General features: G+C 32.5%; 4 protein-coding genes across 4 annotated transcripts; 2 read left to right on the forward strand and 2 right to left on the reverse strand.

Annotated features, from left to right (window-relative positions):
- The first annotated feature begins 9,963 nt into the window (after positions 1-9,963).
- LOC25500683 (importin subunit alpha-1) lies at positions 9,964-13,120 on the forward strand. The gene is made up of 10 exons (XM_024772856.2): positions 9,964-10,009; positions 10,164-10,193; positions 10,284-10,375; positions 10,467-10,598; positions 10,692-10,877; positions 10,959-11,122; positions 11,202-11,280; positions 11,792-11,920; positions 12,333-12,460; positions 12,570-13,120. Exons 1-10 carry the CDS (start codon positions 9,964-9,966, stop codon positions 12,946-12,948), a joined length of 1,365 nt encoding a protein of 454 aa, XP_024628624.2. The 3' UTR covers positions 12,949-13,120.
- A 16,646-nt stretch (positions 13,121-29,766) lies between these two features.
- Positions 29,767-35,534, forward strand: LOC25500685 (uncharacterized). Its single transcript, XM_013589169.3, has 5 exons — positions 29,767-32,414; positions 32,796-33,412; positions 33,918-34,127; positions 34,602-34,816; positions 35,098-35,534. Exons 1-5 carry the CDS (start codon positions 29,942-29,944, stop codon positions 35,117-35,119), a joined length of 3,537 nt encoding a protein of 1,178 aa, XP_013444623.2. The 5' UTR covers positions 29,767-29,941; the 3' UTR covers positions 35,120-35,534.
- Positions 35,535-38,809: 3,275 nt separating this feature from the next.
- Positions 38,810-42,073, reverse strand: LOC25500686 (phosphatidylinositol 4-kinase gamma 4). Its single transcript, XM_013589170.2, has 2 exons — positions 40,090-42,073; positions 38,810-39,448 (listed from the first exon to the last, which is right to left on the reverse strand). Exons 1-2 carry the CDS (start codon positions 41,488-41,490, stop codon positions 39,059-39,061), a joined length of 1,791 nt encoding a protein of 596 aa, XP_013444624.1. The 5' UTR covers positions 41,491-42,073; the 3' UTR covers positions 38,810-39,058.
- Positions 42,074-46,835: 4,762 nt separating this feature from the next.
- Positions 46,836-49,411, reverse strand: LOC25500687 (calcineurin B-like protein 7). The gene is made up of 8 exons (XM_024771826.2): positions 49,158-49,411; positions 48,735-48,817; positions 48,598-48,657; positions 48,409-48,517; positions 48,047-48,099; positions 47,892-47,972; positions 47,687-47,799; positions 46,836-47,520 (listed from the first exon to the last, which is right to left on the reverse strand). Exons 1-8 carry the CDS (start codon positions 49,303-49,305, stop codon positions 47,457-47,459), a joined length of 711 nt encoding a protein of 236 aa, XP_024627594.1. The 5' UTR covers positions 49,306-49,411; the 3' UTR covers positions 46,836-47,456.
- Positions 49,412-56,155: the final 6,744 nt, after the last annotated feature.

Raw genomic sequence — 56,155 nt, forward strand, 5'->3', positions numbered from 1 at the left:
TCATGTTTTCTTTTGTGTGTTGTGGAATGTACCAAGGCTATATTTCTTCATTAAATCTTTAAAGTATAATTAAGTAATTTCAAACATGCATTAAGTAATGTTAAATATACACCCTGCGGTCACTAATATAAGCAAATGTTTGATTTTTAGATTCATTCATTAAATTATGTATGTAGTCTATAATAAAGACTACATACGTTATTTAATGAATGAATCTAAAAATCAAACGTTTGCTTATATTAGTGACCGGAGGGTGCATGGTTGTATATCGTCAAAATTTAGCTAATATGCTCCACAATTCAGTGATAATGCAGTCACTTTTAAGGATAAGAAAAAAATATATAAATTTTTAAGTTTAGGGGGCATTTTGCACATAAGTGCAAAATTTCATGGGAGGTATTTGCAAAACGTCATGTTAACTAAGAAAAGAATTTGACGGATGGGGTAAATTGATTAACGTTGTGCAATTTTAGGAAATAATTGAAGTTTTGTTAATTTCAGAGGAGTTATTGCCTATTTGCTAAAGTTGAGAATGATTGCTTACATCGGTGTTTACCGGGACCAATTGATTCATGGAATGATATAGTAATGGAAATGCTAGTTAATGCTTAGTAATGTGACAATAATATGTCCTTGGTTACAATAATTATCGTTTCGAATTTAGGATTTTTTTGCTATATGTGTGATCCAATACTTCTATTAGGTTGAGCTGTATTGTGTACATGGAATTGTACAGTATAATCAAAACTTGCAAAAAAACAAATGAGGAGGCGACACATAATCAGTTTGTTGCAGAGCAATATGTACCCATTATTTATTTATTTTGGTAGATAATATGTACCCATTATTACTCATGTAAAAACACATTTCATGTCTTTTTCACCATAATTTTTATAAATTAAATATAATATAATATAATATATGCCTATTTTATTTAGGTTATGCTAAAATGCAGCAACAAAATTGAATAATGATAGAGCTGTTGTACTCCCTGGAGTCCACAGACCAGTACAAATTTCATTTTCATGTACCAAGTTTCTTGCATACCTTGATACATCAAAGTGCTAAGAGGGGTAAGGGAGGGACATACATGTGCAAATAGAACATGTATCAAATGACATTCTTGTGAAAGGCAATAGTAAAATATTTATACTTGTTGCATTATTGCAAACTGAATTTTCACCCTGAATTTTGTGATACAATGTTGAAATCCATTGTCCCTATACTTTGGTTCCCAATCCTATTCTGTTTTAATAAAGGATTAATGTGCTACTCTATTCTAGTTCTACAAAACCATCCATGTCTATCATCTCTAAGGCTGCGTTTGATTCGCAAGAAAGATTAAGGATGGATAGGCTGTGGACAGAAAGCACGTTAACTAAGAAAGTTTCCATGGTTTGTTTCAAAGGAAAGATAAGAAAGGAAAGAAAGAATTACGGGACCCATCCATGGAAATGTTTCCACCCACTACTGCGCGGAAAGGTGGGAAAGGACTGGTTTTCCATCTTTATCCATATAAATAAGGGTCAAATAGTATAATATGATATTATATGTATCTCTTGAAAAAAGTACTACATAATATTATATATGATATCATATCTACAACTGTATATTTCCTCCGTTTCAAAATGAGTGTCGCTTTAACCAATTGCACACAGATTAAGAAATGGAATAAAGTGGTCAAATGTCATAGCAATTTTACGAAATTATCCTAATCAACTATTGATTTATTTTTCATTAAAGAAAAAATAATACTTTGGAAGTAGTGTAACATAGTATTAATTGAAGGGCATAATTGAAAAGAAAAAATTATTATTGCATTGGAAACTGTGAGTGACATTCATTTTGAAACAATTTTTTTGACTAAAACGACACTCATTTTAAAACGGAGGGAGTACATAAATTTTTATTTATTAATATGTAAATATAATCATATTATATTAATTAAATAATAAATACATTAACTAGGATATTTTTGTCATTTACTAGATATACATCTTTATTTTCTTTCACTTTTTCACTTATTCCAAACAATTCAAAAATTATCTTACTTTCCTTTAACTTTCATTCCTTCATCATTCTTTCCTTATTCTTTCTTTCCTCTTACTATCCAAACATACCCAATGTATAATATTTTAAATAGTTCTTTCTCTATCAACCCCGTTTCCTTTTATTCTGATTATGATTATTTTTTCATTGAAGGTTCAAACATAAATCTTCTTGCAACCTTCAGCGTGAGTCTTTAGAGTTTCTTGCTAGAGTTTGGAAAGAAAAAAAAAGTTTAAGGTAAGGGCTATAGTCTTGATCATGTTTTGAATGAAAATAATAGATTATGATCTTAAATTTGATATGCTTATCGATTCAATGGATGAGTGAAAAGATTTACTATGTTTTATTAATTTTCTTGTAGTTGTAATTTTGTTAAAGTATGTGATTTGATGAATGTGTAAATCTTGATGTTTTCTTATTTGTGCAGTGAGAAATGTTGTTGAGTTAAAGTGATTTTCGTTGCGTATGCGGTTGCGTTAAAGTTTACTAATTATGAAGTTTTAGTGATGATGTGAAATTCTTAAATTATGTCGATCAAGAGTCATAAAAAATTGTAATTTACATAGCATGCATATTATTGCATTTGATGGATTATTAAGTGCCAATTGGGGCGATTATTATTATGCTATGGATTTTTGAGTGCCAAAAAGGACGATTATTATTATTCAATGGAATTTTGAGTGCCAAGTGAGACAATTATTATTATTTTAATGGTTTTTTAAGTGCCAAATGTAACACCCTAAAAATCCACATATTATTTTATAATAAAAATACATTAAAAAGAATTAAACATGAAAGGGTGTTACACATCTTCTTCAATAAACATACTTCATTTAAATTAAAAACATCGCAGCGGAAAAGTTCTCATAACATCAAAGTGATTTTTCACATTTATAGTTCCAAATCAAAACTGAGTTCAAAAGATTTTTAAAGCCTAGTCTAAAATAAAATAAATCCTCAATCCCTAGTGTCACAAATCAGAGCATCAACTAAGTAAAGACTCCCAAAAGCAAATACACAAAAAGGAGAAGGCTCCAACGCCATCCTTCGAGACTCACTGCTACTAAGATCTTCTTCCTGCAAATCTACACCACAAGGGTGCAGGCGCCTAACCCGCCACTAGAGGGTGAGAATATATTCAACATAAGAGATGCATAAACACATGTATAGATTCAGATAAAAGAACACAGCAATTACATTTAGACGTATATGCATCATAGTCAGATAACATTCACATTTAAATATAAAATTTCATTTAATAAAAATCAAATAGGCATCAATCAACATCTCATAATAACATATAAGCATCAACAACATTTAAGAATATCAAGTAGATATTAATAAAATACAATCATTCACACATAATCATATAGAAGCACGTCATTGAATATCACATCTTTAAACACTTAAACATCTTAAAATATCACATCATTTAATTACACATCTTCAAATAGACCTACAGTTATGTATGCAATGTCTCTAACTCGACTCTATATGCATGTGGTACCGGTTTTGGATATCAGAGTTATGTTACTGATTAATCCCCCATCTTTAAATCACATCTTTAAATCGGACTGACCATGAATGCATGAACACCAAGTAATGACTTACCAAATGCACATCTTTAAATGACTCGACAAATACACATCTTTAAATAGCATCATCATCAAATATCACATCTTTATATAACACATCTTCAAATAGCATCATCATCAAATATTACATCTTTATATAACACATCTTTAAATCACACATCTTCAAATAGCACATCTTTATATAAACACATCATCAAATATTTTATTATTTACACATAAATAAATAATACATCAATTACTCATCTTATCAAATTCAATAATTAAATAAAGATGAAATTGATATCAAATAAAATTAGAAACAATCAATTTAGTATCCGTTTTTAGTTTAAAAGGGCAAGGGTTAATACAAATACTAATAAGAAATTAAATTCTAAATTGGAAAATATCTTGAGGTTCTATCCAAAAATTTGAATAAAAAAAACATTGTTCAAGAATCCAGTTATGTAACACGAAGGAACCAATGAATATCAAATAATTGATGCTATTATACATAATAGATTGGATTAGTATTCTACTTGTATCATCAGGTTTGTTTTATGAATTATCAAAAATATCTCACTCTCTACAAGTAAATACAGATTCAAGACTCTCTACCGAAAGGATCTTCAAAATTAAAACATATACATGCCACTTTTTGGTGAATATTTAACGTTCCCTTATTAAACATATTTAATCAAAGATACAGAAAAATATAAGTCATCGTACAAACATCATCATTATGCATAAGTTAGGAACTAATGATTCAATCAGAGCCAAAAATAAAATAGGTAATTACAGTAATGAATTAGAGTACGAACTTGGCTTATAATCATCAAAAGAATTAAAGAAACCATAAATTAACAACCCTTAACTACCCACATGAGTACACAATCCTTATGATGGTTCTCGTCATATAGATAAATAAATGAATAAACAATTTAGAACATTATTCACACTTTAAATCCGATATATAAACAAGTTAGTGACATAGCAGAGGCATCAACATATAATTAAACATAAATATAGCATAACAATTCTAAAAGATAAACATGACATGGAGAGGCGTCAATCATATAACATCACAATTCATAAACGAAAATCAAACATTTAATCATAGATAATAATCAAACACAAAAGGACATAAATTTAATCATAGATAATAAGAAAGCAATGAAAAATTAACAATCCTTCGCCATCCACATGATTACACAACCCTTATGGTAAATAGAAACTCCCCCATACCTCTAGTTTGTAGAATTGATGATTTCCATAACCCTAGGTTCTTCTAGCTATTCCTCTTTGTCTCTTCTTTCCATAACCCTAGTTTTTCTTTTCCCGCTTTGTTTCTCTCTTTCTCGGTAACCCTTCTTCTCCAATTCTTTTCTCTATTTATAAGTTGTAATTGAGTTTGTTACCAATCTTTTTAGATTACTATATTTCCTCTATATTTGTTATTAATCTTTCAGCTAAGTTTGTTACTAAAGATTCCTAGCTGCACCTCTCGAATTTGTTACTATTCTTTCAGTAACTACACTGTCTTGCTATTGACACTCTCCTCTGCTTAAATAACTAAAACACTACTCAGCTCACTAACTACACCTCTTTTCTAACCAATTTTACTAATTCACCTCCGTTCACTCTCTACTTTCTTATTCTCTCTAAAAACTCTATTTTCTTCCTAAACATTATTTTCTCTCACTCTTTAACTGACTAACCAACCCATTTACTTTCTCCTTTCCTATTCTTCCAATAAATATGAATATTTAAATTAATACTACCTAATAACCAATACTAATAATAGCATTAATACTAATATTATCTAAAAATAATATTAATAAACTAATATTAAAAATCGAGGTGTTACACCAAATGGGGCGATTATTATTATATGCCAAATTGGGCGATTCCTTATTATATGTCAAATGGGACGATTAAAACTATTATGCCAATTGGGGCGATATCCGGATCATGGTCTATTTGCATTTCATGCATCTGCATCAACATTGAGTCTTGGGTTTTGTGCTTGTTCTTATAGTATATTTTAGTGTGATGAATATTTTGAACTAAAAAGAAATGTTTTAGCACAATTCCTTGATGATGGTTGTATATTCTTATTTGATGTTATAGTTTATTGTTGATTTCATTTCATGCGTGTTGAAGACTAACCCTATTCAATTGCTGTTACACATAACTATATATTTTCTATTATTTAATACAAGTAATCTTTTATTAAACTTGGTTAATTAAAGGTCAAATGCATCTAAAGGTCCTTTAAGTTTTTCGTTTTTCCCAAAGCAGTCCTTTAAGTTTCAAAAGTCTCAAACAAGTCATTTAAGTTTCAAAAGTCTCAAACAAGTCCTTTTAGTTTTTGAGTCGTTTCAAACAAGTCATTTTAGAGGATGATGATGATGATTTAGATGTATTTGACCTTAATTAAATAACCCTATTATATCGTGTTTGTTATATTTTTTAATATTAAAATTTATTCTTATCTATTTGTTACATTTAAATTTATTCTTATCAATTTGTTACATGTGTTATTTGTATTGAAAATTAAGGGTATTTTTAATTGTGAAAAAGTCGAACCAAATGAATTGAAAGGAGTTATTTTCTTTATCGAAATAAAAATCACATATTTTTTTAAAAATAATTTAGTTTGTTTTCATTGAATAAAAACCATCTCAATCTTTTCACGTTTATTTTCTCTTTCGTTTAAATTTTTTTTTGTTACACACACACGCCTTTTTAAGCGTGCAGAGATAAAAAGTCCCTTCCTATCGTAATTCTCAATAGACCTATTTATTTTCTCTCTCAAAATCCCTTCGCACAATTCTCAATCGTAAATTAGGGTTTCGCAAATCGTAAAAGTAAGCGTGAAAAGTAACCATCAATTTAGGATATGTCGATGTTGTTGCATTTCGAGAGTGTTCCTACAATAGTTAACTAGAACGCCGACCCGTGCGCCGCACGGGTCATATAGATTGTACAAACCGACAATAATATTGAAATTTGTAGAAGTCTTCATAGCAATAAGTCATTAGTACAGTAATAAAGATAGTGCATTACATCATTCATACAAATAAAAAGACGGTAAAAAAAGATAGTATATTACATCATTCATACAAATAAAAAAAGACTATAAATTTGTTCAGTCATACAAATGACACAGATTAAGAAAGATTACGAAAAACCTCTCTATAAACCACATTAGACGTTACACAATCGTCTTCACCATCGTCATTAGATATTAAAATCTTCAAACCTTCTCTTGAAGTAACTCTTGACAATGCCACATACAATTGACCATGAGAAAAAACAGGCGATGGCAAATAAACTCCCACATGTTTAAGAGACTGGCCTTGACTTTTGTTAATAGTCACTGCAAAAGAAACAGCCAATGGAAATTGCCTTCTTCGAAACTTAAATGGTATTCTTGTATCAGATGATTCCAAGGATAACCTTGGAATAAACACTTTATCACTTATATTACTGCCAGATATCACCTGCCCTTCAAGAACAAATCTACCCATCCTTGTAATAACCAATTTAGTTCTATTGCACAATCCTAAACTCTTATCTATGTTTCTTAACAACATCACTGGTACTCCCGCTTTCAAGCGCAACTTATGATTAGGAAGTCCTGAGGCAACAATTGTATTTAGAAATTCCGGAGTATGAACATCGTCCACTACATCGGTACCTGCTTGTTTTGTGTAGGGGGTATCATAACTCAAATATATTCTTGTAAAAACAATATTACGTACTTATAGTCTGATTTTAGATAAGTGTCGTCCAAAAAAAGAGGAGCAGTCAACATTTATTTAGGTATATTGAAACTATAATATGGCTGTGGGTAATATTGTAGCTTGATTGTGCAGAATCCAATGTGGCTCCACTAATTTAAAGAACAATTTTCAATAGACATATGATAAGAATTTACAATGGCAATCCACCATTAATTAATTTGAAAGAAATAGTTCCAACGTGCATGTTAAGTTCTAATAGAACATTTGGAATGCTTGATAATGATTAAGCCCAAATTAATTATATTTTGCTTTAAATAAAAATATAATATAGGTTCACCATAGAAAAAAAAATTATTAAATTGAAGTATATGTTGAAATAAACAATATGTTGGACGGCATTTAAAAACACCAAAAGTTTAACTGATAAATCATTTATTTTGATATCTAGTTTAAAAAACAATTTTCAATAGACCAAAAAGAATAATTTACAATGGCAATCCACCATGAATTAATTTGTCAGAAATAGTTCCAATGTGCATTTTAATTTCCAATGAAAATATGGAACGTATTGTACCAATCAAAACAAAATAAAAACAATATATGGAACCTCTGTTAATGATTGAGTACTAATAATTCTCTTTTGCTTTAAATAAAATTATAATATAGGTTAACCACAAAAAAAAAAAAAAAAAAAAAAACTAATATAGTATGAGTTTTCCAACAATCTATTTGAAACCAACAATATTTTTATTCGGCATTCATAAACACTCAAAAATTTCAATCAAAAAAAAAAAAACACTCAGAATTTTGTATCACCAAAAAAAAAAAACCTCAAAATTTTACTTGATGAATATAATTTATTTTGATAACTCTATATGCCAATGAATATGCACAGTAAATTATTCATTTTATATATAATTGGTGTATGAAAACTTTACAGGAATAAAAATAATTTAGGCAAAATTACACTTTTAGTTCATTAATCTTATTTCAGGTAACAGTTTAGTCCTTTATCTTTTTTTCATTTCAATTTTGTCCTTTTTGATCCATTTACATATGAACTTTTAAGCTTAAAATTCATGATTTTATTTTCTTATGGTCTTTCAGTCTTCAAATCTATGATCTTTATCTATGTTTGCATAAGAATATTTAATTTAAAGCTTGAAAATGTATGTGAAAATGGACAAAAAGGACCATATTGAAATGAAAAAAAGATAAAGGATTAAATTGTTACCAGAAATTAAGTTAAGGGACTAAATGTGTTATATTTCTATACTATTTTGGTTTTATGCTTCTAATTAAGGTCTTGAGTAAAACATGGAAGTAATTGGTGACGTGAGCCATGGGAAACCTTTGATTTGAAACCAAAATTCTGAGTGAAATGTTGTTTTGGAAAACCAAAGTATTAAATGCATTTAACGAAATTTTAGACTTGCAAATCATGATAATAATTATTTGGCCGATGATAGAGGCGGTCAATGCTCAATTTGTGAGACTACAATTTCACATTTAAAGTATAGAAATTAATTTTGATGATATTTGCCTGAATACATTTAAAGTATAGAAATCAATTTTGATGATATTTGCCTGAATACATTTAAAGTATAGAAATCAATTTTGATGATATTTGCCTGATTTTAGATTGTCTTTAATTTTTTTACATAAGAGTAAATGACTGAGTTATATTTTTAATTTGATAATGCACCATTTGATTGAATTGAGCTATCCAAAACGTTTGATAACACCAAGATTTGAAACAATGATCAAGTGTAGTAGAATCCAAATATAATGGTTTCTAATTTAATTATGGAAATTGCAAATTTGATTTCAACACAAACTAATGACAAACAAAAAATACATAAAAAAAAAAAAAAAAATAGAATTCACAAAGCTGACATTTCATATAACCTTTTGGATTGACATAAGTATGATTAAAAAGCAAAACAACTCATAACTAACGGAGCTGATAAAAACATTTTCATATTTTATCCAATCCTTAACTACGTCAAAATTATCTGCATACAGTTTTTGGATTATGGGTAATTCTTAATGTATTCCTCAAACACGTTCACGAGTGAAATAGAGAGTCATGTTCTTTGCAGGAGCTGGAGCATCGATTTTCAGGTAGTCGCCCTGCTGAATTTTTCTTGCATCGACCATTCGTTTCCACTCACCTCCAATTACGAATCATAAACAGATGCAGGAAACACACCATGGACAGGAGTAGGCACCGCAGTTCTATCAATGTTGAATCTAATGAGGGGGACAAAAGTAGGTAAATTAATCGGTCGGTTAACCCTACACAACAAATCTGGCATGTAAATACGGGTCAGGCAATGGTAGGTCAACAACGCAGTTAGAGGACGATCAACCATTATATAAAAAGGGAAGTGAATATTATGTTTTTGAAGGATTTTGTTTAGAAACTGCAAATGAATCTGTTATGTAAACATACATATATATACTGCAGGGATGGACATGGGAAAGGGGCCGGTTGAGTTTTTAGATGCATAGGGAGCATAATTGGCATGTTGGGAAAACAAAAGGGCTGCTGGATTTGAAAATGGCACATGATTGTGGAGTAACCGATACAGATGATTGGATTCCTTAATTGCAGTAGTGGATACAATGGATTGGTAGGTTAAGAAATGTGTGGGATGAAAAATTGAATTGTTGATGGAATGCTGATAAGGAAAACCACTTTAGAGGATTTAATGCTTGTTTAGTGGAGGGAAATATTAGGTTTAGAATTAGGGTAAACAATAGCTTGACCAGACAAGCTTTAATAAGTAAGATTTTGATTTTCAGAAGCTTCTTTCGAAGGGTAACTGTTGATTTTCTTTCATGATTTTAATGCATACTGTGTTGCTTTGTTTCTTTCGGAAGTGTTAAAGCTTTGATTTTTGTTTTGTAGCACCCAGTTTTACGATTGATGAACTTATTCAATCTGATGCTGTTCCTCGTCTTGTTGAATTTCTAGTTATTGACGATTTTCCTCAACGCCAGGTTTGTTTCAAAATTGTCTATTGGAAATTTATCTAGTGTAGTGAAACTCTGTTTTGATTGATTGGATATTTCTGTTATTTTGTTTGTTTAGTTTTTTGCTGCTTGGATACTCGCATACATAGCAGGTGGAACTTCTGAGAACACTAAGGTTGTAATTGATCATGGGGCTGTACCATTACTAGTCAACCTACTCAGTTCACCTAGTGTTGCTGTTCGTCACGAGGTATATTTATTATACTAAAATCTAATAGCAACAGAACTTGGATTCTCCTTTTTTTTTTTGTTACTGCTGAACACTAAAACTCTGAAATTGTAGGCTTCGTGGGCGTTGGGAAACGTTGCCTGTGATTCCCCTAGTTGCCGTTATCTTGTTCTCAGTCATGGTGCCATGATCCCGCTGTTATCCCACTTGAATGAGCTAGCAGATATTTCTATGCTGAGAATTGCAACGCGAACCCTGTCAAACTTTTGTAGGGGCAAACCGCAACCCCTGTTTGAGCAGGTAGTTGTTGTTTTTGTTGAATTAAAAAAACCCTTAAAAAGACCTTTATTTGTGTATTAATACTAGATTTTTTATGGACAGTTGAGGCCAGCACTTCCCACTCTCGAGCTTTTGATTTTTTCCAATGATGAAGAAGTCCTGGCAGATGCATGCTGGGCACTCTCATATCTTTCTGATGGAACAAATGACAAAATCCAAGCGGTGATCGAGGCAGGTGTATGTGGCAGACTGGTGGAGCTCCTTTTGTAAGTACCAATTCTTCTATCCCTGCTCTGTTTCAATTATTTATTAATTTGGCTCTAAATGCATGTGCATGTTTTGAAGGAACCCTTCTCCTTCAGTGGTGATTCCTGCACTTCGCACATTGGGAAATATTGTTGGCGGAGACGACATGCAAACTCAGGTAATGTCATAATTGGTTGTGGATTGTTTCAATTAGTTGCTACCCAATTATTTCTAATTAAATCTAACTTTTAATGAGCAAAGTACTAATTAGTCTTGTGTTAGTTATTTTGAAAGTAAAATTAAAATTTGAAATATTATAACCTGAAACTATTGATAGGTAAGTTTTGTAAGAGTCTAATTTGATTAATAGAAAACACCAAAAATGCTATAGTACATGTTTTTTCTTTTTTTTCTTTTCTTCTTTTGACAAATGCTATAGTACGTGGTTGTTGAAGCTTGATCGACAATTTTTTGAAATATTAGTCTTGAGGAGTCAATTTTGTTTTTTCGAGGGGTTGTGAAATTGTATTGGGTAGAACAAAAAGTTATACTTACTAGTCATTGTTGGTGATTCACTACTATTTATTTCTTAACATCAATCTTTCTAGTCTCTTCTCACCCCTTGTATTATGTCAATCTCATGTGTCACTTGTGAGAATTACCTGATTTTGTGGGACTCTTTTTGTCAGGCTATTCTCGATCATGGTTCACTCCCATGCCTTTTGAGCCTGTTGACCCATAATCACGAGGAAACTATTAGGAAAGAAGCTTGCTGGACTATATCAAACATTACAGCTGGAAACAGAGAGCAGATACAGGTAATCTAATAAATCCCATCTTTTTGATAAGGTGCAATGTTATTTTCTTTATTGCTTATGCTTTTCTTCAAGTTTGATGCCTGGGTACACATGCATATAAATTGAAACTACATGTTGTTTAACATGGAGATGTTGTGCAATAATAACTATTGTAGTCTTGTTGATGATATATTTAGTTCTCTGGTTACACCAATCAAAGTAATAGTTGGATTGTTAGGTGACTTAGTTTCCATTTTGCTGTAAATACATCACCGAAGGGGTTGTGTTATGATGATTGACTATTTACTTTATGTTTTCTGTTTTGGGCTGGGTCTTGAGTTTTGTTTGCATTTTACTGCCAGGTATGTGAATTTTAGTTGTTTTATTTTTCGAAAAGGCCGTCTGAACTCTACCTTTTATGTGTATGATGCAGGCTGTTATTGAAGCTGGTCTGATTGCCCCTCTGGTCAATCTTCTTCAAAATGCGGAGTTTGACACTTTAAAGGAAGCAGCATGGGCACTCTCTAATGCTACATCTGGCAGTACCCATGAGCAAATCGAGTACGTGATTTTTTTATTTTTTTTTAAATTGTTATTTTCTGGCTTTGCTTCATGTTGGCCGCATCGAGTGTTTACATATTAACTTACCAAATGTTGTTGTTGTTACAAGTTATTTGGCGAGCCAGGGTTGCATTAAGCCTCTGTGTGATTTGCTTGTTTGCTCTGATCCAAAAATTGTTACTGTCTGTTTACAATGTCTTGAGGATTTTCTGAAGGTTGGAGAAGCGGGGAAAAACCCCGGTTACACAGGAGATGTCAACTTGTATGCTCTGATGATAGAGGACGCTGAGGGATTGGAAAAGATTGAAAACTTGCAGAGTCATGACAACTATGAAATTTATGGGAAGGCTGTCAAAATTCTTGAGACATATTGGTTGGAAGATGAAGGTGAGACGCCATCTCCAGGCAATGGTTCTCAACCTGGTTTTAACTTTAGAGGCAGTGACCTTCCTGTCCCATCTGGTGGATTCAATTTCAGCAGAATGTGACCATTGTTGCAAGGAACGTGACGAGTGGTTTCTTTGATGCAGCTTGGATTCTATCCTTTATTAAGTTGTAGTTTTTATTGGTAACTAGTGTGTAAGATGGCCATTCTCGTGCCTGTCTGTCCTCTATTTTTTTTTTTTTAATGCGCTAACGCACATTATCAACAATGTTTTCTTTGTAAATTTATTTATTTCCTAATTAACTTTTGTGTAATATTAGTTTTCATTTAAATAACAAAAGAAAATTGCTGTATACACATGTTATTTGGCCGAGAAACACATGTAAAATACCAAAATACCTTCGGCAGTTAACTGCCGAATTACGGAACCGGCTGCAGTTAATTACCAAGGAAAACTTTGGCAGTAGACTTCCGAGGAAAACTAATTGCCGTGGAAACTTCAAACTTGTTTTTTAAGCATGCATATAAAAACTAATTGTTCAATGTAATTAGCCATTGATAAAATTTCCAAACACCAACGACTAAGTTGCTTATCTTATCCACAACGGTGAATTGAAACTAAACTATGTTTTATGCAAATCTTTCCTACCACTTATCGGAACTACATGTTCTCGGTCTGATTTTTAAGTTGCAAGATGCTCATGCTGAAGGTACAGATGAAATGAAAGTGGCATGGAAATAAATAAAACAATAAAGCCTTAAATGTAGTTTTGGTCTCTATTTTTATTTAATCGAAATTTTAATAAGCCATATCTAAATCTATTATTTTGGTCCTCTTGTTTTATATATTTTGAGTTTTCATTAGTATCCAATCGATTTTGATGATTTGTCAGTTGTCACTAATATTTTAGTTATCTATCTCATTTTCCATGTGTGTGTGTGTTCTTTCTCATTTTCCATGTTCTTGGTTGATACCGGATATTTTGTTGATTACCTCTCTATCTATTGGTAAATATGTGATGTCATTGTTCCAACATTTATTTTCCACGTCTCAGGTCTTTAACCAATAGTACATTTGTTTAGAGAAAATTATGACTAGCAATTTTTTTTTGTTATCTCAACTCATTTTCAATATTTCTAAATATCGTTATTTTTTTTTAGATATTGTTACTTCAAAAATATACTATCGCATATGGGAAGATCTAGTTCCGTAACAATGTTCACGTCATGACCACATGCGATCTACTACTACGAATGTTTTTAGACAAGGTTAGGTTGAGAGCATATGTATATACAACTTATAAGTTTGTAATCTTCTTCAACATATGCCTTTCCTTTATATAAGGGGATTTGAAATAGTTATGTTGCTAAAGATTTTTGTCCTTTGATGCTTGATTGTAGTGTAATCTTCCCTTGATTTCAATTGACTTATTTTCACATTTATCTTCACTACTGATGCACTTAAAAGTTAAGTCCTTATGTATGCAATTCAATGCTTGCTTTCCTTATTCGTAAAAAAATGTGTTGCATTTGGTTGAAGTTCAGAGCATCGCCTTGGTCTAGAGGACCGTCTTAGTATAGAAGGTTGTGTGATCCACAGATGATTGACCATATAGTGTTGGCTCTTTTTTTTTTTATCATAAAGTCTCTCTTCAAATCTGTCAACATACGATGGTTTCGAGTCTATTAAACATTGACTTTATGTGGAGCATAAAGCTTTCTGTTGATATTATGTGTTTGTCTTTAAGGGCAAATGATTGACTTCTCCTTCGATTATCTTCCTGCACACAACAAAAAACATCAAAGTATTTAATTGATCTCAAATACTTTGTTACCATCAAATTTTAAGAATATTGTTTCGAAATGTAACTATCCAATCTTGACTCCGAGGGTTGAAATTGTCACTTTGTCTCTAAAAACTCTTCAATCGCGTTTTTTTATGTAAATTTTTTGAACTCCTGCATAAGACTAACTTTCAACTTGTATAGTGTCTAAAATTATCGCAAAACTACTTGGGCGCTAGGTATCACCCATCTAGAGAATCAATAATAAACAAGTCATTGAGCGTAAGAAAATGAATGTGTAAAAATTTAAACGATAAAAAGGACAAAGGCGACATTTTGAGTGATTGGGTAAGAGTAAAGATACATATTGTAAGATACAATGTAAATTTTTTGGGTCAATATTGTAACACCCTAAACTCTAAAAGCGATAAATTACGCTAAAGATACGGCATATTAAGAATCTAGATGTTACTTCTTCAATAAGTCACCAAGCATGCATAAATAACAATTTTCTCAAAACATCGCAGCGGAATAAAACATCATCACAACTGTGTATAATAATACATCTCCAAATAACCATGTCATCGAAATCATACTACATCACCAAATATAAAGTCTCATCTCAACAATTGAGTCATAAAACAATAAATAGTCATAAGACTCCAAACATAAAGACGTCCTAAATCAGAGCCGACACACTAGACTCCGAAAAAAAAAAGCAGTAAACGAGGAAGCTCCGAGCTTTCCTCAGGCAACTCACCAAAGCAACAAACTAGTCTTGCACACCGTCTACTTATCCTTACGGATAAGGAAGGCGGTCAATCAAACGACCACTGAGAGTTAGTTCATAATTCTTTAAGGTCTCGTCAATTTGACCATTTTTATCCAGTTCAATTACGATTCAACTTTTGTCCAGTTCAATTGCGATTCAACTTATTGAACTTTTGTCTAAAGGTCTCGTCAATTTGACCATTTTTTGGTTTTTAAAATATTTCTTTACCTATATAAATATAACAAATAATTCTTAAAGTATATGAAATTCGTCAATATAATATTTAGAATATATGGAAAATCATCTATTTAATCTTTAACATCTTAAAAGTGATAATTAATCTTTAACATTAAAAGAGATAATTTAGTTATTGTGAACATGCTCGGTTGGCAGATGTTTTTTTTTTCTCAAAAAAAAAAAGGCTTAAAAACATTACTTATAAAAATTAAGGTTAATTTAGTAAATATTCCATATCAATATTCAGAATTACGTTTTTAGTCTCTACAAAAAAAATCACACATTTTAGTCTTTAGAACATTTTCCTCTAGCATTTATAAAGATTAAGAATGCTGATGGAGAATTTTGCAAGAGTTGAAAATGCTGATAAATTTTTTTATTGTCCGTAAAATGTTCGATGTTGGACTTATGCAAGTATACAAGCTTACTTTCGACGTAGGATTCAAGGGATAAATAAAGTAGTTTATTTTATTAGAAAGGGATTGAGCTCCTATTCCATGTACATATTTTTTTTTAGAGAAATGATATTTGTACAACTTTTTTAATAATTTTTATACAATTTTCTCTTTCATATTTACATTATATTCTTATTTTCTCTTCATTTTTCTCTCTCCATTATTTTTAACCAATGAAAAGAGAGAAAAGGGAGGTTATCATGAAAGTTGTTAGCAAATGGTTGTTCAAATATCATTAGTCTTTCTTGATGTATAAAATTTTAGTAACAAGAGTTTTACTTGCTTAATGATTGAGATGGTCCTAGTGTTGGTGATATCATCAACAAAATATTGTTTTAAGTACTAATATACCATTGTCGATAAAAAGTACTAGGATGTCAAATTGTGAACAATAAATATTTTTTATAACTGATTTATTATTACGGTTAATAAAAGAGGTAACCATTTTTTAACATAAAAAAAAATTAATCAACAAAGAAAAATATGATAAAACAAACAAAGAATACTACATAGCCATTGAAGAGCACATGCCATAAAAAGAATCAATTGAACGACATTAAACAGCGCACAGAAAAATTAAAATGAAACATAAATGTGCTTCACGGGATTCGAAGGGGAAAACAATAGAAAAATGTTAGTGCCAAATGTGATTCAAATCACACACCCATGATTAGACTTTACATATCAGGCACTATTTCAATAAGACTGTATATTCATATAAAAGAATAGTCAAAGGAATTCACATGTCAAGATATTGCCATGACTCTAAGCTCAAGCTTAAAAATCTGGATACCATCACTATCTACTCTTCAGACCAGACCACATATCGTAAGCTAGAGCTAAAATTTGCAGGAAGCAGTCATAGAAAAACTCTACCAGAAAAAATATACAATTCATAGGAAACTGTACAAGAAAACAATATACGGGGTAAAAAATTTAAAACACTAAATGACAGTTTTTCATGCTTCAAATCCAATTATTGCTATCTTCTTCCAACAGAGCTCAAATACCCATCACTTTGAATCATTATCATCAGCCTGAAAATAAAAATAAATAAAAAATACATTAATTCATATGCTTCATTTAAGCCCTAAGAAAAAAATTGCACCCATTATATGTAAAGTAATTATCACAATTCCAAACACATAAAACATCAGTTAAATCAAACGCCAAGGCTAGGGTGAGTGAGTAAGGTATATCATGCGTGGTACGCAAGTATTGACCAACAGTTGGGTGAACCAAAAAAAAATATAAATCCATGATTATCTAGTTATTATTTATACAATTTCAGTCTCGATTTTTCATTATTCCATCTAATTCGAAACACAATCTACCATTTTTATACAGACAAATTCGAATCTGCAATTTGCAATTTTCAATTAAAGTAAATTGAAACACCAAGGAGTAATCCAGCTTGCTTTAAAATCACAGAATATTTGAAGGGTTATTTGAGGTATATATAACATCGTTTTTAGAAAATTCACGGATGAAGGTGACGTTCACAGTGATGTTCATCTATATTTTAATTTGCATAAAGAACAAAGGAAACTCTATGAAATTATACGCACATTCACAAGGAAATCATAGTTCATACCTAAATTTTTATATAACATGCACAGTCACAAAGTGCCAGGCCAAGTAAAGGAAACTCTGAAATTACATGCACATTCACTGGGGAATCATAGTTCATACCTAAATTTTTATACTACATGCACAATCACAAAATCACAAAGTGTCAAATTTACAAAGTTTAAGAAAGTACCCTATACCGACTAGGGTTCGCAGCCTCAGTTTCCTGCAAATCTGGTATAGCTGCAACTTCTTCTTGAGCGACTTCTTGAGCAACATCTTGAGCGACTTCTTGAGCAACATCTTGAGCGACTTCTTGAGCAACATCTTGAGCGAGTTCTTGAGCAACATCTTGAGCGAGTTCTTGAGCGAGTTCTTGAGCGACTTCCTGAGCGAGTTCTTGAGCGACTTCCTGAGCGAGTTCTTAAGCGACTTCGTGAGCAACATCTTGAGCGACTTCGTGAGCAACATCTTGAGCGAGTTCTTGAGCGACTTCCTGAGCGACTTCCTGAGCGACATCCTGAGCGAGTTCTTGAGCGACATCCTGAGCGAGTTCTTGAGCGACTTCGTGAGCGAGTTCATGAGCAACATCTTGAGCAACTTCCTGAGCGAGTCCTTGAGCGACTTCCTGAGCAACATCTTGAGCGAGTTCCTGAGCAACATCTTGAGCAACATCCTGAGCGAGTTCTTGAGCGACATCCTGAGCGAGTTCTTGAGCGACTTCCTGAGCAACATCTTGAGCGAGTTCCTGAGCAACTTCCTGAGCGAGTTCCTGAGCGAGTTCTTGAGCGACTTCCTGAGCGAGTTCTTGAGCGACATCCTGAGCGAGTTCTTGAGCGACTTCGTGAGCGAGTTCATGAGCAACATCTTGAGCGAGTTCTTGAGCAACTTCCTGAGCGAGTTCTTGAGCGACTTCCTGAGCAACATCTTGAGCGAGTTCCTGAGCAACATCTTGAGCAACATCCTGAGCGAGTTCTTGAGCGACATCCTGAGCGAGTTCTTGAGCGACTTCCTGAGCAACATCTTGAGCAAGTTCCTGAGCAACTTCTTGAGCGACTTCCTGAGCGAGTTCTTGAGCGACTTCCTGAGCGAGTTCCTGAGCGAGTTCCTGAGCGAGTTCCTGAGCGAGTTCTTGAGCGACATCCTGAGCGAGTTCTTGAGCGACATCCTGAGCGAGTTCTTGAGCGACTTCCTGAGCGAGTTCTTGAGCGAGTTCTTGAGCGACTTCCTGAGCGAGTTCTTGAGCGACTTCCTGTGCGAGTTCTTGAGCGACTTCCTGAGCGAGTTCTTGAGCGACTTTCTGAGCAACATCTTCAGCGAGTTCTTGAGCAACTTCTTCCTGCTGATAATGGAAAATATTAGACACTTCACAAAATCAAAAGCACACTAAAATTTGGAAAATTAGAGAGATTATGAGGGCAATTTTAGGTTTTCATATGAAAAAAATCCTAAATTCCAAAATCAACGTCCAATTAATTAATAATAAATTGAAAACCTGATTAACAAAATTGAACAATTGAATTAGGGTTTTGCATAATAAGAAACCCTAAAACCCTAATTAAACCCTTAATTTCAAAGATTTAACAAAATTGAAAATTGAGAACCCTAATCTTCAAAGATTTAACAAAATAACAGAATCCTTACCGATGCAATCACATTTTCCGCTATAACTAGCATCTGATTCACGATTTTTGAACCGTAGCTTACGTCGTCTCCGTCTGAACGCTGAGGAGAGAGGGTAATTTTCCTATTTTTCCTGCGTCTATTCGAGTCACCATCATCGCGCTTATGTTTTCCACGGTTATCCATTGCGAGAGAGAGAGAGAGAGAGGGGAACGAGTGTGTGTGTGTGTTTGAGAGAGAGAGAGAGAGAGAGAGAGAGAGCGTATACGAATTAGTATTACTGAATGTGAGAGTGTAAGGAGCAAATATATATATATATGAAAAAGAATGTGATAGTGTAGTATAACTATAAGTGGTGGTGTATAACAGTATAAGATTAAGGGTGTGTTTTGTAAAAAAAAAAGGTTTAAATATGCAAACCGTCCCTGTAATTTGGGCTCATTTTGATTTTCGTCCCTGTAAAAAAAAAAAATTTAATTACATCCCTGTAAAAAAAATTTTGTTTTAAAAATGTCCCTGGCCCCACTTCGCTGGTGATGTGGCAACGTTTTGGGCCACGTGGCAGTTGTTGACTAGGCAAATTATACCACGTGGCGGTCCACATGATTAAAAAATAAAAATTATTTTTAAAGTTTTAAAAATTATTTTTTTTAATTTAAAAATATAAAATAAAACATTTTAAAAAATCTGAAAAAAATTAAAATAATTTTCTAAAATAATTTTCAATTTTTTTTTTAAATTATAAAATCTGAAATTTCTGAAAAAAAAATGAAATGATTTTTTTAAAATATGAAGAAAAAATATAATTTTCAAATTAAAAAAAATTAAAGTCAAAAATTTAATTTTAACAGTTTTTTTTTCGATTTTTTTTAATGAATTTTGAATTTATTTTATATTTTTTTTAATTAAAAAAATAATTTTTAAAACTTTAAAAATAATATTAATTTTTTAATTAAGCGGACTGCCACATGGCAGAAGTTACACAGTCAGCAACTGCCACGTGGCAAAACCCATGCCACATCACTAGGGAAGTGGGGCCAGGGACATTTTTTTTTAAAAAAAAATTACAGGGATGTAATTAAAATTATTTTCTTTACAGGGACGAAAATCAAAATGAGCCCAAATTACAGGGACAGTTTGCATATTTAAGCCAAAAAAAATAAAAAAATTAAGGGTGTGTTTGGTTGGGGAATAAAAGTGAAGGGAAAGATAGAGAAAGGAAAGATTGTATGATGAAAGAAAAATATATATATGAAAAAGAATGTGATAGTGTAGTATAACTATAAGTGGTGGTGTATAACAGTATAAGATTAAGGGTGTGTTTTGTAAAAAAAAAATAAAAAAATTAAAGGTGTGTTTGTTTGGGGAATAAAAGTGAAGGGAAAGATAGAGAAAGGAAAGATTGTATGATGAAAGAAAAATAGTAGAAAATGAGAGTATTGTTTTAATTGTTTGATATAAAAGAAAGTGAAGTATAACGTTGAAGGAACAAAAAATCTATATTTAATAATTGAAAAAAATATCCTTGAGTAGATACTATATACACCCATATACACACGTCTCTACTTTTAATGGAAAAAGAATGTGCAGCTAGTTATGAGTGTTAAAACAATTGTAAAGTAAAACAAAAAAAACAAGGCCATAAATTGGATGGATTCTAAGGTGAGTGTGTAAATATGCAATTCTAAGTGCTTAAGGTAAGTGTGTAAATATTCTTGATATGCAATTCTCCGTTCACTCAAGTTGCGATCTGTGATGGCGGTGAGCGAAGGTATCAATACTCTTTCCTAATGCTTCTTCCATTTCTTCTTCTTCAATCTCATTGTTATATGATATGATATGATATGATGATCATTCTCAATATTTGTATTCACCGGCAGTAGTGCCGCTATAACGCTTACGTGTGTAAATATTTAACTAATTCAAGCTGTTTCTTAGGTCGAAATTTGAAAGCTAATGCAAGATAATTCCTTCATTACCTTTTTCATTTGACATTCCCTGCATTGTTTATCCAAAAAGAAAAATTTAAGCAATGGAGTAATTATATATGCAATCATAAGACTATATATAGAAAAGTTAACTGACTATGATGTTTGACAACAACCAAACTACAGTAAGGGTTTCAAAAACTTGCAGTCTATTAGCTCCCCTTGCATGCACATTTTACTCTTTTTTGTTACTTCATATAATTTAACGAAGTGGTACCGCTAATTTTGATTTTAGTCATTTTTTCAGACCCTATAAATTACAATGTACAATTTGCTTGTTTTTCGTCCTTCTTTAATGTATAACATTAAAAAGTGGGTACCATCATGAACAAAACACATTTAACTCTTGTTCAAAACCGAAAACCAATCGTGAAGAGAACGAGATAGAGAGACATTAGTACGGCGGCGAGTAGATAACTTCTTCTTTTTAGGTATACGATCATTCTCAATTCATTCATTACTTATTACTTGTTTGGATCATTAATATAACATGATTATCAATTTTTATCACCAGCAGTTATCATTCTCGATTATCTCTTCTTTTTATTTTTATTTTTTTTCTCACAACCCTTGTTATTCAATTCAAAACCAATAAATCATAGTCTGCATGCTTTTCATCGTTTTAGCTGTCTTTTTGACTCAAATATAACTATATATGCAGTCAAATCCATAGAGAAATCCATTTGCTATGAAGAATATGAATCAAAACTCAAATAATTTTAAAGGGGTTTCAAAGTTGCTTCTCTCTAAAGACTTGATAATTCATATATTTACCTTGGTTCCTTTAGATGTTTTTTTAACTCTGCAAGTAGCAGTTCTAACAGTTGTAACAGGCTAGACCGTCCGACAGAGGTTTATGACCTAACCTTTAATTAGAAGTCTAAACTCAACAAGTTTAGAAACATCGAGCTTAACAATTAAAGTTTTGTTTAGAATCAATAGTTGGTTTCAAATCAATCAAAACATCAACAAAAGCTAATAAAAAATAGCTAAATTTTAATTTTGCAACATCAAAATATAGGAAATAAATTGAGACTTCAGTTTTGAATTATTCAGGAGTTAGGATCCGATCCAAGTTTTAATAGATATGCATAAATATGTTGGTATATCAGACTTTGTATGCTTTTCTTATAGCCTATAATCAACTTGTTTACTTAAATAAGTTTTTTAAGAAACTAAGCCTAACTTTTTAATAAACAAGTCAGTCTAGACCAGACCTAAATAGGCCATGCCGTAGACCCGTTATTGAGCAAACACACATTTCCTTTAATTAAATAGAATAAATTAAAATTAAGTGAAGTTACGATCGTGAGATAGAGAGACGCGAGTGCAGCGGCTAGGGCAACAACTCAGTCTAATTCCTTCAACGTTGTTATTTATTTTGTTCATCTTTCATAGCATGCATTTTATTCACAAGCTTTTTTCTGTGAAACTATTTTAAATCCTTTTTAACTTTTTTAATATACTATATGCAGTGATCGTCGCAGGATAACATTAATTAATTAAAAATGGCTAGACGTAGAAGCAAGAAAAATATATCCAAGAAGAAGGGAATTTGCTCTGATTCAGTCTCTAACTCATATGATCACGCCACTAAGAGTTGTGAAGTAATTTCAAAGGTGTTGCTTCCTGAAGACTTGATGTTTTATATCCTTACTTTGGTTCCTCTTGATTGTCTGATCAACTCTGCAAGGTATGTTTGCAAACCTTGGGCTGCTATTATTGCCAGCTCCTTTTATGTTCAAATGTGTGAAAGTCGTGCACGTTCTAAACCTGGTCTTTACGTTGAAAATCGTACAACACGGAGTAGTTCTTATTTTTTGGAATTTAAAGATGGGGTGAATGGCCAATTTGAAAGGACTAATTTGGGAATACCTCAAGAAATGGGAGATATAATTTGTACTCGTGATGGCATATTGTTGCTTTGGAATTTTTTTGTTAATAGTATTTTCGTTGTGAACCCCCTCCTCAAGAGCTGGCTCAGAATTCCTCCTTTTCCCATTTTTGGGCAACATATATCTTGGCGTACAACTCGATGTGCAATAGCACGTGTTCCTGGCACTATCAAATTCAAGCTTTTCTTTGTAGATATCTTTTATATTTCCAATGCTTTTTGGTATGTTTTCTATATGCTAAGAATCGGAATAGATAACTCATGGAGAGAGATAGCTAGAAAAGAATATCTCTTTCAACATCAACCACTTTACAATGAAAGCAGTGATCTTTACTGGATATCGAACAAAGAAGTGATTGTGATGGATGTTGACAAGGAAATTATTCTACGAGAATATCCACTTCCCCAGGTGCCGAGTGGTGAGGATCCAACATATTTATGGATGGAAAATCGCCTTTCTTGCATTGTGCGTAAAGATCCTCATTATAAAACTTACAATATCTACATTTTGGATTTTGATTCAAGAAAATGGTCTTTTTATCATCAAATGGAACTTGCTTTTGGCCATAAACTTGCTTCGTTTGAGGCATTCCGTTTGTGGATCGACGATCAAATCATATTTCGAGCAACTCCACATCAAAATCAATTAAGCAAAATACTTCAAGGCATTAAAAAGATGCATTTTTGTTACAATGTGAAGACCAAACAATTGATAAAGATTGAGGACATTGACGTGGGAGATTTTAAAGTATGGTTTCACACTAACAGTCTAGTTTCATTGTCAAGTACTCCACCATAGCTAACATTCTTGTTTTAGCATATGATTATATAGTAGTATTTATATTTTATATTTCTCTTAGCTGGAAAACTAGTATTTATGCTTCTATTTTGATTTGGAAACACTTGATGCATTTTTGTTGAGTTAGTTTGGCTTTTATTATTATATCTTTAACTTCGCTTATTCTAATTAATTATAATAACTTACTTGCACTTGAGATAAATCTTGTGCTCTGCTTCATTTCATATCCTAGAAATAAATACATACATATGATTTAAAATGTTCCAGATTGCTATTTGCACCAGCAAATCAGGTTTGCAGTTGCACCACCAAACTATATGATACATTTTGTTAATGATGTAATTTCGGTCACAATGACTCCAATCATTCTCTGAGTCTGAGCTTCTATTTATGGAGTAAATGAATAAGTTAATTGTTTTGGACTATAATTTGATTCCACTGAAATATTTATTTCATTTGGACTCCTACATAAGAGTCCCTTATATTCTATATAATTGGATTTTGCTTGCCATGCTTTTCAATTATTTAAAAGTGTTTCTTGTTCAAAAAATAATTTTTTACATTCTTCCCCTGTGAGGAGGAGACTTATGGCCTGTTTGTTTGAAGAGAGTTAGAGGCAGAGAGATAGGGAAGAGAATAATCCATTTCTACGGTTTGGAACAGCAGAGAAATAGGTGAGAGAGACCAAATATATGTGAGTCCCATAGCTTTTCTTCTTCTCTCCTAACCAGCCAAGAAACAGAAAAGGAACCTCTTTCTTTGCAAGCTGTGCAACAGTCCCGTGAATGAATTTTGTGGTGAGAATCACCTTTCCTTGAATCGGTATTACTGCATATATATAGGAAGGGAAAAGTGATTATGCAACAGTACTAGGTAGTGTTTTTTTTGTTGTTAAATAGGTAGTCATTGGTTTAAGTAATAATATCATCATCAATTTAATTGTATAAAATAATTACGGAACAAAATGTGTACGCAGGTATTATTTTATTAGATAGACAGGTAAACAAGCATTGGAAATGAATAGTTAACAAAATTAATTTATTTTTTTACAAGAACTAAATTATTTAAGCCTTGTAAAAAAAACTAAATTAATTAATTAATCTAATCAAACTAAAAAATTATGTTAATTTGTAGTTCAGTAATTTAATTAAATGAATTCACATACATAATGAAATGATACATTGGTTGAAGGATTTTTTAATTTGGTGTTAAGCAAAAAGGATTTTTAATTTAGGGTATTTTGTACTTTCAAAAGTAATCAATACTTCTTTCTTCTCTATTTCTTATCTTTTTTTCTACCAAATAATACATCAAATCTATTCTCTTTCTCACCTATTTATCTCTTCTCTAACTCTCTCTCACCTATTTCTCTCTTCACAACTTTATATTCCCAACAAAACAAAGCCTTAGTATTTGAAGCTTCAGGAGTATATGATATACTATAAATACTAGAATAGGGGTTGATTGCATCATATGATCGACATGTGAGGAATTTGCATTGAGGAGTGTTCTGTTTTGTATCAATGGATTGAAAATATCTTCCTTGTTCTCTTTCTGCTATGTGTGTGAATGTTTATGAGCTTTGTTTGTTTATTAAGGTATGGTATACTAGATTAGTTGTAATTAATTTAGTAACAATAGCAACAACAACCAAGTCTTATTCTATTAAATGGAGTCGGTTAAATTGATTAAAATATACCATAATGTTTTATCATAAACCTTATTTTGATCCAAATCATTAATTTCTAAATCTTTATTAATAGTTTCTCTTGTAGTTTTTCTAGGTCTTCATCTACCTCTTTTGATTTGACTCTCCTTCCCGTGATCTATTTTTTTACTACAACATCTACAAGTCTTCTCTCTACATGTCCAAACCACCTAAGCCTATTTTTTTACTATCTTTTCTACCATAAAAGACGTTGTTACCCCATCTATCTATGACAGGGTCATTCATAATTATATCCTTTCTATTCTTACTAGACATCCAATGCAACATCCTCATCTCCGTTATACTAACTTTATTCTCGTGTTGGTTATTAACCGTCCAACACTATGTACCATACAACATCTTTGATCTGACAGTTGCTTGATAAAATTTTCTTTTCAACTTAAATAGTATTTTTTTTATCACATAAAACATCTAAGATCAGGGGTGTGTACAACAACTGGTTCATCTGATGAACCACACCAGAAAAAAACCAAACCACTTTCTTTTGACCTGATCCAATCCATTTTGAAAAGAAAAAAAATGGGTCGGTTGCCATTTTTTGATAACCGGTTATTTCTGATTATCCAATAAACTTCTCAATTTCATCTGGCACCAAACCACCAACATCTTCCACCACCGCTCCTTACTTATTTTAGGCATTTAAAAAAAATGTGTTGTAGTCTCTGTGAGTTTAGCTCAATTGGTAGGGACATTATATTGCATTATATATGTAGGGTTATAGTTCGAACCCCAAATTCCTCACATATTCCTCTTAAGAGGTAAATTTCTAACTGCTGGTAGACTACTTGTTCAAAGAAAAAATTGTAATTAATGTGTATGTATTATGCATAATTATTTATAAATTTCAAATAGGAGTGGTATGGAGACTCTCTTTCTAACATCCACTCTTTTACTGGATGAAATCAATGTGGCTACCACCATTGGAAATGGATCCCATTGATAAGTGTCAAAAAGTAGTAAATATCATATATAATTTAGACACTTTGATTACTTGTTTTATAAGTTATCCAATGAAAAGCTCACAGATATTAAAGAATTATTCATTTATGCTTTTTACATCTAATACCAACCTTTTGTGTAGGAAAATGCATGCCTTTACACTTAAAAAGCAAGGAAACATGAAGAACTGCAAAGGTACACTCGCCACAGCGAGAAGGAGTTCCAGAGACCAAGTTTCAGAGGATCAGAGCTCGCCACAGCGAGCAACACCTCGCCATAGCGAGGAACAACACTCGCCACAACGAGCAACTACTCGCCCAGCGAGCTAAGGCGGTTTTAGGAGGTCAATGACGTGGCAGAAACCCACTGGGGAGGTAAGCTTCACTCGCCACAGCGAGCAGCTACTCGCCCAACGAGCAGTTAGTTAGCAGAATGTGTATAAAAGTCATTCAGTCATTTCAGAACATATTATTATGTCACTTTAGGGAGAGAAAAACATGGGAAAACTAAAGAGAACACCAAGGAACAAGGAGCTACAAGGATTGAAGAGGACTTGCAAGATCATTGAGACATTATGGTTTGGTTATTCCTTTTCTCTTCTTCTCCTTGTAAGGTTACCATGACAATGAGTATGTAGACTCTTTTTGTTGGGATTAAATGTAATTAACTCTACTAGTATGTATTCCTTTTGATTATGATGTTGTTTGATTTTAATTATCTCATGATGTTGAAGTTATTCTTGTTTTTCATTACAATCTTATGGGTTTGAATTGTTATTGAAAAATACCTTTTGAGTCTAGGTTAGAGTAATCTTCTATCAAAGCTTTTGTTCTAGACATGAAAGTTAGGTTTTGATAATTACTTTGGATATTAGAACCCAAAGCTTTTGTATCGTTTAATAGTTTGGGAAATCAACTTTACAACGATACAATCGACTATTGGGAAGTTTAATGGTTTGGGAAATCGACGATTAAACGACTCAATAGAAATCACAACCTCATTTGGACACGAATGATGTTGTTGAGCAATATGTGATAATATCAATTGATAATTAGAATCCGCAACACTAATCCGAGAATACGTATACGTAGGTTGATGAAGTGTAATCCCAACATAACCATTTCCCTGTTAAATCTCAAATCTTTTATAATTTCATAGTTTTCTAGTTTATGAAACAAAACAATCTCGAAACCCTTAGCTCATAACAATATCGATTGTTGAACGGCTTATAATATCGCACCAGTCCATGTGGAGACGATAACAAAAATACTTACTTTTGATACAACATCATCCACATAAAGTGGAGAGGCTCGCATGAGTTTCACCCAATAGAAGAATAAGTGTTAGAGATGGTTCTATAATGATAGTGTTCCTAGCATTTTTTTAATATCAAAATACTGCCAATACTACCTTGCCATATAGAATATTGTCATTACCATTGAATTAGATGTAGCTGCCACTGCTCATGTGTATTATACTAGTAAAGCCACACTCCTATATTACAAAATTGTCTCTAGCAAAATTACCTAGAAAGCTCGAACCCACTTTAATTACCCTATATACCCCATGGCAGAAGTAAGGTGTCGTATTGTAAAAAGATCACATGAGAGGAATTTTGGTAAGGAAAGTTTTGGTATTTAAGTGGTTTAAGTAATCTATCTCTCTTTCCTGGGAACTTCTTCTATGTACCATATACTTTGCGAACTGAACTAACTGTTTAGTTTAAATAACTGTGTTTTATAGCGGAAGGATTAAGATAAAGAAAAAATGGATCCACTTCGAGGAATAAAATTGAACAAAAGATTTAGTTCTAACTTCATAGAAGGAAATAAAATAGTGGAATTTAGTATAAAATTAAGTTTTAGGAGAAAATAAAGGACTAAAGCACAAGATAATCAAATAAGAAGATTATCTCCAAAGTAGGAGAGTGAAGAGGAGTAAGAAGAGGAATAGAAAATAAGATACTTAAATGAGAGAGTTAGCCCTAATAAGTAGTACAATTCCAATGGATTATGATGAAATATGATTGAGATTGCATTATTTGCTATACTTATCACTTTGGAAGTTCGCAAGTATTGTTATATTTTAGATTAATCATGTCTGGGATGCAAACAAGCTTGCCAATGGAGAGATTTATAAAGGAACTCACAAAACAACATGCTATAATTAAAACGTGGGAAAGATAAAGCACAAAGTTTTCCTAGCCTTTCTTTGCGTTTGAGGTTTGTTTTGCAGGAAAGAGAATATCAATATAGGTAAACCATGATAAAAAATTGTTCCACCTAATAATTAACTCGTGTTCTCACGAACAATGTGTTATTTGGTGGATTAGCCACCTGAATTCAATCATTTGATTTTCTTTTTTTTTAATGTATCTTCTGAATTTTAAAAAAATTCAAATATTTGAAATGTATCACACGACTTTTAAATGTATCTCATTTGTATTTAGAAATAATTTTAGAAATCCAATTCCTTATTGACAAGGTCAAAACATTTTAGTTTTTTAGAATAAATTTTGTAAAACTTTGAACAAAAAAAAAAATTAAAACTTATAATCTTGAATTTTTTAAAAATATCATTAACATATTTGTTTTTCAAAACAAAAAAAAAGTAATAACAAGATTATCCCTAAAAAAAGTTATAAAAAGATTTGAATATTTATATTTTTTAAATATAAAATGTTCCCAAAAACTTAAGTTTTATTTAAAAATTTATAAATCTTATTGAAATAATTTATAATTTAGATATTTTGTCAATTTTTTTTCTAATTTAGATATTTTTTATTTATAAAAATAATGTTTATAAGCACTTATTATAAGAGGTTAATTAATCAATTCCAAAAAAATGACAAACTGATATTTTTTAACAACAATGTTTGAATATGCAGTTATAAAAAAATTGACTTTGATTAAAAGTGAGTTGAACGTTAATTGATTTGTGCTTAAATACATTTATTTATAAAGATGTATTAAATTATAAATTTGTGTATAAGAATGAATTTTAAAAACGGCTAAAATATAGTTTTAATCCCTGCAAATATGTCTCGTTTTGATTTAATCTCTTTAAAAAAATTGTTAAAATTTTTTGTTTTTAATAAATGAAATTGTTTTTAGTCGCCGCAAATATCCAGGTTGTTTTTCTGCATTTTGTTAACACTGAACAGTAACACTCAACACTATCTTTATGATGTTTGCTACCAATTCCTCAACAGTCTTTCATAGCTTAATCAAAATCTTCATTCAATTCCATTCAACAATGCTTTCATAGAAGGTTTCTATGTTGCTTCTTAATTCATTCAATTCAATCCATGGACATTCTCAACTTTTCACCCCCCAAAACTATTTCATACCCATTTTTCTGCAACCCCAGAACTTTATACACATCAAACCGTAACACCCCATTTCATAAAAACACTTTTTCTTTCTATCTAACAACTTCTACTTCAAGAAAGTTTCAAACTTTGGCTCATTTTCGAAGACCCACCAACCGCCGCAATTCACTGAGGAACAAGCTTCTTCATGATCACCAGGTAAGTAGAAATCACATTCCCAATGACCCTTCTTCTGTTTCTAGTAATCATGTTGAAGAAATTGATGATGCTAGTTTTGTTGAATTGGAAAAGCTACACAAATCTGAACTTTTGGGTGAAAATGTTTTGTTGAATAAATTGGATAATTGGGTTGATCAATATAGAAAAGATATTGATTTTTGGGGTATTGGGTCTGCTCCAATTTTTACTGTTTATCAAGATTTATTTGGTGGTGTTAAGAGGGTTTTAGTTGATGAAGATGAGATTTTGAAAAGAGTTGGTGGAAATGATATAGAGGATAAGATTTTGGAGGCTAAGAAGCTAGCTAGGGAGATGGAGAGTGGTGAAAATGTGATTGCAAAGAATAGTTCTGTGGCTAAGTTTATTGTTCAAGGTGAGGAGGAGAAGGGTGATTTTGTTAAGGCTGTTCGTGGATTTATCGTGCAACCGGGATTGGTTCCGAAGCTTTCGGGGGTTGGCGGCATAGTATTGTGTGTTTTTGTTATGTTTGGAGTAAAGAAGTTGTTTCGTTTTGGAGATAAGGAAGTTCGGTATACAGAAATGGAGAAGAAAATGATGATGAGGAAGGCAAAAGCTAGGAAGGAGAAAGAGATGTTGATGAAGGGTGCTGTTGAAGTTATTCATGAATCTACGGAGACACCGGTTATAGGTGTAAAAAAACCGGAGTTGGATAAGGAACAGCTTAAGTACAATATTCTGAAAGCTAAGGCTTCTTCTGATAAACTTGTAGTTCAGAACTCTTCCGGTGAAGTGATAACTGGGTCGATGGATATGGACTATAAGGTTCGAGAAATCAGAGAAATGGCTAGGCGGGCACGGGAAATTGAAGGCGGGGATCGTTCTCTAGTTAGTAAGGATATGGAAATGGATGACAGTGTGATTGGGAAGTCCTCTAAGGAGATTGAAGTCATAAAAGAGAATAGCAAACAAGATAACAGTTTAAGTAACCGTCAAAATGAAGGTGCAAGCAAAACAACGGATAGTAATGGAATTCTGCACACAACTTCTGATGATATCACAGAGAACGTTGATATTTCAATCGAGCATGAGATTGTTCGTGATGATAGAGAAATTTGTAAAGTGGAAATCAAAATCAATGATGTTGCTATGACTCCGAAGGACAGAGAAGACAATAAATCCTCCCGCACTCCTATTAATGGCTCATTTATGACAAATAAAAGTTCAGTGGACAAGAAACCAAGGATCATACGGTCTGTTAAGGAAGCTAAGGATTATCTTTCAAAAAAACACGACAAAGAAAATCCTGATGCAAAATCTGGAATTGAACTTGGGAAAGAAAACATGGCTGATTCAAAGCCTTCCGAATTTGTTGTTTTTAACGACCAGAAGCAGAAAAATTTGGAGACGAATACAATCTTGTCCAGAAGTGACGCATTAAATGGATTGTCATATTCTAAGCCTGACAAAAATGCCAGTGAAGATTCTAATCAAAAGGAAAGGGAAAAGAGTCCGACAAAGAATGGGTGCTCGAAAGATTCTGGTACGGAACCTGGATTGAAAGACCTTCAAAAGTCCGAGACCGCTTTAGACCGTCAAGTCAATGGCATTGGTTCCAAGGAAAGTCTGCCACAGGAGAAAAGCTTCGATGAAGTTGAGCCAACAGTTAAACAGATTAGGAATGATGATACTTTAAATATGAAATCAGATTCTAGGCTTGACCTAAATCCTAGTGAAGATTCTGATCAGAAGGATAAGAAATTCGGCCCAACAAAGATTGGTGACATCAAAGACTCTGGTGTTGAACCTAGAGTGGCAAATCTTCCAAATTCTGAGACCACTTCAGACCATGAAGTTAATGGTGATAGTAGAAAGAAAAGATTTTCTGGAAAGACAGAAAATTGGCTGGAGAAAAATTTCCATGAAGTTGAGCCTATAATTAAGAAAATTAGAGCTGGATTTCGAGATAACTACGCACTGGCAAAAGAGAGAGTTGATCAACCTTTAGATATACCAACTGAGATGGAATCAATTGGAGTTGGTGAAGATGGTGGAGAATTTGACTGGATGCAGGATGATCATCTTAGAGACATTGTCTTTCGAGTTCGTGATAATGAATTGTGTGGACGAGAACCATTTTATTTGATGAACGACGAAGATAAAGATGCTTTCTTCAGAGGTCTTGAGAAAAAAGTTGACATAGAAAACAAAAAACTTTCTCACCTCCATGAATGGCTCCATTCAAATATTGAAAATATTGATTACGGAGCAGGTAATTTGTCTGTTTCCAAAATTATATTATACACATAATGTGATCAACTTTTAATTTCATGAAGCTACATTTTTTTTGTTGCTTTGCGAAATTAAATGCTTACTTTATAGAATGAAATCTTAAGATATCCTACTTCTGTCCTTAATCATAAGGTCTTTTAGCAATTTTCATAAATATTAGTAAATGAGTAATGTATTAGTTCGTTCATTTTGGATATGAATATGTTCAACTCTCACTTCTCTTATCTACTAGTTTTAATTGTGGCTTATATTTATGAACAATATTTTTTTCTAGAGGATACTTATGTTTAGGTAGTATTGTTTGCATTTACGTTTGAATAAATTTGAACATTATGCTAATAGTTGTCCTTTATTCCTCCAGATGGCATTAGTATATATGATTCACCAGAGAAAATCATACCGCGGTGGAAAGGACCCTCTGTGGAGAAAATTCCCGAGTCCCTAAATGAATTCCTCAATAAAAAAATAAAGACAACTTCCACCGGAAATTTGAAGCCAGTGAAGAAGGATGGGAAGGACTCTGCTAAAAAATCAGCTGATTCATCTTCAAAAGTGAAGGTTGATGGTTCAATAGCGCCGATGAAGAAGTCAAAAAATCCAAAGACTGTTGTCGAAGGAAGTGATGGTTCTGTTAAAGCTGGCAAAAAATCAGGGAAGGAATATTGGCAGCACACAAAGAAATGGTCCCAGGAATTTTTGGATTGTTACAATGCTGAGACAGACCCAGAAGTTAAGTCCGTAATGAAGGATATCGGGAAGGATTTGGATCGCTGGATCACTGAAAAAGAAATAGAGGAAGCAGCTGATCTGATGAGCAAGTTACCGGAGAGGAATAGGAGTTTCGTGGAAAAGAAAATCAACAAGCTTAAAAGAGAGATGGAGTTGTTCGGACCGCAAGCAGTAGTTAGTAAATATCGTGAATATGAAGACGACAAAGAAGAAGATTACTTATGGTGGTTAGATCTTCCATATGTTCTGGTATGTACGTTTTTTTTCCCCACTGTTTCACTAGCAAAAATGAAATTAAGGGTCGATTGACTTATTTGAACTTATATCTATTGACATATCACATATGTATTCGTGAAGCTATTTGGGATAGCTTATGACATGTCCATAAGCTCTCCAGGATAGCTTAGGAAAACAGCTTATAGTTTTTTTTTTGGTAGAAGAAACAGCTTATAGTTTATATGAAAACTGTTTTACACTTTGACTTTATGTTATTGTTATAGAAATTAGAAATAGTTTATACATAAGAACTTATATAATAAGTGTTTATAGAGTGTTTATGCTATAAGCACTTAATTAATTTGTTCATCCAAACAGGGCTACAAAGTATGAAATGTAAATGTTATGTCATTGAACGATAGTTTTGCTGGACCAAAGCCACTTGTCCTATTTGTACTTTTCAGATTTCCCTCTCCCACTAGTTTTGACTTATCCTTCTTTTTCTAACCATTGATAATCAATTTGTTTATTCTGTCAGTGCATTGAGGTATATAAAGTTGACGATGGAGAAGAAAGAGTCGGATTTTATTCATTGGAGATGGCTCCAGATCTTGAATTGGAGCCTAAACCATATCATGTGATTGCTTTCCAAGATCCTGGTGACTGCAAAAATCTTTGTTACATAATGCAGGCTCATATGGATATGCTTGGAGGTGGCAATGCTTTCGTTGTTGCACGGCCTCCTAAGGTATTAAATTTTATGCTCTTGGAAACGTTATTAGTTCCATAAATCAATTTAGGCTTAAAGGCTGTTTTAATCCTCCTACTTTGCTTCTTTTACGATTTTGGTTCCCCCGTTTTTAAATTCATAAAGTTGGTCCCTTTCAATTTTCAGAGTGTCTGACATTTTCTCTATCTATGTGTTTGATATTTGATGGTTTTGCTAAGTTGCTTATGCAACAATTAAATTGATAACATAGAAATGAGTTATTAAGTGGGAATCCACATAGACGTTGTTTTATATCAAATTTAGTTGTTTTGTGATGTACATTAATGTATATTTTAATGAAATGAAAATTAGTTGTATGGTGAGAATCCATCTAGACAGTACCATGTCACCAGCTGAGTTGCCTGCTAGAACATACTTTTTGTTTCATAAAATGTTCTTATTCTTTTGTGTAATGTTTTTAATATTCTCTTAAACTTGCATTAAATGTGACAGGATGCTTTTCGAGATGCTAAAGAAAATGGTTTTGGTGTTACTGTCATCAAGAAAGGAGAACTTCAGCTTAATATAGACCAACCACTAGAAGAAGTGGAGGAAGAGATTACAGAGATTGGAAGCAAAATGTACCATGATAAGATAACAAAGGATCGATCCGTGGATATAAACTCGATAATGAAGGGTGTATTTGGTTTTAATGGCTCTGCCAAGAGGTAATTTTTCGTTGAATTAGTAGTTTTATAATTTAGCTGTGGTATGAGTTACATAGAAGAAGATCAACTAAAGGCTTGTTTAATTTTCTTCAAATTTGTAAAAATAAGAAATAAAATGCAAACAAACAACACTTATATAATTAGCAGTGAAGCACCGAAAATAAAATAGTGAACATTCTCTGCTCTCAAAGAAAACTAGTATATTTGTCGGTTTATCATCGTTTTATTTTTTATAATGCTATTTAATTAATGATTTCATTTTTTATGGTCTTAATATAAAGGTTTAAGCGGAAGTTGAAGTAACACAGAAGTAGATGATGGCTCAAACTATTTTCGAAGAATGAAACCGGTTGAAGATGATGGAATTCTTGCATGGTAGCATAAGTCAAATTCTTTTGTAGTTTGTTTTCTTTACACAAATTACGGTTGTTTGTACATAGTTGAGAAAAATATAGTCAATATAATATAGTCGCTTGTGTTAACTTGATAGTGAGAATTTCTCCACCAAGAATTGTGTTTAGTAGTAAGGATTAGTCATGAAAATGAGTATTCCTTTCCTCTCATATTGGATGGCACTAGAGTTGCTTCAATTGTTTCTAGGAAAGATTCTCTTTTCATTTCTTAATCATTTTCTATATGGAGAAGAAATGGTTGCTCAAGTAACAACCATTGATTTTCTCACTTTACACTCTAGAGGATCCAAATCCGTGATTTCTAATGGAGTTTACTTGAGAAATTAAATGAGGCACTTTAAGGCTATGTTTGGTTTGGAGAAGAAAGTTAAAGGAAAGAAAGTGTAAGGATAGATAGTAGAAGGAAAGAAAGGTAGAAGAAAGTGAGATGATTTGTTTAGTTGTTTGGTATAAAAGACATTAAATAGATTGTGAGAAGAAAGAAAGATATGTATATTTGCAAAATTACATTTATAACCTTAAAAGGTTTTAGCTATAGCTACTAGAAAAAGCAAAATTAGCGAGAGAAATTAGTGACGGAAAAAATGAAATTCCTCACAAATTCCATGTCGCAAAATTTAGTGACAGGATTAGAGAGGGATTTCACGTTTTCCCTCACAAAATTTCCCTCACTAATTTTTGTTTTTTTAGTAATGCTAAATGTGTTAATTTCAAATTAATTATGCTATCTACACATTTAAATATATTTTATTAATAATTTTTAATTTACATAACATTTGTTAAAAATTTTGTTAATGACCTTTTTGTTCAAAACATCATGCCAAGAGAAAAAAAATTGGAGCATGATTCTAATTCATAGCTTATCAGACCATTGCCTTGGTTCAACATAGTAGTAATATTTATAATACAATAAGGGTATTTTTGACATTTTCCCAAAAAGTGAATGCTTCTTCAATGTTTCCGTCCAAAATAGGGAGAAAAGATTTTGAGCGCGGGTCCCACCTCAAACTTTCTTTCCTCTACTTTTTGAAGTGCTTCCAAACTATGGAAAGCCAATCTTTCCACAAACTTTTTTTCCTTCTTCAATCTTTCCTTTATATTTCTCTGGATCCAAACACGGTCTAAGGGTTGATATTTGATTCTTTTTAAATCAATTTAAATCAAAATAAAAAACCGAAACCAATTTCATCGTTTCAAAGAGAGTTAAAGTGTGTCTTCACTATTTTTTTGGGTTGCCTCCCCGCTCTTCTACATTGTCCATTGTCTGACCACCAAAACGATAGTGTCATGGATCGATATTGTGTGGCCGCTCTGTAATTTTGTTGAGCTCGCCTCCATGATGGATGTTTGCTCGCTTTCATTGCACCTCCATTGTGTTTTGATCAACCATAATATGAGGTGATGATTCAAGATTATTTTGTTCATGAAGTTCTTTGAGCTGACGGATTCGTATTATTTTGAGATCAACACCAGCTTGCTTCTGAAAATCATACATATCAACCTCTTATCAAGCATTCTAGTTGCAACAGAGTTAATCATCACTAAAGAGATGTGGGAAAAACGAATATGAAAATTGACACAAAATATTCTTTAGAAAATGTAAATATTTTAATACGCATTAAAAAAAAGTTATATTAAATTTGTATTACAAAAAATATAACTCCATAATTGTTTCTTTTTATTTGACTAAAAAATTAAATCAATAGAGAGCATACAAAATACTTCATTTGTTTAGTCAACAATATGCACGCATCAAACATTTTTTAACTTTAAAAATATGGATTTATCATAATATTATCTATAGGGCATAGGTTACATTACAAGCAAGCAAAGTTGTTGTTTTTTTTAGGGGAAGTAAGCAAAACTGTTACAATATGCTACAGAGGTACTATTATTTTCTAACCATATATTGTATGAAGTATCTATTGATTTTGTTGATGACTAATCTTTATTGAAAAAGTTGGCTAACCACTTTTAGTGGGATCTATTTTCCGACTAAATTTTATCAGTAAGACTCAAACTCGAGACTTTACTTAAACGATCCGAGTTGGCTTCGAATCTAGAGAGAAAAACTTTGCACTTTTGAAATTTAAAATCTTAAATTATCTAACTTCCAGCCGGCCTCCTTATGGGATTTGGATTTAACACAATTACTGCATGGACACAATAATTGATATGGGTCGTTTGATTGAAACCGAACGACCAAGATCTTACACGATCTGAAACTAATGAGATCTAAACCGTGTATTTAGAGTTGTTGGATCACATATGGATGATTGAAATTCACTATTGCTTCTAATTATGTGAATTCACTACTATGGTGAATCTAGGTCTTTCTTTATGTTATTATCCCCTTCCGTCTATTCTTGACTCTATGGAGACAAAAATTGAATTTATAAAATTGATTTTAGTTAAAAATTAATTATTTTTTTTGAGAGAATAGTTAAAAATTAAATGAATATCAAATGATTTATATTTTGATACATACTATATTTGTAAAAGTGAGTTCCACATTGTGATACATATTTATAAAAGTGAGTTCCACTCAAAAAAAAAAGAAAAAGTGAACTTAACAATAAATTGATTGTAAAAATCAATTTAGACTCAAATTAATGTCCCAAAAGAAATCAAAGATACACTTCATATTTTTTCATTTTCAACTCTTTCTGTCCAACGACATTTTTAATATGATTCCGTTTTAAAAGTAACTCTTAAGAATGAGCTTCGAAGAGTTTAATTCCAAGGGTTATTAGGATGTGAGTGTGACATGTTGGAGTAGCAAAGCAGGATTTGACTTTACCATAAAGATTATGCCCATGACGGTCAAGGTAGTGTGTGTTTTTATTTTATTTGTTTCATTATTTTCTACCTAAATTACAAGGTTATAAAATATTAGCTTAGTGTAGGTACTCACTCATGTCATGCATTAAGTATATACTTAGAATATCCAATCCAATATCATTAAAAAGTATATTTGTATGGGTAGAAATTTCAGCGTAGTTTACCTAACTTTTGACTAGAAAATAGGAATCAATCCAGTTTTGGTTTGGCCACTTGATTTCTTAGAAGACAAGTCAAATTGAACATGCTCAAACAATTTTGAATCTTCCAACATATTGTTTGTATTGTCACTGCCACGAAGGTACCACTGATCTCAAAGCCATACTATTTGATAAAAAATAGTACCACTTGTATTTGACTAAAACGTGTACTCTAATATTGACAGGCTGATTATAAAAATAAGCACCACCACAAAATATCCTCTTTATAATTAAGTTTTTTTTTTTTGGTATATAAATCTCACTTTATGTTGATTTCATTTTGTATAAAATGTTCATTTATCTTTCCTACATCCTCTACAAAATTTCATAAACAGAACACTATAAGTGAAAATTTTAAAAAAGTTGTAATCAAAAGTGAAGAAAAAATCTCAAACTAAATAGGCCTTTTTTTAGGGATTAAATAGGCCTTTTAGTAAACAATTATGCACAAAACAAACGTAGAAATTACTTTGCAAAGGCTATCAATGATTTCTAGAAGTTTAAGATTTTGTAACAATGGAAAATATCTAATCACATACTTAACTCAAGTTCCAAAATTGGTCTCATTTCACTTCTACAAAGCATATACATTATGCTATAATAAATTAAGAGGTAAAATATAAGGTAATTTTGATGAAAGAATGTGTTAAGACCAAGGGAGTCATTACCCATTACTGTGAAAACAATTTTAAAAAAAAAAAAAAAGACAATCATTGGCTATAGTTATGTACTAGAATACATGTACACATACATACACATACCAAATCCTATAGCAGAATTCAACTTCATTAAGAATTATAATTGCTGGTGATCTCATCAAGGTGCTGGTCCATAATCTCAGAAACAGCATCCATAAAAGTAGCTTCACTAGTACCAGGAAGAACAGAATCAAGTGCTGCTTTAAAAATTCCTTCAATCACAGACTCTTTGTTCAACGATTCTCGGCACATCAGGCTTCCAATGGCAAAAGGGGTCATCCCTTTCCCCACTCCTTTTTTCAGAAGCATGGTCGAGATTCGGAGAGTGCGGGCACATTCGAGTGGCAGATCCCATCCATGAAACTTCAGAAGGGCAATATCTTCTTCAGCATCAAGTGACTTTATGTAGTCAATGATCTCTGGAGAGTATGGCTGGCGAGCTTGAGGCCAATAAAGCCATTCAAAGGTACAATCTTCAAACTGTTGACATGCCAAAAAAACACCCTTGGGTGAGTGCTATAGAGTTTAAAAAAGACTTGAAGAGAAAATGTAGAGAATATATCACTAAACCTCCTCCCCTAAACATCAAGAGAAAAAAAGAATGCAATGTCCTCCAAATGGGCAAATAATGCCACCAATAAAATAATGTTAAACTTAAGGTCTGATTACAATTGCCATTACTCAGAATACATGCAGTCTTCAATATTGACATCATTGGTCTATCCAAATCATTAACTTCGGCGTTAAAAACATGACAAAGAGAATAGTAGCATCGGAAAAGGCAAGTCATTGTAATCATGAAGGTAATATCATGCTAGGGAAAATAACTACCAAAAACACTCCAGGTTACATTACTCACTCATAAAGACTTAATCTGAAAAACATTCCAAAGGGAGGCCTCAGATGTTACAGCTTTTATAAGCTATAAATGAAACCATACTTAATACCATAATGGCTCAGAGAAGCTTTATACTGCATTGTTAAAGAAGAGAACATAAAAAAAATCTACAATTGATTAAGTTATAACCAAACAAGGCAAAACTAAAGTTTAAATTCACATCAAGAGAACAATAAAGCAGCATCACAGGCATTTAAAGGAATAACAAAAATGAAGTGCTTACACTAGTGGGAAGGCAGTATCCATGATCAATTGGAATCAAAACAGCCTGGCCATTTTTCTTCTCTTTGCCAAGCAAAATATTCCCAGCATGCCTATCTGCATTTGCAAGTCTCATGTCCAGCACAGTAATTTTATGCACTTCCTTCACCGGAAAAGCGCCAGGTCCCATATCCTCACAACTTCCATTATTCTCCACGAACATTTGCAAGGAACCAAACTTAGCAGTCAAACCCTCTGGATGGTTAAATGCTTTGTGCAAGCACTTAGCCATAACAGTCGGAGGAACACCAGCAAATCCTTTCTCATCACCAAATAATGATCGGCGGCCACTCATTGGATGATCCAAAATATAAGCAGCAACTTCCCTGAAAGCTCCTTGGCCAACTCTTGTACCCTTTTTTAAGCCCTGGCCGTCTAACGACAAAGGTAAACCTCTAGGGTTATTCACAGCCATCGGCTCTTCATCCATAGGCTTGAAAACCGATACATATTTTTGCCCTGTTGAGTCGAGCATAAAGTAAGCCCCACCTGTACCCTCTGCAGATCTGATTGGAGAATTACCACTATCTAGCCCATCATATGTAGTGTTTATCATATCCCAAACCTCTGAAGCTAGTTCAACTTTAGGGTTAACAATAACCGGCTCCAAAACAAGACCTCCACCAGGAGCTTTTCTCGACATAATTCGTTCGATAGCTTCATACTCCTTTCTCGCATCTTCTTCGCTATCATATTTCCTCACGTAATCAGCTTCCTTGGCATCAGAATTCTTCGAATCATTCAATTCTTTTGCTTCAATAGACAACTCATCAAGCCCTGTACTAACATCCGCATATTTTGTTCTAACAAAAAGATGTATAACTGCATCATTATAATTGCTACAGATATCATCAATAAGCTTCTGATCATCAAGCAGCTCCCCGTTACACACAACCTCCTGCTGCTCAGGATCAGCAAACTCTTTTTCCTTTTCCGCAATCTGTTTCTTAACATACCAAACATCCTTACACCTTTCAACCTGAAAGGAATACTCCTTCCCGGAACAAGTTCTCACACTGATGGTCTGTAGATCTGCCAGTCGAATCACCAAATGCAAAACATTCCCTTCTGTAACCCCATAATCCTTGAGTAAAGAATTGCTACGCGACAACTCACGGCCATTACAAACCAACTTCTGTTTGTTTGTCACCCCTTCATTCCTTTGAATTTTGAGCTTTACGGACTCGATTGTATCCGAAGGTAGCACACGCATCGGAGACAAAGACCCCGAATACGAAAGATAAACGAAAATAAAATCATGAAGATTCGAAGACAAGTGCAGCGGATTACATAATCCATTGGTTGGAGACAACAATTTCTCCCTTGAAACAGGACTCAGAATAGTTACACCAGCAGAAGACATTTTTCAACTATTTTAATGAATGAAATCAAATTCAATGAAAAAAGCTAAAGGCTTTGACTTTAAGCCAAAAAAAACCCTAATTATACCAATGTTACAATTCTAAAGCCATATATCTGTACAAATCACTGAAATTCAAATTAAAGCTTAACTATATCTGGGTGTGATGAAACACACCAACCCAGAAGACCAAACCCAATCAAAATTAAATTTTTAATAAAATATCACAAAAAGGAACAATCTTTTTGATTGAAAAGGTGAAAAAACACAGACCCAGAAGCTTAATTTCTCATCTTTTCCTCAATAAACCCTAATTTTGTGATTGGTGTAAAGTGAAGAAAGAGAAATTCTTACCCAGGAGAAGAAGAAGAGTTGCTTGTTGTTGTTATTGGAATTCAAGATTCGGAAAAGAAGGGGTAAGGGTTTGTTATTGGAATTTGACTATGACCAAAAACGAGAGAGAAATTTCAGAGAGAGAAAAGAAGAATGAATTGTGGAACAAGATAGGAGCGCGTATTGCTCTACTTGCTTTTGCGACAAGAGAAAATTCTAATGGATTGTGTTCTACCCTTTGTAGGTTAAGGTCTAAATCTAAATAAAATATATAGATAGATTTAATTAATTCAAAACAATTAAATAAACTGAAAACTAAACAAAATTAGTTTTATTAGATTAAAATTAGATCAAGTATATGTTTGTTATTTTTTTTACTGGATATATGTTTTTTATTACTCTTTTTCCGATTCTTTTCAGGTTTCATTTTCGATTCTTTTCAAGTGCCAGTGTTACGGTAGATATTTGAAAGAAAAAAAAAACTATTATAACTTCATATTAATTCATCAATATGTGTATATTTTTCTGCACACATTTACTTTTCATTTGTCAAAAGAAAAACCTTTAGTTTTTGCACACATTCTGTTTCTTTCTCATAATAAATAATTGTCAATAATCTAAATATCATATATCTTTTTTTGGATTAAATATATTTTTGGTCCCTATAAATATATCAATTTTTGTTTTAGTCCCTATAAAATATCTTTTACGCTCAAATGCATAAACCAATAAATCTCTCCCAAATTGCTGCATGTTTAGGATTGAATTTAAATTTAAAAAATCTTGTTAAGTTTGCCGAGTTTTCTTACCATATCATTCAAGTATTTTTGGTATATGAGATCTTGTATTCATAAATGATTTGTTACTAATTTTTTACTTTTTTATAATATTTTAATTTATTTATGCCAAAAATAATAAATGCTTTTTTATATTAAGGGAATAATAAAAAATGCTTATTATTTTATGATATATATTTTTTTTAACAAGCGAAAATGAGATATATTAATACTGACACCGTAATTATTACCGCACAAGATGTGCCAAAACAATCACAAAAGTGTCAAGTTCCAAACAACAATACATCCAATCAGTCAATACCCAAACAAGAAAGCGGGCTCGACCACCACTGGTGAGTACCAAAACTAAAAACAACATTACAAGCCTTTAACCACCACAAAGAAGTTGATTTCACTTTATCTAGCATTTGTGGCAAAGAACTTTGTCTATTTCTAAAAAGCCTTTCATTCCGTTCATTCCACAACACCGAAACAACAAGCAGCCAAATCAAATGAAAGAAGGAACGTCGCCCTCTCGAACATCCTGCATAATTAATAAATTGCACTAAATGATCTGAAGTTGATTGAGAGTCAACCCCTACCACTCCAAGCCATGCTCGCACCAATGGCCATAAGGCACTAAAAGTTGCACAAGACAAAAACAAATGATTGACATCTTCTACATTCCCACAACCAGAAACACACATCCGCGCCTCCAGAGGTAAAATGCCACGGTTTGCCAAATTATCTTTTGTAGGTAACCGATCCCTCAGAAGTCGTCATGCAAGGATAGAAACTTTGAGAGGAACCTGTGTATGCCAAATTAACTCCAAGTTTTGATGTAAGTGAGGCTGCTCCTGTGATGTCAGCATGTCATAGGCTCCACGAACGGAAAACCCATCATCCTGAGTTGGTAACCAAATCCATCTATCTGTCACTGATTCCTGCAATGAAACTGTTAGTAATAAAGCCCTAGACTCCTCTACCAACTCTTCCTCCCAAGCCCACAACCGCCTACGCCACCTCAACGCCTCCCCACCGACATCCACCCCCAACAAGAACATGTTCCTAACAGAGATTGGTTTGTTCACAGTCAAGTCATAAAGGCGACTAAACCATTCACACAATGGAACATCTCCACACCAACAATCCCGCCAAAAATCTGTCTCTGCACCGTCTCCCACCCTCCTCCTAACACAAGACCCAAACCAACCCTCTCCACCCTCACCTATCCCATCTCTAATCCTCACTATCTCCCTCCACCATGAAGAACAACTCCGGCCCCCATCCTCCAAACCTCCATCCGCCACACCATACCTAGCCACCAACACCTTTCTCCACAAAGCTTCCTTCTCCAATAACAACCGCCAACACCATTTATCCAACAAAGCTAAATTAAACTCTCTCAACCTCGTAACCCCCAACCCTCCATACTCCTTCCTCAAACTCAAAGTATCCCACCTAATCCATGAAATTTTTCTTTTATCCTCACCCCCTCCCGAAAAAAATTTATTAAACAAAGATTCAATGGAAGAGATTATACCTGACGGAGCTTTGAAAAAGGAAAGTGTATAGACAGGTAGAGCAGTCAAGACGGACTTAAGAAGAACCAAACGACCACCAAAAGAAAGGAATCGACTTTGCCAACCAGACAATCTATTTTTAATGCGATTAACAACAGGTTCCCAAAACAATAATCGACGCGGATCGCCCCCAATCGAGAGCCCCAAGTAGAGAAACTGGATTTTACCTACTTTGCAACCCAACACGGAAGCCGCTTTTGACAACCACGAACCAGTAATATTAACCCCTACCAAAGAACTCTTATGAAAATTAACTTTCAATCCCGACATAGCTTCAAACAAAATGAGTCCAGCCCTCAACGCCCGCACATTAGCCCAACTTTTATTCCCAATAAGAAGCGTATCATCAGCAAACTGTAAATGTGACACAACCACAGGATCCGCGCGCCCCACACTATACCCCTTAAACAATCCTGCGTCTACCAACGCTTTCATCAAAACATTCAATCCTTCTGTTGCCAATAAAAATAAAAAAGGAGATAAAGGATCACCCTGGCGTAAACCCCGTTCAAGAGAAAACTCATCAGTAGGACATCCATTCACAAGAACAGAGGCAGTAGCGGTTCCTTCTTTCATTTTATGATATTAATTTTTAATATATCGTAAATCTCTAACTGTGAGATGGATTGAACATCGTTGGTCTCAATGATAATCAAACGAGTTTATATTTGCATAAAATTGTGTGATATATTTCATATGATATAAATTTACAATCTAACAATTAAATTTTTTTTCTTAAAAAAAAACAATTAAATTTCTAAAATCTATATCAAGTAAAACAATACTCTCTCAAATCTTTTCTATAAGACACACTTTATTTTTTAGTAGTACATCATTGATGTAACATTTTTTTGACAAAAACATTGTAACATTATATCGTGTAACTTCGATAATTTTTTTTTGACAAAAATATTGATGTAACATTATATGGTGTAACTTTGATCTCTCCTTATATATATATATATATATATATATGGAGTATTTTATTTTTTTTTGAAAGAAATATATGGAGTATTTGTTTAGCTTTCTTTTGAAATTAACAAACATTTAACCAACACACTTAGACTAAATGTCAAATGCTTAATCATCAATAACGAATTATTTATAATAGTTTGAATTCGATTCAAACAAAGTCATTTCGCCAGAAAAATTGGAGATTAACACACAAACAAACTATAGGTAAAGATTGGTGAACATTTTTTTATTACAAGATGAATAGGGAAAATGCGATAAAGAGGATTTGGTGAGTGGATATATACTTTACAAAAGAAAAAACCAGCGTGGGCTTCCTGTCCTTATCTCTAATCATCATCATCCCACCAACCCTAATATTTTAATGCCGTTTTACCGTTACTCCCACCATTAGCAGCAACGACTACTAAATGACGGTGATTGTACTACTTTCATTTTTCATATCTAACGTTCCATTTTAAGCACTATTCCCTTTGATTAAGAAGATTTTTAAAGAAGGAAAAGACAAACAATTGTATATCTGTTATCGTTGGATCAAGATCACACAATCGTTTTTTAATGCAATTTTTATTATGTTTTTTAAAAAAAATATTGAGCATGAAATCTCGATTGTCGGATTTTGATCCAACGATTGAGGACGTATGTAATGTATGACAAATTTGTGAATATGGGGAATCCTTGTCCAATAGTTTTCAACGAGCAACCCTCAATGATATTCACAATGAGAATATGGTGTATATTGTTATCAATTTAATCAGGATCCTCCTTTTTCTATGAACGAGAGAGTGGACAAGATCTTTTTTTCGAGTTTGTATCAGATAAAGGTTGTATGATCAAAATAGATCTGGTGGGAACAATTTTTTCTCATGGACTTGCTGCGTCTTTTTATAAGCTACTTCAAAGAGTGTTTACTGTTTATTGCTTATATTTTTTCTATCAATTTTATCATTATTATCTTGATCGAAAGAAATGAAATATTAATTAAAAATATATTTTTATGTCATTTTATATTCAATAGCTAGTTTAACTTCTAAATTTACTAAATACTAAACATTCAACCGGCTACCTTATTCACTATCAAGTAGCTTATTTGCTCTTGTAACCAAAAAAAAAGTTGTTTATTTGCTCTCCGTGATATGCTCATCCACTATCAGCTAGTTTATCAACCGTTGTTATTTTGCTTCAGATTGATTTGCTTCTTTTGCTCTTCATCACACATGCTGTAATGAATTTCTTTATAGGAATGTGAAGTTCTTTGTGACTAATATTTGTATATATGATAATCAAGATGGACATATGGTGATTTTCTCTTGTATCTTTTTGGTATCTTTAGTCATTTCATAATGCTCATTTTGAATCTAGTCAGATTGCATCACATTAGTGATTGCAATTTTCATTGTCATTTCTTTAAAAGTTGTGCATTTTTTATTGACTTGTTTCTTTCTTTATAAAAAAGATGAAAACCTTTTGAAAAAGTGTAAATATTATGGTTGAGTGATCTTCTAACATGTAGTTTTGACCACCCTTTAGCATAAGATATTATTCTCTCTAAAACTTGATTTCTTCGTACTCAAGAAAGTTTATTTGACAGTTACTAAAATTCTGTTAAAACTATATAAGTCTTTATATTTTATTTCTCAGTCAGAGTCTGTTTTGTGTCCCACAAATTCTTCATCTGCTGATATATGGAAAATCATTACATTATACTGTATTAGACGCCTTAATGGTCAAAATTCAGTTAAGTACTTGAACCGCATCGCGGAAATATCATGTTAACAAGGGATTATAACACATTTGAGGATAACAAAAGCATATTCAGAAGGCTTACAAACTTTCTGTTTATGAGACTCATTGCGTAAGCGGTCACATTTCACGCACTTATTTGGAGCTGTTAGATGAAGATGGCATGACTATGATTTTAAGCTCGTCAAAAACGGGAAGGTCTTGATCCAACGGCTCCAAACGACAAACTGCATGAATGCTTGGAATGCGAGATGGTAGTGAATCCAAAATCTGCTGCAGGGTCAAAATTGTGTCCCTACTTGCATTTCCACTATTTCTTAGCGAAAATTGTGAATTGCAGGCTTTTCTAATTTCCCTAAGGAAACCTTGCAATAAACACCTCAGATAAGGAATTCAGAAACAACGGCCAAACATTCCTATAAAAAGTGTACTATGGTCTGCACGAGTTTTGTTTCAAAATAGACCAATTTCTAACAAGCATTGATATACGGTTATCAGACGTTGGTCTAACTCACGCCCACCATTCTATATGCATTGCATTTGAGTATTATATATACTCAAACTACGAGTGTGATTCTTCGGTTTCTGCATTCAGCATAAAACTGGGAAATGCTAGTGTTATGTCCCTGAAATTAGAATCAAAAAGTGATTTAGAAACAACTGTGTCACTTGGAATAACGCAGCGATACCAAAAACAAAAGAAGACCGTTTAACTATTCATTTTGAGATCATTTAAAAAAAACATCATAATGCAATGAATGGATCTGTCATTTAATAAAATTTAAAACTTACATCAGATAAGGTAGAGTCATGTTCTTGAGTAATGATGGATTTTTTCCAACATATTCACTCCATTCTTCCAAGTCAATTTTTCCATCACCTTTTGTGTCTGTTTCTAGAAATGTCTGTTAACACCCCCCAAAATATATATAAGAAACATTCCATATAAAATTTATAAAATGATGATTTTATTTAGAGTCTGATAATGATAACAAACCTTGTCCACAATTGTTTCAACCACATCATCAGAGAGAACCAAATCAGATTCAACCAAAATCATCAATACCATCTCCTTCAACTGTAAATTTTCATATCACAATTGTCATAAGAATCATACAAATATATCCTATAGAAGACCACAGGAGTATTTACCTCTTCGCGCTCAATGTAACCAGTATGCCTCAAGTCATATAATCTAAATGCATCTGCAAAGAAGAATTTTACGTGGTCAGTAATCATATACTTAACGACATCATCTTGAAATTTAATATGCTAATGAATACGATGTGTTCTAATGATAGTCACCAGATTCGTAATTCATTCGGTACGCGGTTCGCATTATGTCAAGAATTCGGTACGTGAGGGGGGTATACAGAGTCGGTTCGCTTGGGTTCGTATTATTATACATGTTCATATCCTAATAATTATACTATCAACAAATTTTGGTCAAATTTTAAAAATAAAATATAAAATTAAATAGATTTTTTTATATCAAAATGACTTATATTTCTTACATTTTATTTTGTCTGCTCGAGGAGCTTTAGGATGAAAGATGCCCAAAGATCTGATAAATTCACCAAACTCTATATGGCCGTTGTGATTGACATCGAAGAGATCAAACATCTGCATGTAAAGAAGATCAAACAACTATACTTGAAAAGCTCTTTACATGTGTACGAACAACAATAATTAGATCAACATACCCTATCGACAAAGAGGTTGCGTTTGTTTCTGTTTCTAAAAAGAGCAAAGTGAAGCTCTTCCTGTTATACACATTACAAAAATCAATCGCAAGAAATGCATCTAAACAAGTACAAAAATATTGAATTTAAAAAATTACCTTTTGAATAAGTCCATTTTTCACAATAACTGCGCTTAATTTTTTGTACAACTCCTTCAAGATTTCCACCTCTCTTACTGTAACTGCTAGGTACAAGAAAAGATCTTCAAAACAATGTACACTATTCATATACAATTGGTTGCAAAAATGAAAGGAACCATGTTTGTAGCAGCAAATAAGTGTTTATGTATAAGTTATTTCTATAACAAAAGATAAATTAAGCCATAATCTGTTTTCATAAGCTATCCTATAGAACTTATTAAATCAAAATCAAAGTATATTTCTCTTGCCTATCTCAATGAATTATCTAAATCACACATCTACCTATAATTTTACAGATTATAAGATTACAATTCATTGATCAAAACAAATTAAATTTCCAAGGCAACAAAAAAACATGAAAAGGAAGCTTTCTTTACTTACATGGTGTTTCAGAAGCAAGGATAGAAAAATCTTCAGAACAAGAAATAAGCTCATTTTCTTTTACTTGTGAAGGTAAATTCTTATCTTTGCCAACTTCTGAGGATCCATCCATAATATTTTCTGCTACCTTTGAGCTACTGCAACCCATTCTTTATAACCAAAAAAACAGAAATTTGTTGATAGATAGATAGCTCTTTGAAGTAAACTTATGTGAATGATGATGATAATTTAAAATGTATACTATTATTATACTTACACATTTTAACTTAGATTTGAAAACATAAGCTTAATAAGGGTGTTGGAAACCAATGAAAGAAAAGTCAATTTTACAGCTATACACATAAAAAATTTATTTATGTTTAAGAGTTTTGTCCATATATGTAAATCATGTATATATTATTAATAAATTAATGGATGAGATGATATATGTGTGAAATTTATATGCATTGAAGCTAGGTTCCTAATAGTTTACTTTTATTAATTACACTTTTGGTCCTCGTGTTTTGATCTACTCACGAAACTGGTCCTGCCCTTTTAAAACAGAACAAAACGGTCCTTCAATTATCATTTTTGTTGCATTTTTCGTCCTACCTCCTTTTTTCAAACTCCAGAAACGCAGAGAAATGTCAGTTTTAGGCGGTTTTAGACCTACCCTTATGCTCAACCATGAAATCAACAAGGAATAAAACATGTAGGCACAAGGAATCTATTTTATTCAGCACATTAACCAAAAAAACCCTAATTTAAAACATATCTTAGAAATTAGGTGAATTCTAAGGTGAGGGCTCTACTAAGTCCCTCACCGGTGGACCACTTGGAACAACTATTGAGAATCGTTAGATTGATCAAGTTCATATATGATATTATACAGTAGATCACACATTTCTTATTTATATTATTTTTTTAATAAACTAATTATTTTTTCTTCCTCCCATCTAGTTCATGAACGTACCAAAGTTTGCATCCCCGAAAACTGCTGTCCACAAACCTCCACTATCGTTCTCACATATCCTATCTAAGATTATTCCTCTCATATTTGTCTCGGTTTTAATTATAAAGATGGAAGTTTCATTTTTTGAATTAACGAACAATTGCTAGAATGGATGAAAACAGAGGGATCATGCTATAAATATATCTTTTAATGAATCTTTACGTGAGAAGTGTTCTAAGATTGGATTAAATCAAGGGGTAACATGATATTATATGTATATTCAATCAACATTTTCAAAGATTATGCCAAATAATAAATTATTGTGATTGCTTGAATTTGAGATGAGTTTACGGTTGCTAAAGAAAATAAATCAAGATTCAAAACTGTGCTTAGAAGATGGTGATTTGGGAGTTGATGGTGGTGGTTGAATACATGTTAGTGAGATCAAAGAAATAAGAAAAAAAATATTGTGTGTTGGGTACATCGTAAGATCTGGTAGGAAAAGATAATCCGATGGTTTTTATTCATGGTTCACCATAAACCACTTAGTTGGTGGTTCATCCTAGAATCCACCTAGAAATTAGGTTTTTTTGGTTAGTGTGTTGAATAAAGTGGATTTTTTGTACCCACATGATTTATTCCTTGTTTATTTCATGGTTGAGCATAGGGGGTAGGTCTAAAACTATCATTTCTCTGCGCTTTTGGAGAATAAAATGGGGGGTAGGACGAAAAATGCAACAAAAATGATAGTTGAAGGACCATTTTGTTCTATTTTAAAAGGGCAGGACCAGTTTCGTGAGTAGGCCAAAATACGAGGACCAAAAGTGTAATTAAGCCTTTATTTTATGCAAATTGCTATTAATGCTGCGAGACTCATCTGTCCAACTCAAATGTCCCTTTTATAGTATCAAATGTGACGAACAGCTAGTGATAGAGAAATATGCAATAAATAATGTCATGAGGAAAAAACCTACAGGGGGGGGTACGTAATAATGTAAAAGTGTATTATTTTTCTTTAACGTTTGTTTACACAAACACACGTCTACTTCTATAAAGTAACTATATAAATAAATTCTTTTGAGGGAAACAGTTTGCGTATTAGACTAGATCCTCTCCAAGTCATTCCAGTAAATAATATATCTATTGCACATCAATTACATCAATCACTATTATAAATAAAAGATTTAATTGTATTTTTTCCTTTATCTTTTGTTAATTGTGCGATTGTGCACCCTTTTTTTGAGCGATTTTGCACCCTATCTTTTGCCCCCTTTCTTGTTAGATAGACCTTCTTGTGTTTAATTGCATTTTTCCCCTATATTTTTGTCAATTGTGCGATTTTGCATCCTTTTTCTTTTGTTTTAGGCGATTTTGCACCTCATCTTTTGCCCCCTTTCCCCTCTTTTAATGATGATTTTGAACAAAAACACAATTGACAAAATATGGGGTGCAAACATCGCTAAAAAAAAACAGGGAGTGCAAAATCGCACAATTAACAAAAGATAAGGGGGAAAGTGCAACAAGCCTAAATAAAAATCTATATTTTAAATACATTCAATTAACGATGTATACGGTCTTTATTATAGACTATATACATCATCTAATTAATGAATCTAAAATATTTATTTTTGTTTATAATAATAATCGAAAAGATATAATTTATCAACTATAAATTCGTCTGCCATCCGCTACATTATCAACTATGCTCTATTTTTGTTAAAAAAACAGAGTCATAGTGTTATTCATTATCATTAGCAATTTGAATAAGTTAAATGGGTGATGCCGAAATTTCGGTAAAGTGTTAGGTGAGCATGCGCGTGTGCCTGTGTGGGTGTCGTTTGTTTGCTACTGGGTGACAAAACCACAAAAGAAAAAAGTTCAAAAGTTACTTGATTATTTAGGTCCTTGTCTTCATGATTTCATCGTATAGGCTACTAATTTGTTGTTGTAGATTATTCAAAATAAAAATTGTGTAAAATAAAAATGCACACTTAGGAAAAAAATGCCTACGTATAATGGACTCAAATGCTCATTACTGAGAAGTCAAGTAAGTTGAACACCTAAGTAAAAAACCAAATAGAAGGAAGCGGAACGCCACAATGGGTTGAAATAAAGAACGAAGACAAATTGTAATCAGGGAAAAATGAAATAAACAATAGAAGAAGAAAAATTAGGGAAGAAGAAAAAGAACCAAATGCTCCTTTATTTTCTTGGTTTTTATGTGGTTAGTGCATAATATGGTTATGAATGATGTGACTTAGTGGGATGGATATTTTATTTATTTTTTTTTGAAGAAGAGTTAGTGGAATAGTCATTTTCTTCTTTTTCTACATGATTTATTTTATTTCTTAATTTATTAAATAGAATGAGAGTTTTGGTGGGAAAATTTGGAGGGAAAAATTATTAGAGAATTTGTATGATTATAGTTATAAATGATGATGATAAGACCGGAGGCAGTAGAAGCAAAAATCCTATTTTTTAATTCATTCAACAACTAATGAACTACTACTTATTAAATCTAATTTTTTTTTTTTTTTTTATAATTGAGATTCGGAGGAGTATCATTTAAGGTCTTTAATCAATAGCATTTTCCATAATTTCTTACAACTTTTAGTGAGTAGAATGACTTTTGTTGAATGAATGCAAAATCCACTCTTTTCACAGCTGGAGTGAATACTCTAGATTGATTTTTTTTTCTTTCAGAAAATAATGCGGAGATATTTTTTTTGAAGAAGCTAAAATGGAATATATTATTGAACGCCTGAATATTTCAGCACAAGAAGTGCTAAAAACCCAGCTGAAAAATATCAAATACAATCAAAGAAATCTGGGGAACAAAAACAGGAAAAACCAAAAAAAAGAGCTACCCTGTTACATAATAATTCCCAAGCAAGGTAAAGGATTTAACCACCAAGAATGGTAGGAGAAAACAAAACTAGGACGATTAGCTTTCAGCCACCAGTAAGATTGAAGCTTAACTTTATCTAGCAATTGATTAATCGAAGCTTCTGTTTGGTGAAAAACCCGAGCATTCCTTTCAAGCCAAATCACCCACACACAAGATAACCATATAAGATGAAAAGCGGAGCGATTGTTTTTTGAGAAGCCTCCTAAGGTGCCAAATTGATACAAATGGTCTGGCACATGTTCAGGAAACACTATGTGGTAACTAAGCCAATGAGAAATACAATACCAAAGTTTACCAAAAAAATCACAGGAGAGGAATAAATGTTTTGCATCCTCCAGCATACCGCATCCACCCACGCATAACTGAGCATTTGGAAGTAAAATGTGTCTTTTAATTAGATTGTCCGTTGTTGGTAATCTATCCCGCAACAGGCGCCAAGCAAAGAGACTAATTTTCAGGGGAACTTCCTTGTTCCAAATTTCTGACGTGTGAGTTGCTGACAAGTTGTTGCTGATTGGTGTTAACAGATGGTTATAAGCACTTGTGACATTATAATTGTTGGAAGCATGTAAGTGCCAAATCCACCTGTCATAATGATTAAGCTGCAAAACAATATTAGTTAAAATATCACAACACTCCCGCACCTTATCCTCCTCCCAAGCAAACAAACGACGCCGCCACTTCCAAGCTTCCCCCTCTTCTCCCCACCCAAACGAATACATTTCAGCCACCGTTGCCATTTTAATAATGCGGAGATATTAACTATTATTTTCACTTTATCAATTGTTAAGATTTATAGTGGTAAATCTTAATCATTGATAATATAGAAATAAATTATCAAAACTCCACATGATTTCTCAATATTTTTCTTTTCTCAATTAAGAGATCAATTTCCGTAATATACCCGTGGCCTCCAAAAGGTAATCTAAAATCTATTATTTTTTGAAATGCTAACAAATATCTTAAGGGTGTGTTTGGATTGAAGGTTTAGGAGGAGAAAGGAGGGAAGAATTCACTTTTATATTTTAAATTACGAACAATGTAAAATATTTTTTTCAAAATAAATTAAGTATTTTTGAAATATTATATGATCATTTATCATGTTGTTAATTCAATTTTTTTAAAATCATTTTATAATGTCCAAATTTTAAAAAAGAAAAGTAAACCCTCCCCTCCTAAATTCTCCATCCAAACATACCCTAAAGGAATAATTTTTGGTTGGTCATAACCATAAAATTTGATCACACACACCTATAAAAAAAAAACATCAGTTAGTTATTTTAATAAAAAGAAAAAAATGATTCTTCTCCTTTTACCTCTTTTCTTCTATTTATGCGAGTATGTTTAGATAATTTAGATTTTGTAACCACTTGCGAGTTAAGGACATTTGTTAAGCAACTTAACATAATATTAGTAGTATTTTATTGAAGATTGTATAATCAACTTGTTAAAAGTTCGATTATCCTCTTTTGAACATAAAACTTTTCTTTTTATGTTTCATAGCAAATCTTCTTATGATACTTGTTAGCATGACTTCTTCTTTTTTCAAAGTAGTCTAAAATTAAAATATTTGGATTTTTTTCCAACAACGATTAAAAAATATTTGGTTACACACAAATTTATTCAAAATTTAGTGATAATATTAAAATTATCCTGTCCATATACATTTTCTAAAAACTTTTTTCATCTCTCGCATAAATTTTCATGGATATGTGACTAATAGGAGAGAATATGGATATTGAAAATTTAATTTCAAAACTGAGATATTTGTATCTTTTCAAGGTGTAACAAGTTTTTTAAAGGACGTGATTAGACAAATTTAAATATTTCGTAGTGAAAATGTGAAATTATTTTGATATAAGTGAATTTGTTGAAGTGTAATTTCTACATTTATGCTTCTATAGAAATATTCATTTATATGTAACATTCTTAAGTAGATGCACCCGAAGTAATCTTTAAGATCATGAAAGTAATCCAAGAAACCATAAAGTTAACAAACCTAATTTAAATTTATTGATTGATCGTAAGATTAAAAATATAGGTAAATTCTAGGTTGCATTTGAAAAATTGTAAGTAAATTACACACAACTGTTTAAAACCAGTCGCATGAATTCTACTAACCAGTCACATAAACATTGTGATTGTGAAGCAGAATTCGTTTGCAATGAAAATATGAGGAAGAAGAAGTAGCATGGTTAGAAAGAAATAGAAGGGGGACTTTTCAGTGCGTTTTTTTTTATAAAGAGATGTGAGAATGAATTGAAAAAGTTATAGAGAGAAAAGTATGTTTAACCCGTGCCCCGGGGGCACCGGTTAGCAGGACCCAACTTTAAATGAGTAAAAGAGTATAAGAGATGAGGAATGTGTTGAACGTGCAATATTCATTGAATCCTTTAATTACTTGTATAAAGTACTTGAAAGTTGAATCCCTTAATTAATTACATGTTGGTTGTGATACATTCTGAATAGAGGTTTTGACAGCAAATCTTTGTCTACCAAACCCAGATCTCACCCTTTGAGATCAAAGAGGTTAGTCTCTAGCCTAGCTTTGAGAGTTGGTAGCTTTAGTCTAAAGAAGAACATGTTGGAATATTTTATTATTTAATAATATTTCAATATGATTATGTGGGTAAATATTGTAATAATAATTATATTAGTTATTTATCAATTGTGAGTCTTAATTGATTAGTGATCAAATTAAGTAATAAAGCTAATTAGATTTCTATTTTGGATAATTAATTATTTAATTTATTGATATGGACTCAACATGAGTGGATATCCGGATGACCCATTAACGGAATAATGGGAAACCTAATGGCCATCCAAATAAAAGAGGCTATGGTCCCCAATACACCGTACACGACAAACTCTCTTCTCCCCATCTGAAGAGAACTTGAGGCATAAAGGTACCGATTGAGGAAGAACCAAATCAGCCGCCGCTAAATCTATTGTGTGTTTCAGATCATCTCCTCTCTTTGGTTATCGTTGTTGATTAGAGGGCTGCTATGAAAGCTTTATCCAGGTATTCCTAATACCCTAATTCTTAATATCCTTGATAAATCAAACATGTCGTAGATCCGATCATAATCATATTCAATGTTTTGTTTGCTTCCGCTATTGATTCATAATTGTTGAACATGTTTTATGAAATCTGTTTTT

Source organism: Medicago truncatula, chromosome 8 (genome assembly GCF_003473485.1).
Source record: "Medicago truncatula cultivar Jemalong A17 chromosome 8, MtrunA17r5.0-ANR, whole genome shotgun sequence".
Classification (NCBI taxonomy): Eukaryota; Viridiplantae; Streptophyta; class Magnoliopsida; order Fabales; family Fabaceae; genus Medicago; species Medicago truncatula.

Coding starts and splice junctions, on each gene's coding strand:
- LOC25500685 (XM_013589169.3), top strand. CDS start 29,942: ATGGACATTCTCAACTTTTCACCCCCCAAAACTATTTCATACCCATTT. Junction 33,413..33,917: donor TAGATCTTCCATATGTTCTG/GTATGTACGTTT, acceptor TTATTCTGTCAG/TGCATTGAGGTATATAAAGT. Junction 34,817..35,097: donor TTTAATGGCTCTGCCAAGAG/GTAATTTTTCGT, acceptor CTTAATATAAAG/GTTTAAGCGGAAGTTGAAGT.
- LOC25500686 (XM_013589170.2), bottom strand. CDS start 41,490: ATGTCTTCTGCTGGTGTAACTATTCTGAGTCCTGTTTCAAGGGAGAAA. Junction 39,449..40,089: donor GATACTGCCTTCCCACTAGT/GTAAGCACTTCA, acceptor GCATGTCAACAG/TTTGAAGATTGTACCTTTGA.
- LOC25500683 (XM_024772856.2), top strand. CDS start 9,964: ATGATTGGATTCCTTAATTGCAGTAGTGGATACAATGGATTGGTAG. Junction 10,010..10,163: donor TGGATACAATGGATTGGTAG/GTTAAGAAATGT, acceptor TTAATAAGTAAG/ATTTTGATTTTCAGAAGCTT. Junction 11,921..12,332: donor GAAACAGAGAGCAGATACAG/GTAATCTAATAA, acceptor TGTATGATGCAG/GCTGTTATTGAAGCTGGTCT.
- LOC25500687 (XM_024771826.2), bottom strand. CDS start 49,305: ATGGGTTGCAGTAGCTCAAAGGTAGCAGAAAATATTATGGATGGATCC. Junction 48,518..48,597: donor GCAACCTCTTTGTCGATAGG/GTATGTTGATCT, acceptor CTTTACATGCAG/ATGTTTGATCTCTTCGATGT. Junction 47,800..47,891: donor TTGAAACAATTGTGGACAAG/GTTTGTTATCAT, acceptor GGGTGTTAACAG/ACATTTCTAGAAACAGACAC.